The sequence below is a fragment of the Sinohyriopsis cumingii genome, chromosome 15, assembly GCF_028554795.1.
Source record: "Sinohyriopsis cumingii isolate HCF-2022 chromosome 15, ASM2855479v2, whole genome shotgun sequence".
Taxonomy (NCBI): domain Eukaryota; kingdom Metazoa; phylum Mollusca; class Bivalvia; order Unionida; family Unionidae; genus Sinohyriopsis; species Sinohyriopsis cumingii.
In genome coordinates, this window is record NC_142975.1 from 100,347,788 (window position 1) to 100,408,735 (window position 60,948).

The window sequence follows — 60,948 nt, forward strand, 5'->3', positions numbered from 1 at the left end:
GGTTGCTTGGCTCTCTCCACACCATTGGGACTGCAAACGGCATTGATGACCTTTTGCAATTCAACCACTGTGAAAGCTGTGTTGTACATGTAGCACAGCATATATGCGGAGCCCAAGGCTTGTCTTGGTCACCAACCTTGCATCCGAAGTAAAGATGATATGCCTTCTTCACTTGAGAATTGATACTTTTCTTCTGGTTGGCAAATGTCACTTCCCCACAAATATAGCAAAAATTGTCCGCGGTATTAACACACTTTCGAGGCATTACTGTTCTTTACTGTACCTAAATGGATAAAATAATAAGTTTTATGTAACAGTAGCTTGAACTGTCTCGCACAACGTCTAAAATATTTTAAATGCTGAACCTATCTGATTGGGCTTTATATAGTACACTGCTTACGTCAGCTTCAGCAGCCGCCTGGCATTAGTATAATAGGCCTACACATGTATAGTACACTGCTGATGTCAACTTACTTCAGCAGCCGCATGGCATTAGTATTGCATTGCATCAGAAAATGATGCAATCAACTGTGGATGATGTGAGCATGATGGTATTATGCAATGTTACATCATTATTCCGGATGTTGCTGCAGTCCTACTGGAGAAATTTACACAGTGAAACATAGAAAATGAGGTATATGAATATCTTCAAAACGAGAGCCAATACAAATTTTTCACGGTTATATTCGTGTTCGGCACACCAAAATACTACAGATTAGGGCCTTTTCAAGTCAGTAATGATTTCACTGTTGACCAGTGTAATAGTCCCAAACGCTAAATAGCTCATGCTATTAACAAATGATTTGGTGAAAAATGGTTTTCTGTTTGAAATACCTAGTCTGTAATGATGGATATGTCGCGATTTTATAAATTGCTGGGTATGATGTTCACTTAGTTGCGGAAACAGTAGACACGGCGTCAAATATCACCCAGTAAGTGTTATTCTAAACAAATCGGAAAAATACAAAACTTGTCTTGGGCCAGCTGAAAATTATTGATTCGTCATGGTTTCTGAATTGGTCATCTGGACATGTTAGTGAGTAATCTAGCGCCTGAGAACTTTGCAATCACTCGTAGGTATTTAGTAATCAATATGGACATGTGTATTACAACTGGTACATGCGTGACTGGAACAAATTTGCCAAAAATCAGTTTCCACCGAGTCAAGCGTTTCATTTCATTTATCGCTGTCTCAAGAAGGTGTTTCAGAAAAAAGACTACACGCAAGCAAGCACTAGTTAGTAAGCATTCGAATGCAAAATCAAGAGCAACTGTCACGATCTGTATATGTGCACTGATCTGGTATTGCTCGCTTGTGTGTGTGAGACATTTCTTGAAACTGCATGCATGTGTATAAGCCTGATCTTGGACATTACTTACCATCACCAGCCAAGGCTTGAAAGCGAACATGACTGAATCAAGTTTGGTCAATGAACCATCCAAAAGTAAATTCGTTGTTTAGTAACACCAATATTATGGCTGGTTAGTTCAAGGGTGACTGTTCGGGTAAACCAATCGAATATCACGTGAGGCTACGACTCATAATGTACTCGACTGTAGTTGCTGAATTTAATAACATAGAGAAAAAAACAAAAAATGTTCCACGAATTATTGTAGAGAAAGAACTCAAACACAAAATGTATGTAGAATGTCTTGGAGACCGACGTGATTTCGCTCACAATAGTCCCTCAATCGTATTTAGGTCATCAATTAGATCCACGTCAGCACATTGAAGTGCACGGATATCATTTAATGCTAGATAAAGAAAGTCATATAGGTAAAACGCAGCATGGATACGATTTACAGGTGCTTCTCCGGGCTTTTCTTCTTCACCAGGACGTTTCCTCCATGATTGCAACGTCAGCATTTTTATACTGAATGTGAATTACTTTGCTCAGCATCGAACACGAGTTTCAGTAATAGTCACTCGTCCATTGCGTGTTTGAGCTAAAGTCGGATATGCAGTGAGTATTTTTGAGAGACATTGTACACAGTATAAAGACATGATGATATTACATACAGTTTTATTCAATGGCCTCACGAAAAAGGAAACTCGCATATTCTTTCAGAAACAAAATAAAAGATATTAAACGTCCTCTTTAACCATAACAGCATGGTGTTATATTTCTGAACTCGAGTCTTGCTCTTGGATTGTTTATATAACTACGACACGGAATGCACCACTATAGCCAACCTGTTCATGTTCACCAGCAAATAATTTAAAACAACAATGACAGTATCGAAAAAGAAAGACTCGCTTGTTCGGGTAATATTTTTTGGGCAAATATGATCGTTAGCAGCAAACGACACAAGCGTAATTTGTGTGTTTTATAATGAAGAGGAGCTAAACCACAAGAAAGTACAATGGTCGGTAATTTAAAAATTGCCCAAGAAGAGGTATGACAGTTGTACTAGTAAAGAAGGGTGATTGGCTAGAAGTACGTGTTGCACCTGTATGTGTCGAGTCTGGAAAGAGACTTCCAGTAGTGTAATTGTACTACGTGATTGCTTTATTCATAAAAGAAGAATGATGGTCCGTGAACGTTACTGACGTGAAACAATATTCTAAGCAGAGCAACAGCTGCGAACTGTAATCACCAAGATAAGCCTACTGATCATGAAATATAAATGCGCGTGTTTGGTTGTAGATACTATTTATGGTCTCCCCAAAGCAACAATTGTTGATCTGGTGAAACTAAGATAGCAACCATTCCAATCATCATTGGTGTTCCAATCTAATTTATTGTCGTGGCTATTTAGATGGTAGCCGGTGTTTGTGGTGGTGCTAGCAATTTAATTTCGATACGATTAGATTCAGGGGAACGTATCTATTCAGAACAGTTTTCAGCAGCATAAAAATGTCTCAGAGAAGTTAGTAACTGTGTTCGGTAGCTATCGAAGACAAATTCGAGACTCTACTGGCGGAAAAGGAAAATTATCGACAGCTGCGAGCACAGACAAGAAACCGCGTAGCCGATTTATATACAATAAAAGTTGAATAAATAGACGGGTTGTACATAATATGTGGTTTGATTGCCAAAATCGTCCCAAGTCATGGGGGATTCAGTCCGTAACGTATTGCAGGACCTAAAGCCAATCATTGGTAAAAATTAGCATAAATTACACTACTAGAGAGTCCAGAATTTTGGTTTCAAGAATATGAAGGAACAGTCTGAAAGACGAAAACAATGAGAATCGAGACTGAAAATACAAGGATTTTTAATATAGATAAAAATGCAGACCAGGAAGACGAATCTCAGATGTATTTATTACATTAATTTGTTCACGCGGCCTCATGTATTTTCCTTTATTTATCAATTCGTTCGCTTGCTGATTTTTAAACAGAATTTTCTACACTTGTAAGCAAAGTTGTATAGCACTTTACTATGCGTTCTATTGACATCACAAATCAGCCCAGCACAATTTGAATACCATGGCTTTCTCACATACGATCTTAAAGGTGGATAGTACTTATAGTTAGTTAAAATATATTTGGTTTGTTAAGTACTACTTTTACTTCGCACAAAAGTAAAGGCCGTAACGTACGGTAGAGGTTCGAGTCAAGATATCCTGGCATTGGATAGAAATGGTTCTACGGTGTCTTAAAAATGATTTCTCAGAGTTTATATGAGTTTTTTGCAATATGGCGAAATTTAGATTTTACTAAGATAAATATTGTAAATAACTGACTTTATGATTCCAAAATTAATCTTAAATTATTATGGCCATAAATTCGGTTGCAAACATTTTCAATTTTTGGATCAAAACTTCCTTGTAGAGTACAAGGATGAATTCGAGATTATATCAATCAGTTAAATACACGTATTTTGTCACAAATGGAATAAAAAGTACATCAGTGCCAAACACCGAACTTGAAGTCGCGATTTATGGTGTACACAAAATATCGGGCTTTCATAAAAATTAGTATTGTTTTATTCCATCGTCTTTGAAGCGATACGATTTAAATTAAACCCATATACAACTTTCTACATTTAAATATTGATTAGCATTGTATATGAAGAATAAAGTAACACTCAGAAATGAGAATTTTGAGAATGAAACATTTTTTATTTTGACAAGTACCCTATAATCTACCTAACTTTTGCTAACAAAGTAAAACGTCCCTGCTATTCTAGGTTTGCGCTATCAGTTTTAATCCAGCAGGAACTTTGCGGTTGCAATCTGTACAAAGATATCCTTCAGGATCAGTGGCTCCCATCTCTGTAATCATAGTGATAATGGACAACGTTTTATCGCAAGGAAATCAGGCACTATTGTTTTTGGTATGATAAATGACTGAGTCATGTAGGAGAGAGAGGTCATTAGAAGTGTTTGCATGCAATACATAGTCATAAACATTCTTATGAAGGTCGAGGCCCATTCATTCGTAAACATACTATAAATATTCATTGCTACCGACATGACCTTGCTTTAAATTTGTATTTCGCAATTTCAGCAATATCACTGTATTAGAGTGCCATGTTGAAGACTGATTGATAAAAAATAATGCATATATCATGCCGTAAAATGATTTGTTGAATCATAGTATTGCTTGAATAGTTTATATGCCATTCACAATACCCAGTTCCCCTATATATATATATATATATATATATATATATATATATATATATATATATATATATATATATATATATATATATATATATATATATATATATATATATATATTAAGTACGTATACAATTACGTTGCTGGGCACGACTCAGACAGGAACTTAACTGAAACCGTATTATTCCAGCGATGTATGCTTCCACAGGTAAGTACATTTAGAATTCAGAACAATCATTTTGCATGGTGGAAATCATATATAGCACTAATCCTCGTTGTCATCGCCATCATCGTACTAATCATCGTCGTCGTCATAATCTACACAGTGGTTGTCGTCGTCTTTATCCACATTAGTAGCAGTGCAAGTATCACAAGAAGCAGTAGTATTGGTAATTGTTACAGTTGATATTCATTTCCTTTATGATTATGATGTCGAATTGGAAGTGATTTCCATGCTATCTTGGGAGGTGATGTGCCGAGTGGTAAAAAAGCACTCGTCAATATATATCACACATTTATGCCCACCTGAGTTCCAGTCAAGGCTAGAAGAACATGGGTATGGGGAAAAACTTGCTAGTAGCTTCATTTCGGCCACTGTCTCTTCCCGGGTTTTGTCTTAGACAAAAAGACCATTCGCCGTATATAGCCTATCATGTGTTGAAAAATGGATTAACCCCGCCCACCAAACAAACCTAAACCATCTGTAACTATCAAACACATTTTGGTTTTCTGAAATCTTATGTTGCAGTCGCGCCATGACATTAAGCTATTTCAAAGAGCACGGTTTTGTTTTCAGGGACTGAGTGCTAGAATTCATTTTCATCATTATCTAAGGGCATAAATTTTATCATTTATTTTCATGCTCGATGAGGATTACCACGAAGAAGAACTGTTTGTCATCATTGTAGGAGAGATAACTATGAACATTTACATCAGCTGGCAGTAGTACAACTGCGGCTAGTATACGGTATGTTTCTGTGCGAAGAAATGGCATGCTTAACTCATCAAATCTACAATTGATATAGGACAGTCACTAATTAGCTATTAATCTCTATAAAAATAGACACAAATACAGTGATTCTAATTACTAAAAGTGGTACGGAAAAATAAAATATAGTAATTCGAATAGCGATCTACCTTGAAATCGAAACATTTATGCCACTATTTCTAAAGTAGTAAAAAACGATTTGCGTGTTCCTTAGACATCAATATTTGGCACAGCAAGTACTCTTAATACAATTTTTTAAAAACACCTGAATGACCTAGAGACGTGATTTAGTGGAGATAAATAAAACGCCGTAAACTAAAGTTTATCATTGTTAGCAGAGTTAGAAACAACACAAGAAATCATATGTTAGTGTAGATCAACAAAACACTAAGTATGCACTAATTTTACTAGGCAGGTATTCGGAACCTATTAGATAGCACCTTATTGATTCAGGAACACCTGCAGTTGCAATTATCATGAACAGTTAATCATATGTTTCAATGATGGTTCTAATTGAAATCCTAAAATATTCAATAATAACAGTATTTGTTCCCCAAAAATACACTAATCAATGGATCCGACCACATTCCTGATTTATCTTCTGAATTTATCACGATCACTGGTTCGTCTTTTAAGAAACATTGTCATCGTATCACATGTCATGTGGATCACTAAAGTTAGACATAGGATAACAAAGTAGTAGAAAAGTTGACATATGATATCGATGTGATAGAAAATGTGAGATACGATAGGATAACGAAGTAATAGAAAATTTAACGCATGATATTGATTTGATTGAAAATTTGACATATTATAGGATAACGATGTAATAGAAAAGTTGACATATGATATCGATGTGATTGAAAATTTGGCATATGATATGATAAGGATGTAATAAAAGATTAATCATTATCCATCTACCATAAGACATTTTAACACTGTCGCATACTGTCAGAACATTGTCACCATGTAATAGATGTTCAACGTTTCACTTGGCCACCTAAATTGCAGACTACGTGAGACCTATTTCTTTGGTTTACTTTCATAAACGTAACTGATTTTGGCACTTCCTTGTATGTCATATAATTCATTTCATCACCTGGGAATGTTCGCCATTTCTAAACTGTACTTTCTCCGTACCTATACTACAAAACAGTACCTGCTCGATACTTATCCTTACATTTGCATGTAGCTAACACATCAGCAGATGTAGACCCCGAAATCCCTGGTATACAGATTTGCATTATTCTGGGCCATCGTCGATTGAATGTTTGTTTTTCCTTGATGTATCTCCAGCCATGATGTAGCGGAATTTTTAAATTGTTGCAGATCAAAATAAATAGTTGCATTTTTATACTATTGTTTTTTGTGGGAGGGGCTAACTTTAATGCATTGTAATTGTGTGAAGATATATTTTGCATTTAGACCGAACTTTTTGCATCTAAAATACATAAGGAAATTTTATACCGATCTGAGTAGTTCTAGTAAATTTTGTCTAACAAACGCATTAAGGAAATCCCAAAACCAGATGGTGTCATCTACTCTGTACACTGTAGCTGATCGTGGCAAACGTTCATGTCACAACTTGCAAATATAAATAAAGTTTGAAGGTTTGTCTGCAAATAAAACCTACTTTATGATAATAATTTACTTCATTAAATGTATTTGCTATGTCTATTATAAAAGGGAAAATCAAGAATTAAGTGTTGAACAATATTCGCGTATACTTAATGGATTTTTCAGGTGGAGATACATTGATTCTTTAGTTATAACTCTTCTTTCTCACCTTCAAAAATGTAAGTCTCGGTTTATTTATCTCTCTCACGTGTTTATTTCTTTCGGCTTATCACCAGTTTAATGTTTTGCATCTTTTTCTGTTATCTAAAAGTTGCACATCTGGTGGTTTGAATTCGTTAATTAAATTACTCTATCTGTTGTTTCTCTCTTTCAATATGGCATCACTATTAATTTGTTTTCGTCGTTGGCAATGTAGTCTCCGAAGGAATGGTCAGATGGACCAAATATGGGTGCTGAATGAGCTTTGGATGCAAGAGCTACAACAGTAAACATCTCTAAACAAGACTGTATGTATTATTTGATTGTAACATTTGATTTCAGTTCTACTAGATGATGCGAAGGCTGTTACTTGAAATACTGTATATGCACATAACGTGGGTGATGCATCGGATTTTCTTCCTTGTTCCACTAGTTTTTACTAAATTTATGGTACAAGGTTTCTGAAATTACTATGTTCGTATGAATACATTGAAACTGAGCATTGTGATACATTTTGCCTAGAAAAATATAATAGCTGATCTACTAGTATACAATAATGAAAACATTTTACTCGTTTTAACACCTACCTACAAGTCAATTTGATTTATAAGTATTCTTCATAATTTTAAGGATTTCATCTTCCAGGTTGCAGTCTCTTACGATCTATTCTTTCCACTTTCGTTAAATATAATATAATCCAGCTTCATTGTTTTCACGTTTCATTTCTTCTGTCATGTATTACCATGATGTACAATTTTTGTTACCTTAGCACAATTTTCATTTGTACCATTGTGATCTTTTGGAGTGCATTTTCATTTCTCTCTTTAACTTTGTCATCATTACAGACTTCCATGCAGTAAACGTCTTATATTTTATTCAGTCCACATTTGTCAAATTATAAAATCTCAGTCTTCGGCACAAAATAAATATTGCGTTTGTATTTTTCACACAGGAGTTAATTTTCCTGCGTACCAACTCTTGTCCTGATTGGATAACCGGTCTAGCCTTTCACACAACACACACACACACACACACACACACACACACATATATATATATATATATATATATATATATATATATATATATATATATATATATATATATATATATATATATATATATATATTAGTTTCTTCTGTGTTTGCGTCTTCGTATACTTTACAAAATCTAAATATGTATTGTAAATTTAGACAAATTAAAATTTACATCCGTATGCCCATCAAATACATAAATGAGTAATTCGTTGCACTGCGTTATTGTGATAATCTTGTTATCAAGGATGCTGCTGTTTGTGGTCATTGAATACAACATCAAACATTTGTTATGATTTTCAATATTAGTTTGCAGCACAAGAGACTTTAACTGCAATTTAATCTCATCCAATCTTGTAAACAATATATATATATATATATATATATATATATATATATATATATATATATATATATATATATATATATATATATATATATATATATATATATATATATATATATTTATGCCGACCGTCCCCATGACGATGGCCTACCATGCAATTATCGTCCTTTCATAACAAGATCTACAAAACCATGAACAATGATGCCAATAATACATGCAATAACAATTTACTTCACAATAAACCAAGACGCCGTTATAATAATGAGATATGCATTTAAACTGCCCATTTAGTGGATATTTTACCAAAGACAAGTAAAACTTGCAATTTATTAGTGAAAGATAGAAAACATGATATACGAACAATTACAGAAACGACGAACAAACGAAAATGCCCAATCATTATGCTCGCTTGCACGTAAAGTCCATTCATACCAAACATTGCATGTTTCCACCAAAAGTTTTTGAATGCAATAAAAAGGAAATAAATTATATTATTGAATATAACTGGAATATAATTTTTTTTCTTCATAATATAAGGCAACGTCATGCATGGATGTTATCATTTAGTACAACTGCAATTTGGTAACACAACAAGCTATAATACATTCGGATCATTTTCAGCATTTCCTGTCAATCAAGAAAGGAACATTGAACTATCTAACGGAAATCGCCTTGCGGTGCATTAAAAAATTGTCAACATAACCGTATCAAGTTCCAAGTCAGGCTTGCTTTAATATTATCAAAATGGTCAGACTAATGAGAAATGTTCAAATACTTGATTTTAAATTTATCGGATACGAAAAGTTTGAACGTCACAATTGTATAGACCACATTGCCTTTTCAAATGTTTACATATATTACCTCTTTTATTTCTCAACATGTTTGGACCTCACTATACATTATTAATCATTACAAGTCTGAAACTGTCTACGCCAGCTCTGTTTTCGTTTACAAGAGGCGCACGTATAAGTAGTCTTGTTTAAATAAAAAAATACAATTATTGGCCTGGTGAGAATTCCTATAAATCGGCCACTTCAAAACGATGTTGTGGTGGGAACATGACCGCGTAGCATAGTGTTTCAATTCACCTATATTAATTTTTCATTTATATTGTCCCTAATATCAGACTATCTGGATTTATGAATCTAAACTGTGATTGTTTGTGTCGTAATTTGATTTGACAATCTATCATTATTGTACAAAACACGTGATAGAGTGAAGTGCATTGCGATGCAACGTGTATGATCTCCAAATGGTATTGTAGTACTACAATCAGCTCATCGGATACAGAAGGTAGGTAGCACACACACACACACACACACACACACACATATATATACAATTGTCAACAGCTATTAGTTTTACTGTTATTAATATTATTATTATTATTAGTAGTAGAAGTAGTTGTAGTAGTAGTATTATTAATGATAATAAACACCTTCGCAAACTTCTACTTATAGATTATATGGATTCGATAGAAATAATATCTTATAAATAATGTTATACCCCAGTACAAATAATTAGCTATCGAACATTTTGATTATAGATTATAAATGATTATTACAATTTACAATCATCAACATTAGTTACACATAATCATAACACATGGTACAATAGATACGCAATATTCAACCTGTTTCTGGGATTGTGGCATAGCACAGGCATTTCTAAATGGCATGTTACAATGGATAAACAATATTCAACCTTTTCTTGTATTGTGACATGGCACAGTCATTTCTAAAGGATATGTTACAATAGATAAACACTATTTAACCTTTTCTGGGATTGTGACATAGCACAGGCTATTATAAATGACATGTTAAAATCGATAAACAATATGCAACATATTCAGGGACTTGAACATAGCACAGGCATTTCTGAATGAATGTTACAATGGATAAACAATATGCAGACTCTTTCTGGGATTGTGACATAGTACATGCATTTACAAATGACATGTTTAAATGGATAAACAATATTCAACCTTTTCTGGGATTGTGACATAGCACAGGCGTTTCTAAATGACTTGTTACTACAGATATAAAATAATCAACCTTTTCTGGGATTATGACATAGCACAGGCTTTTCTAAATGATATCTTAAAATCGATAAACAACATGCAACATATTCATGGATTTTGGTATAACACAGGCATTTCTGAATGGCATGTTGCAATGAATAAACAATATTCAAACTTTTTCTGTGATTGTGACGTAGCACAGTCATTTCTCGAGTACATGTTACAATGGATAAACAATATTGAAACTTTTCTGGTATTGTGACATGCAACTCTTGGATAGAAGCAAGAAATTGAATTAAATGGTTAAATACAAATCTCGGCCTAAATATGGTCAAAGGTAAGTTAGTTTTAACTATGTAATAAAACGTTTCAATATGATGTATACATTTAGAGTATTCGCATTTGGATATAGCGCCCCACTTTATTGAATACTTATATTTGTGTGATTACGTTTCTAATCATTGGAATTCGGTGCAATGGAAATATTGATTAGCCCGAAATAATTAACAAATTACTAGGAACAAACGTTAAGGAGTGACGTGTTACTGAGTTTTCATGATGCCATGTTTCACTTTCAGAAATTCAGGTCAAAACCGCATGAATGTCCTTGTCGTTCCCTAGTCCCTATTAAACTCTAGTGGTGTATATTGGTGCTATTACTAAATTGGTAATAATGACTGTAGGAAACCGGTAAATTACAAAATGGAATCAATAAGAAGAGACTTGGCAGATACCGTTTATGTCGCCAGTGTGGCAAATGTGATGCAGTTTGACTGGCCAAATGTGCGTTGAGACCATGAATTGACTGGCCTAAGGTGGCGTAGGAAAAAAGTTCCCTTTGTTAGGGGATAATTGTATAGTTTCTACGGCATGAAATTACTGACGGGACGGACAGTTGATGAAGAGAAACAATGCAGGTGTGCAGTTGATAGACAATTTGATAGTTGTGAGATCTGTGTTCTTGTATTGATTAGTGTGAAATACATGCATAGAATGTACACGTGGGACTTTCTAATTTACAACTGAAGTTGTATAGAAGTCTTTGGAAAGTTGGGGTAAACTCATGACTTTTAGCGGAATCGCACCAGGGTTTGACACCGCTCGGTCAAGTAAATACCCCTGGCCTCTAACAATTATAACGGTTCAAACGGGATATTATGCGAAGCAATTCTTAGGTACGGAAGTGATGAAGTCACCAAATACAATTTTAAAGGGAAATCTGAAGAAAACAAAAAGCTTTGCCAGAGATATACGGTTTGTACGGAATTTAACATAAACTGTACGTACCGCCTGTCATTACATTTTGCCAGGTGGTAGGTGAGGATAATGATGAAATGATGTGAACAAACAAGCTGGTTCGTGATTGTACCCTGTACCAAAAATGAAATTATCGTTGTTCACTTATCTTCCGAAGATGATCTTATACTGAGGCAAAAAATGAACGTTTACTTTTTTGAAAACTGAAATAATCAAATTCGAATCATTAAATGGTTGGGGTATATTATTCAATGACGTGTTTTGCGCAGTATGTACTAATACAATGCGCCATCTGTGACTTTTGTAAGATCTTTACCTCAAAAGTTTGTAATGTGTTTATCCTTTTTTTTTTTTCCTAAACAAACAGCCATTCTGATTATAGTAATACATTAATAAGTCAAACAAAATATCCGTGTTTGGTTATCTTCATTCTCCTCTGGAAATGGAAATTTTACCTCCAAAACATCATTTTGATACTATGTTGTTGGGTTTAACGCCATTTTTCAGCACACGATAGGCTATACATGGCGGCCAATATTAATGGTGGAGGAAGAACCCAAGAAAACCCCTTAAAGAACCACCGACCCACGAGAAACTACTGGCAAGCTTTCTCACATATCCACATTAGCCGAATCCGAGACTCGAACCCACGCAGACAGAGGTGAGATGGCAGTGATCCGTAACGAAGAGCGTTTTAGACCACTCGGTAACTCGGGGCCCCCGTTTGGTTACGTTTTGTCGTCTGCTTATGTTAGTAAGGAGAATAGGTTATACGATATATACTTGTTGAATAACTTTATGAGAATACATGTATCACATCTGTCCTAATAACAGCCCAGGAGACTTTGAAAATAATTGTTTTGGGGTAAATGGTTGAGTCAAATCTTCGTTGTTAAAGGATCATTTCTCCTTCTATCTCTGCTTGACAACTGACTATATCCAATCATTTGAAATGTTTCACTGAAAACTGATTCTACCTTGTATTGTTAATATGTATTAGCTTTAGAGTTTAAAAATCGGCTGTATGTAATTTTTGATATCAGTTTGAAAGTAGAAATCGTGACGTACTGTTTTAAAGAGCAAAGGAAAACGCGGCTTTCAAACACAAGCAGCTTTGAAATGCATTTCTTACATATGATACGGCGTGATAAATCAGTTGATTGGAAAAAAGTAAGAAAAATGCTAAAGCCCAAAATACTTTACAGCATAATTAAATTTAGCAACTTTTTCACATGCATAATAAATTTAGGATACATTTATCTGAGTTAGAAATATAAATCTGATCAATACTTGCTTTCATTTGTCCCTAAAACTATATTTCAATTTTTCTATGCACCAATGTAAATCATTTCACCTTGACATCAAGATAAAATGAAGTCTTATATTCCTCACTTGGTAATGATTAGAGAAGTTTTCGTACAACATATCACTTATTTCTGTTTTATTTGCATGCATAACAATCCCTCACAATCTACACATTTATCCGTACGAATAGTAATGTCCATTGGTTGAGAATAATTATCTCTCTATGTCAATAGTATTCCATTTTATAGGTGTTTTTAAGGTCAGTTCTTTGTTAATATATCGCTCTCCTAGTCTGAAACTTTTAGTGTTTGTCGAGTAGATCTATTCTTTGTCCAGGTATAAGGTACTTAAAGAAGTAGCCATTAAGCGTACGTTCCAGGGGAAATAACCCGTTTCCTATCTTAGAAACAATGCATTTGTTGTCTCCCTTGATCTACCCATTCTAGTAAAACCAGAAAGCATTATCGGTAATATGTTCAATAATAATATCGTTTTCCGTCAAAAGTGTCAGTTTGAGACCACACAGATAATCATTCCAACAACTACCATCATCGCCACAATCACCACACTTTTCATCCACATGCTTATAAAAGGGAAACCTATTCGCGGTAAGGCATATTTCAAACAAATACGGAATGGCATCGTAATTCCACTTGCACATTGAGACATGTAAATTAAAACAAGAATCGTCAATATAAGAATTTTTTTTATTATCCTGGTATTTAGTGAAAGGTTTATCTTCGCCGCCCAGTGAGAATTAACATGAATCTCAAATGAAGATAGCTGGATTTTTATTTTGCCTTATATTTTACTTTTAGCGTCTTAAATGAGTGTGCAAAGTGTGCATTCAAAAGTCTGACTCTGTGATACGATTGTCAACTTTTTACAACAAGGTTGTGTAACGTGTGTCTTTAAAAGTACGACTCATCCTAGCCTTCATCTAACCTATTGCAATAAGACTGTATCAAGTATACATAGAAATGTTGGACTCAGTCACATATTTAAAGTTAGTAATTTTCATTTGGCACCATGTAGAGACCATATTTATTTTTATGATGACCAAAAAATTTCAAAACGACTTTTCCTTAAAGCAAATAACTAAAGAAATGATTTTCAAAAGACCACTAGTTCGATGTCAATATTTTAATTTAAGATCTGCAAAACACGGTAGGTAGTTGTATGGTTGAAACCCACGAAGGTATTACTGTTCGTACAAACCCATACTAATCTGACCATCCATAAAGGAAGATTAGCAATAATTAGATTTTCAAGATTGTCGCTGTGGAGGCTATATATCACTACAGATTGGCACAATCTTCATTTTACGACTAAGCAGACATCAAAATAAACGATTCCGTGAAATCTCGATGTTGATAAGACCTTCCATTACGGAGGAATAATGATAACGTGATTCTGAAAATAATAAATGCCGTGGCGACCATAATAGGCATGAAATCGGCACAGGTTTTGTTTGGTACCACGTAGGCCTCATGCATGATATCAAGTCTTTTAGTGAAAATCCCATACATTCAGGAGGTGTGGCGATACCAAGACTGTCATGGTGACCACGATACTGGATGTGTCAGCAGCGCTATTTTCATCCAGGACTAGGATATAGGTGGAAAGTGTGTGTATAGTTTCATGGCAATCATCAAAGTAGTTTGGGAGGAAATAAGAACTAACAACCTTTCTTAGAGACACACCAAGTACTGTGCCTATTTCGATCCCGCGACCCAAGGATTACGAGTACGATACCCTGCAAATTGAGCGTCTTAACACTCCAGTAAATGACACAAAGAGAACAACCAAACACAACACAAAAAAAGTACGTCATTTTACTCGATAGATGTTTAATGAAAAGAAGGACATCAAAACTTTTTAAATGATATACCTGTTAATCTCTGTGAAAAGGTTAAACGTTTTGCGAAACAGCAAATATGGTTCAGAAAACAACCAGGATGTGGCATAAAACAACTACTAACAAGCAGAAGAAACCTCATAAGGTAAAACAATTAAAGCGAACGAGTTATATATATACATACATATATATATATATATATATATATATATATATATATATATATATATATATATATATATATATATATATATATATATATATATATATATATATATATATATATTCATATATATATATGGTCAAGAATGAAACTAAGATTATTTTGATCTTTTTAATATCAAAACATTCACAATAAATAAACATCACAACATTGTTTTTATAACAAAATTGCTAGATAAATTAAACAGACTGAAAGACTATTCTGTAGCACAAACAACAAAATATACGTTCCGCAATACCGTAGTTGATCGAGCTTGGAAAACGAAAAATATCAAATTATTCCTTCAAGTGTCTACATTTATCTCAAGGTAATTAATGATTGTTAGCATCCTGCTGGTTAGGGGGTACTGACTATATTCATGTATTTTACAAATTGGATGGGTAGGATAGCTTGATTTGTGTACTATTACTATGTATTAAGTACTGCAATTTCCAAATTTATTTGCGTTCACAGATGGTAACACGACACTTTTCAACTGAGCAAACATATTCCATTTGCGAGGCAGATATTGCAGGTTCTCAAGTACGCGATAATGATGATGTGACTTAAGAGTACAAAGATCCTACTCAAAACGACTATCGTTTGAATTCCAAACACGCAAAGGATTTAGCCCATCGTTCCTATTTATCTGGATTTGAATCACAACCTATTCAGCAACGAGTTTGCGGGACACGACGCTTGATAAAAATTAAGCAGTGTACCTAATACATACAAGATATATATTTAATTCGATTGTAGTAGTAGATAGCTAGATATTTATGGGTCAAGCAATTCCGCAATGGACAAAACATTTAATGCTGACGGATTTGTTGAAGCAACACGTGCGTGACAACAAATGCAGGAAAATAGCCAGAGAAAGGACATATATTGCTATCCCTATGAGTATTTTGATAGCTTAGAACGATACACTTGACATCCATTACAAGAAAATATAATTTTTTTTTTTTGGGGGGGGGGCGTTAGCTCGAGCACATTAGATGACGTCTATTACCATGTACAAAATATGATTATCTAAACTTGAAACATTAAATAGCCTTCATGATTATTAAGTCAACAATGACATGAGGAGACACCCGTTCCACCAAAACAAATGATGCACTTTTTGAGGGAGTCAGGAACGTTTTCCCTAATAACTATAACCTAGACCGAATACATTTACATAGCTTTCCAGAATTAACCAATGAGACCTCGTTAAATATGTATGCTGTATAACTGGAATTGTTAGTGGATTATGGCAAGTCGTTGTAAACTGAAAGCAGAATTATATAATAAATTAGCACGATACCGAGTTGATACACAAAGGTTACACATGAATTATATGCTGATGATGAGGGTGGATATCATAATTCCAAACCAAAGTCCTTCATAACGTGGCAGATCGAAATAACATATGAATCGGTGATGTGTTACTTAACGTTGGAATACTCTATATTGGATAGTAAAGAAAGAAATTTAGTGGTTACATGAAAACATGATACAAAAATTCACATATAAAACAGAGAATGTGTGCATTTTAGAAGTCTATCAACAAGTTCCAATTTATTTAATCGATTACGTTATAGACGATCCATTAGTCACAGAGAAATTAAATACAGATGAAAAGTATTATTTCCCTTACAAAAGCATTTCATCTATGAGGATAAAGCAACAATGGCAACTGAAATAAATTATTTCCCCATACAAAACCATTTCAATGGCAACTGAAATAACAATATTTCAACATACAAAACCATTTCATTTAGGCGGGTAAAGCTACAACTTCAACGTGAAAACATTTAAAATTGTGCAAATCAAGGTAAATATAGAACATTACAAAAACAACGCATACTGATCTATTGAGGATTTACACAGGTGTGTGGGTATAGAATTAAATACCAAAAGAATTGTTACCTGTAGGTTTTTAAAATTATAAAACCTAATAAGCATTCAAGTTTCCAAAATATAAATTGATTTAAATAAAATATAATAATCAAACAAATCATCATAATGACATTGTGTAAATTGTCCATTCTTTAATATTCTAAAAAATTTCAATTTGTCCTTTTTCGTTTTGAATTTTGAAATATTTTCTAAAGGCATTATATACCCGGCACATTAAACAATATATAGTGGGTAGTTCTCAAGCTATACCATGACAAGCCTCATGGAAAGGGGAGTGAGCAGTGCTAAAAAAGGTGGAACGATCAATAATTACTTTCGAACTAACCTGAAAGTGTTAGAGCATGGACGACGATTGTTACTTCATAGGATGCCATGCTATCGGGTTCTTGACCTTACAAGTTTTACAGAAGGAGAAAGACCACGCCTGGCGGTATCCTACAGTATATAGTATCCAAAGGAACCAAACCCAATGATATTAAAGGGCTGCAGAACTGGAGTAGAGGCCTATATTTCCTTTTTGCAAAAGGAGAAACACCCATATATGGAAATAACGAAGCCATATCATTCAAGGGCAAAGCAGTGAAGATTTACTCAACCCCACCCTTGATCAAAAACCTGGGAGAGAAATATGTGGAGGTTCACTTCTCCGGATTACCCCTAGAAGTGCCCATCAAGGAAATTACAAGCAAGGTGGAGAAGAAATACGGCGTAAATGTTATAAGGTCCCATATGGACACCTACTGAGGCTTTCCGACGATATATATGGGAGTCAGAGTTCTGAGCCTTACCATGGATGATGTCAAAACATTCCCACATTCTTCTATACCTTGGGTTTCATAATCAAATCGTGGTAAAAGAGACGTGAGAACCACCGTCCTCGTGACAGGTGTGGAAACACTGGCTATTCCCCCAGAGACTGCCACTACCAGGCACAGACCAATGCATCTCCAAACAAAAACTTACGCCGCGGCTGTAGCAACTACTACACAAATAACAGGAAATGCTGAATAAGAGACCTCACAAACGGTGCCGGAACCTTTAGAAGAGAAAAGAGAGTCATTGCAACAAGACAGTCGTGAGAACTCAACATTTGCCAAGGAGAAGCGGGAAGCGGCACCGAGCTAGCACTGCCGAGAGAAAAAGGGTCAGAGCCAGGTCAAGAAAGGTCTAGAAAAGAAGAGAGAGAAAAGTTAAGCTGTTGAAAAGACCACATCCCCTTATTCGTCCTAGAAAAGCAACAACTTGGAGAGATTCCAAAACATCCAGCACTTACTGAAAGCCCAGAAATATCAACGGTAGAGGACACAATCGCTTTGGAAGAGAGAGAAGAAAAACCATCCGGAACGGAAGATGTCTGCTCTCATATTGTCAGTTACAGGAAACGAACAGCATCCACGCCTTTAACTCCTTCCGAAACAAACATAACCGAACTGATAAAAGGTTTCAAATCACCAGAAACAAGAGAATCCAGCAAGGAAACTTGAGTGAAAGAAAAAGAGCAAACAAGGCGCTCTGTCTCCCTGAACAGAGACGAAAGAAGGAGTATCAGCTTGGAACAATATAGAGCAGAAAGAACTGCCCACTAAGAGCTAAAAACTTTAAGAGCTAGCAACCGTAACTATTAATCATTTTAATCAACTTATATAGATAACACTTACAAAAAATGTATAATACCAGTACATAGCCAATATAGAGGGATTAACCCTGACTATCTTGAATATGCACATCAACGTTATCACAAACAAATTTTATAGAATTATATTACAAGCCCAAAACTCTGATATAATCCTAATACAAGAAACACATGGAATGCCGGAGCAAGTGGTGAAAAAAAAATAGAAGATCTTGACGCTTTAGTTTTTACCAGTAACAACCCAACCGAAAGTAAAGATGGGGTGGCAACAATAGCTCGGCGGACCAGCAAGGGCTTAAACCTGGAAAATCTTATAGTACCAGATGAATTACAAGGACGCTTAGTCCATTTAAAATTGAATAAATTACATATTTGCAATATATATGTACCACCGGGAGAAAATCCAATAAACATTAATTTTATTGTTAATGTAAACCGCTATATTCAGCGATATTCTCTAGACTCTTGTGTGTTAGCAATCGACTTTAATTGGGCAATGATTGACTTAGATAAAAGTGAAAAACTCACGGAAACCGATAACAAATGTATAAATGGATCCGAATATTTTTGAACACCAATCATTTAACAGATGCCTTTAGACATTTAAATAGTAAGTGTAGGGAATATACATATAAATATGATGATAATACAGAAAGCCGCTTAGATACCTTTTATGTATTAGAGGGCAAAAAATGTGTGATCATGCAAGAAATAAATATCTGACCATAAATTGGTCTCACTTGACCTGTTTTTCGTGAAAACAATTAAGTGGGGACAGGTAGTGTAGAAAATGAACAGTGCCCTCATGTGAGAGCTGTTCGCACACACCTGAATATATTAAAAGAAAATCATGATGAGATACATTGAGCGACTGGGAACTGATACAAAAGGAAATTAAACGCATAACAAAGCATTATAGCAAAAAAAAAAAAAAAATCTCCACAAACGATGGGTTGAATCAAAATTATTTGAACTTAAAAATAAAAATGAAGCATTAGAAGAATCAGAAGATAAAATAATTAGACAATGGGAAAAATTGGAGGAAGAAATAACTTAAATTTAGGGCAGGGAAATTTGGACATTTATATAACTATGATAGGGGACTTTACAGAATAATGGAAATTAAAAGGGGGAGCTAAGAAAGACAGTCTTTTAAATTAAACGATATTACCTATAAGGATAAAAATATATTAGAATGTATAAAGATTATGACGATATATATATATAGAACCCAAAACATTAATGAGGATATAAAACAACTTTTTAATAGAAACATAATAAACCAATACCATTAGATGCTAGAGAAAACTGTGAGAAATTTATAACTGCATGGGAAATATTAAAAGCAATAAACATTCTTAAATAAGGGAAATCCCCATGAGCTGATGGCATAACATCAGACTTCTACATTAAGTTTCAACACGAATTAAGAGATAATTTAGAACTACTGTACAATAACATACTGTTTAACGGGGAAATGCCAAAAAGCCTAAAGGAAGGGATCATTACTTTTATTTATAACGCGAAATGTGACAAAAACGAATTAAAAAACTGAAGACCAATAACTGCTAAATAACGATTACAAAATTCTAAGTAGAATAATAACTAATGGAATAAGAAATTGCCTAGATAAAATATTTGATATAAACCAAAGCTGAGGGGATGGGAATCGTGGTCTAAAGCGCTCTCCATTACGGATCACTGCCATCTCACCTCTCTCTGCCTGGATTCGAGTCTAGAATTCGGCCAATGTGGGTATGTGAGAAAGCTTGCCAGTAGCTTATCCTGTGTCTGTGGTTCTTCCCGGGGTTTTCCCGGGTTCTTCCTCCACCATTAATACCGGCCGCCATGCATAGCTATCGTGCACTGAAAAATTGCGTTAAACACTACAACAACAGCAACAAATATTAAAGGGGAGAAGAGAGTCACATTTCTATTCGACCAGAAAAAGAGAGCATGACGTCATCTTTACAACTTTGGAAAAGTGTGGTTTTGTCATAATTGTTATTAACTGGGTTAAGGCCATGCTTAGTAAAATTACGTCTAGAATAGTTATTATGGCTGCCATTACGGGATAAATAAAAATAACACGAATAGTTGGACAGGGCCGCTCCTATCTATGCTGCTATATGTCATTGCGATAGAAACCTGAATATAAATATTAATAAGAACACTATCATTCAGGGAATAAAAATACTAAATTTGAAGAAAAAAATGCAAAACTCTACTGCACGAAGATGATTGTACTAACTTTACCAGAAACGGATCACCTTTTAAACACTTTCCATATGAATTCACTCAATTCGGAAAGAACTCTGGTTCATCAATTAACCATGACAAGACGGACATTTTATTAACTGGCAACTGGCGGATTAACCATCCCGGCTTGCCCCAATCTCATGAAGAAGCGAGTCAAAGCACTAGGAATACCATTTGAGCTTCATTTGGAATAATATAATCCACTATCTGCAGAAACAACATATATGCAGAACAAACAAAAAAGGAGGGCTAGCTATACCCACCTTAAGCATAAAACAAAAATCTACTATTTTAACTAGGTTTAAACAATTGAATGACTCTATAAATTTAACATGGGAAGCAGTTTATATTTATCTATATGGTTATATGTGTCGTTTGAACACACCACTTTACAAAACTAATAAATTAATTATAATAATAAAACCACAAGGATACTGTAGAAAAATGTATGAATTAATATATACACATAGAGACAACCGAGAGATATGGGATGAAAGAAAGTGTAGTTATAATGCATTAAATGATATGGCCTTCAAAGAAACAAATGAAGTAGAATTTCGATACCCTAATCTAAATTCGTCAGCAATATAGATCAGCCTCCGTACAAAGTAAGCTTTTTCTATACTTGCACAATAAATGGTTAACAGGGGAGGTAGTATTTAAGAGACATATTATAAATTCTATACCACACTGTAGACTATGCAAGAGTCATGTAGATTCAAAAGATCGTTTAATACTAAAGTATCTAAAACGGAAAAAGAAAGACAAGAACTAAAGGATAAAATCATGAATAAATATAGTGTAATAGACGATAAACAACTTCTTTTCACAAAATAACATTGATGACAAAAATATATATAATGAACTAAGCGCCTTTATTAACTCCATAATGAAGGTAAGAAGAGAAGATTCTTAAACAATATCTACATTAAATACTAATATACCGTAGATGTCCTTGTGATTAAATAATGAAATATTCAAACAAATACCTCGTAATACACTAATAAAATAGCACCTACACACTCAATATATGGCCTTGCTGAGTAAGGCGAATAGAATGGTAATATGCCTATGCTACAAGTCTCACGTGTGGTAGTATGGATCTTACCGGATCTCCTCAAAAGCAAGACCAGCAATATAAACATCACAAAAAACAGAAACACAAATAAATTATTTAAAATACGAGGTATACAGATAAATATATACAACATGCACACTTTTAACATACATATACTATTTTCAACCTGTCTAGTTAATCGTTTCTTTTACGAAAGCATACACTAATAAGTCACCGCCGAACTTCCCGAGTTTAACGGAACCACTACTTAGATAACAACTCAATGAATTATATCCTTTATAGCCAGTCCATACAATACAAAATATAACATACAAAACGAATAGCACAAACACATAGCAAGCACTCGACACCATTGATCACTGGTAAGGATCGCTATACGCCAAATTCCAAAACCAGCCAGGGTTAAGGAGATATTAATACAATAGAATATGGAGGTGTGCAAACCCCATGTTCAAAATATTTAAAACCGAAATTAGAATAAACCTAATACAAACGAACATTTACACGATGGGGAAAACAAAAACACATAACATCGGTTAACTTTCGGCACTAGGGGTCCCTTCTGCGATGCAAGTCTGAGAGGGACCCACCAATAATCAAACAAATTATGAATTCCAAGAATCGAATTATGTAACCCCGAACATGTTTTAACACGTTTTCACTAATGCGGATACTGTTCTAAAGTAATCTGGTTTGTATAGTCTTTGTGTGTTACCATGATAATGCTACTATTCAAATGTTTATGCTTCTCATGAATGTAACTTATGATTGAAGTTCAGGAAGTTTCACATAATCCGATATAAATTAGATTTTAAACCCTTGAATAATAATTTCTTAATTCCAAACTACTGACTGTTTAAAATCGCTGAATATTCAGTCTGCTAATCCAATAAACAATATTATCAATACATCACAAGTTCTTGCTCAAGACTCTTACAGACGCTGTATATAACTGTAAACGAATATACGTAATGCGTGTATCTTAACTATATAGTATTCTTATGCGCTTCAAATAAACATCTCTGATTTAGAATAATCTCGGACAATTAACTGTTACTATTTCAACATAATTCAACCAGTCGTAAATAAAAAAAAAACAGTCTTCTGACCCTCAAATCTCATGAAACCAATCAAATGCTACAACGAGTATGTTATGTCATGTGGCTTGTATTTTGATTTCTCATGCTTGTTCGCACGTCCCGCAATATTATTCGCGTGTCGTTGTGATCTGCATTCAGTTTTTATTTCACCTTTGGACTTAATACAAAAATATAAATTCATAGTCTCAATAAAATTATATTATAAATTCAGAGATAACACATAATTCCATCACAAGAATGTATGCAGATATTTTGAGGAATTATAGTGTTGTGTTGGTATAGACTGATAAACAAATACAATCTATACCAATCTATGGAGAAATTACAATGTTGTTGTTGGATTGAAATACAAAACGAATCTACATCGATCTATGGGGGAATTAGATCGATGTGTTGGTATGGTCTGAAAAACAAAATTACTCTATAAAGATCTATAGGAGAAATATAATGTTATGTTCGTATAGACGGAAATACAGAAAGACTATGCACCAATCTATGACGGAGTTACGGTTTTGTGCTGGTATAGAATGAAAAACGAAACGAATCTATTCTGATCTAACTTGAGGATGTACAGTGTTAACTTCAAGGAAATGACTGATGTGTTAATTTTACTATAACAAGCACAAAACTAACTACGATGAGCTGTAAACTTATTATTTATTAACACATATTTTCTGTATATAGGTGTTTAGACAAGCATTTTTTATGACAACAACAAATAAACTAGCAATTACAAAAAGGACAACATCTACAAACATTCAACAAAGAAAGAAAGTTGATGAAGGTTTCCAGAATGAAGTTGCTCGCACTCCAATTGAAGAGGTTTACGGTCGAAAAAGTATTCATTACAAACAGCATATGAGGAAAAGAAAGTGAGGAATGATATCAAAAAGTGTCATCAAACAAAATGTACGATAGGGAAAATACCGCAATTGTTCCTTCAATCATAAGGATCATTAAGAATAATTGATTTTTCTGAGGTCGGTCAGTCACGATATATTCAGGATAATAATCGTTAAATAGCATTGACAATAACAACATGTCGCATTTCCTGCGTCTGACAAACTAATTTTGTTTTATATAACAAGACAATATTTAACATAATTTAATCATAAATATGTCCGAAGTTCTCTAGAAATTTAGTTGACATTTCATCCAGATTAGACATGTCAATGACATCACCAAATAGAACATTCGAAAGCAGGGAAGAAATAGATAGGAAGCAAAAGTGCACACGTACCTAAAAACATTTACTGCACACTGATAAACAAGTTTGGCATAAAAAATATTAAAAAGGTTGAACATTTTAAGGAAAACCAAAATTTCCTTAACCTAAAGAAGAAGTTTAACATTTCGTACAGAAACAACCTATACAAAGCAGAACACAAAAAGTAGGAGAAAAAAAGACAAATAATGATAACGTTTTAAATATAGCAAACATCTTGCAAATCTTCTTGTACATTTCGTACAGAAGCAACCTATACAAAGAAGAATACATAAAGTAGGAGAAAGAAAAGGACAAATAATGAAAACGTTTTAAATTTAGCAAACATCTTGCAAATTAGGAGATGATTCATTTGATATATTATTATGGTTGGCAAATCGAAAGCCATAGTTATAATACTCGAAACAATTGAAAACAAATGACATATCCCCAATAAATGGCTACAGGCACAGGCGTATATGTTGATTACGAACCAATCATCGATGTAAAAATAAGGATCAGAAACGTTAGGAAATGAGATTAAAAATAATCTGATGCCATTGATATGTTAGAGGATGGTTTAAATATCCCCAATCAACAAAGATAACACCTTATGTTTATATCACACTTGAAGGCTCTAACAAAATGAAACCATTAAAATTACTTAGTGTTTCATCTGTCCACCCTGTCATCGAATTTCTGTCGCAATCAGCGATTTGTGTAAAATGTTTCTCTACGTGAAGGAATAAAATAAACTTTACTTCCTCATTTGTTATCTATTCTAACAATATTGTGCGGTTTATGTGTTAGGTGTAATCCGAATGACATTACTTAATTCTTTATTATAACTTCAACCAATTATCTCGGGCTTTACGTCAAATGGACAATCGTCTCGTTTATGAAAGAACAAGAGTTGAAATTTTGAATGATGTTCTTGTTCAAGTTTAAACCGCCCAGTTCTTGTAGGTTTTGGTCCCACAATCTAAATACTGGGACTTTTCAAATTTGTATATATCGGCTTTAGATTTACGGACTGTTAAAGTTATTTGTTATTTAAGAATACGTATATTAGGCGAGATATATTATGTATTAATAATTACAATCGCAAATGAGAGACAAGACTGCCATAAAAGAACTTTCCTGATGGAACTTAAGCGATAATGAAGAGCAAAACATAAAGCAACTGATAATGTATATCGGTTGTACTCTAGTGTGGAATGTTAGGTTACTTTTATTAGAAAGACGTGTTGAATGATATTTAAAGCTAATTGCATTACTGCTAGCAATAGATCTCCTCTCCTGAGTATGATATCATTTAAAATGAAATGGGATCAGAGAAATGCATTTCTAAACAAGGTGTTCCGGCTTCAGTGCTTTTTCTCAATCTTCCCGAATATCTGCTTCCCAAAGACTTAGTGTCCCTATCGTCTCATCTAAAAGCATGCTCACATTAACTTAATAATTAGCTTGGGTCTCTAGCACTGTTACATATCTTCCCCCTAAAAATACGACTGTCCTCAATCATTGAACATTTAAAAGTATCCCATGTTTTTGTGTTTGTTTTTTAATTTAATTTGTTCTAAATTTCTCTGTTCACTTTTGACAACATGACTCAGTACGACAGTATGCTGATCAGTAATGACTACAACATCAGAAGAGGCAGTAATAATGCATACATGTTAAGTCAATCGAAAATAGTATACCAGTTACCTATCAGTATTTACATGTACTTGTACAATATTGTTAATAAGGTCAAATAAACACAGACCCTACAAACATTATCAGTCACTGATTCAGACAAGGTGTGAACTGTACTATAGTTTTCTCTTATAAACATAGTTTAATAATGGTCAGTTACATTTAATGGCTCTTCAGCATTCCGTCTCAGGAGATTGTGCAATATGATCCATTAGCAATCGACTATTTGAATGACATATTTACACACCTCAGTGATTGTAATCATTGTCTGGAATGTTACATACGTGTAAAGTGACACATGAATAAAAAAACGAATACGCAAGCAGTATTACAGAACTAAAACGTAACATAAAGAAAAATGATACAATAGACAACATATACATCTATATGAAATCGTGTGCTTGGTTAGCTTCTGAATTAATTCCAAGTGTGAATAGATGCAATAAACTGTAACTACCGGCTTTGTATGGTAGTACTATGGCGACTGTAATTTTCCTCAAAGGTAGATCAATTGAGACGGAACCTTCTTTGGTTCTACCCATTTATATGTCCTTTACATTAACACCTCTTTCTGATATTCCACCTTGGAAAATTCGCATGAAAGTATCACGTAGTTCTACAATATCTGGATATTCTAGATCTTGATAATTATCTTCAGTCTCGGTACAACTGTCATAGTGATATATATAGTCATGTTGGTGCCTATTGAAATAACACAGGATCAGCGTAACGGCATCCGTGTCTATAAACAGTTCCAATCATTTTGCGGGTACAATTTGTTTAGTTTGATTGTTCAGTGTGTTTATTGTGACAACGCTCAATCTGATTACTGACTGGTGATATTTTCACATTTATTATATATGAGCAGAGTGACCTGGCTTTCTGGCTCCCGAACACAACCAGCTAATAGTTGATATTTTGTTTGATTCGAGTAAATGTGTCTTAGAATTGTGTTAGAAAACTTGTGTTGTAATCAGCTATCCCTTAATATGTCGTCTCCGAAAATGCCAATGACGAGCGTTTCCACAATGCATCATAAATAAATGTTTTCTTGTGTAGACTCCAGAAACTTCTGTTATAAGCAAACAAGGCATTGACTTGCTGTAGGTTCGCTGGCACAGCAAACATAGGATTTGAACCAAAAGTATTTGTCCTTAAACATAAAACCCAGTAGAAAATATCTTTCATCTTTTTGGCATGATTTTATATAATTTAAGATGTCCAGCAGTTACATCATGGCACCCGTGAATTACGTCATCAATAAATGAGTGCAGTATCATTGGTTTGTGCATGAGTCCACCAACTGTTTAACCCAGGTTAGCATATGTGATATAACATGCAATTTATCAGATCAATGCTGCTGCCTTGGCAACCACCTTTCTCGCATTTCTTGTGTGTGTGTGTCAAATTAATGACTGTTTTCATACGAAAATGAACATATTTGCCCCCATGAATACACTTCCTGTGCGGGTTAATACAGCAAACGTTACTGGTTTTAGGGTTCTGTGGAAAGCTGATAGAAAGGTCAAACAGAGTTCAGATGGTTGCATCATTAAACAACATAGTTTAATGACTGAGTCTATTTATAAGGATTTTGGCTTAAATTTATTTATTTTTCTTTAGTTATTGTGTATTGAGAAACTTGCAGACTAATTCGATAACATAAACAGCACCCAAATTTAAATTATCACTTAGTTTCGGTTTTGCAATTGAAAGTACTTTATGCTTGATCCATCGTTTTATGATCTGACTATGATTTTCATAACAGTTAAAATCGCTCTTTAAATATTGAGTACCTTCGCAATAACGTTTTTCTAGAACAAAGCGGTACGGCTTGTTTCTGAGTGTAACAGTCTTACGATGCTGTATGAGTGATGCAGATATAGCACTAGGACATGGATGTTCAGTCAATGAAAATATGTAAAACTAATTACAAAAAATGTAATAATTGAAACCTAACTTTCTTGTTAGGGGTTCATGTTTCTTTCTTCATGGCGCCTCCTCTTTAATTACAAAATCTTAATCTTGAGGGTCATCAGTCGTGAAAGATTTTGAGATCTGTTAATCCTGGTGAGGCGGAGAAAGTTTAGAAAGAGAGAACAAAGTATAAAATTGGCATAAATATGGAAGTACAGGTCTGGAGAGCATTTGCAAGAGCAGATATATATATTTCGTCGTTTTCGTTGTCGTGTCCTTTCACGTATCAATGATGGTCTAAATGTAACAATGATGATCTAAATGTAACAATAATGATCTAAATGTAATCATGATGATCTAAATCCAAGACGTGACAAGCACGTAATCGTTTCTGTCCTTTGAAAAACACAAACAGAATGAAGTTTGTGTTCATATATTTAACCTGTCTTCCGTTATTCACAAGTAATATCCGGTATGTTTGAACTATTGAAGTGTACGTCTATCGTAACGAGATTAACACACACTGAATTATTACTATTCTTTCAGGAACACGAATAATCGAAGGCCAATCAGTAACAAAATAACTGTTCATGGTGAACCATAATTTGCATTTCTCGCAATATGATGTGTATCTAAGAAATCTGTTGATATTAGTAATAAGAGGATTTTGGATGATGTTATGTGTTAATGTATCTTCCGTCTAGAAAACTGAGTCATCCAAAACGATGATCTCCACGTATCACATGTTTGTGAATTTTCTCTTTAATTTTCTGCCTCTATTGACATTCGTGCACTGTCTCTTGCAACTATATGTTTGTTTCAAAAGTGTGTCTACTTCACAGTGTTATTTGGGCTTGTGCATTTCTGTATCATTTATCAATAACCGCGTTGATTCTTAAACATTGTTTTTCTTTGATTCATCTCTAGTTATGACTCTGGCTCAACCAAAACTCATGTTGTGTTTGTGGTTGGTGATCTTGTATGTTTTTCGTTTGAGAGGGGAAAGATAATCAACGGATAATAATTTGCAACTTTTACTGCCAGTAAAATATGAATCATACACACAGTGATGTCGAATTTCTTCTTAGATTGTTGCACAGTTTGAATCATGTCGGTGATCATGAGAACCATGAATTCAGTACACTTGTTACATGTAACCCTTACAGGAGATTTCAGTAGACAAATCTGTTTTAACCTATATAAATCTACCACTGCATTTTAGAGATATTGTTCAACAGTTTCTGGAATTCAGATTTTCTTGCATGTTTAGTGTGAAAATACAATTTGGGTGCTATAGGTGCACTTGGGCAATGTTGACATTCTAGGTCGTGGTAATGTGGTGGTGATGGTTCCGATGCAAAGAAGTCAACCGTCTCATAATCGAGGTCGGTAGGGAACTCTTGCTGTAACACCATTCTCTTCGGTTCTGGTCACAAGGTGAAAACGTTCAATTTCCTAAATGTTGGTGAACATTCATGACAAAAGATTGCAAGTTATACCTAGAAACGGCATACCTCTTTATATGATTTCATGGGTTGATTTTCTCGTGTTCTTTCCTTGTTTCTTCGTGTTGCTTGGAACAGTTACGTTTCTGGGAACGCAGCCGAATATATTAATGGTCTTAACAGTAGCAAAAACTATCCTGTGCTAATGAACAAATGCTTTATTTGCGTCTTATATTTCTTACAAACTGTAAGAAATATAGAAATGAATGTACACGCATCGCAATTTTTTATAGCAGCTACTATAAGCTTCTGAAATGCCATAATTTCCATCAAGTTGTAAAGGGGTTGTGATTAGCTATGATTTCCATACCAACGATACAAATGTGTGCTTCTGACTGATGTTGTGGTCTTTAAATCTGACTACACATTTTATAACCTAAACTATTATAATCCTACATAACACTTCACATGCTTTTAATAGGATTACTAAACGTGATTAAATAAAAATACGCTGTAAAATATACATCTTATTTCAACTTGTTTGTGATTCTGAATTTCATTCCTTCAATTTATCTTTCCCTTTTCCACACAGACACGCATATTCTCTCCCTCTCGAGTTAGCTGATCTATGCTAACTAATCTAACTGTGAAGTAATAGTGAACAATGTAAAATTTAATATTTGATGAGCGTAATCAAAACATTGTAAAGATATCAGAATTTTCAGAGCACAAAAATTTAAAATCTAGATTGTGCGACCAAGATTTTAATTTCTTTATCCTTTCATGTGCTAAGTACAATTCTGAGATCGTATTACTGCTAAAATTGGATGTTATATTTTGGTGTGACAAATAAAACAAAATTTTGGCTGATTTAAGTTTTGGATTCCTTAACAAGACCTCTTACTCCATTATAGACAATGAAACTTTACCAAGACATGTATATTGAACTCTCGGCATGTCAGCAGTTGAGAAACACAAGAACCAGTTAATTATACAGTTACTATATATATATATATATATATATATATATATATATATATATATATATATATATATATATATATATATATATATATATATATATATATATATATATATATAAAGCTTACCCATAATACAAGCAAATGTGTGTACAAGCAAAACCGCTACAAGTTTGTCAACCTGGATATAGGATAAATATTATACCCTCGGTGTGATACTGATTTAGATAAACAATGATTACAAACATATTTTTGTATAATGCTTTGTTTTGTCTACATTAACAAGTGATTTGTGTTTGCAAAGTTCAATGGTCAATGTTGAAAACAAAAATATATAGTATAAATCCTAACTGGGAGGTGGCTAGAGATTTATTGTTGTAAAAGTAGCACAACATACAATGTGGTTGAGACAGGAATCATTGAGGTAAGATGCTTCGTTTTCAATAAGAAAATAAGAGTCTTTGTGACTGCGTTAGAACTCATCATGGAAACAAATTGTGTAGAGAAGTGTTTAGTTTTTAAAATTACTTTTGTCATGTTATAGATATGTTGCTGGTTAATGGACAATACTGTTGTCTCTTGATGGTATGCTGCTGGTATTTGGACAATTATTTTTGTCTCTTGAGGGTATGCTGATGGTATTACAAAAATGTAACTCGGCTCGAATGAACCATGTGAATACCAATTGTGTGTATTATATTATTTTCCAGCGTTGAATAATAATGGAACATATTTATCTTTCATCATGTAACTTCCCTCTTTTACTACATGACCTTCTGCAGCGCAAATAGTGCAAACTGGCATATGACCGCATAATGGCACCTGCAATGTTAAATACATGATTTTAATGATAATTTCAGTTTCATTTACATTAATAAAGATAAATATTAATTGAAATACACCGACAATCTAAACTGATAGATGGCTTAAATTAGTATCTGCAAACAGGACGACTATCTGTCTTAAACACCATCACTTCTTATTCATAGCCGTATCTCGTTGAATTGCACGGTGTTTTCATAGTCGCCTTCACCTGAGAACAAAAAAGAAAACAAGATATGCTATACTCAAATTGTTCTGCAGCACATATTTTACAATTTACTTCTTTGTTCATGTGGAAACAATAAAAATGAACTTGACCAAGCTCAAGATTTTAATCTTCTAGGTAAATGGATCATTGAACAAAAAACAGGTTAAAAATGTCCAGATTTGACCATTACTTCATAAAAGATATTTATTATTCTTTCAAGTCTTCATGTTCATTTTATTTGTTTATATATATATATATATATATATATATATATATATATATATATATATATATATACATATGCGCGCGTGTGTGTGTGTGTGTGTTTATGTGCACATACATATATTGATATACGTATATCAACATTCACCTGCTCTTCATAAGTTCTTTTGTGATTATATTTTGTTGTTTTTTTTTATTTTATCACCACACGTTAGAGTGCAAACGAACTACCTTTGCTAACTTTGTACACTAACATGAAAACGATCAAGCAGAGGGATAAAAACATGTTATGCACTTGTCGTAGGATCTCTGACACTGACGCACGCTGGACACCAGAAATCATTAATTTAACATCATAACATTTATATACTTTGTTCAATAATTGTATTTAATTATACATGTTCTGAGGTTTATTTATTTTGTTTGGATTGTTTCTCAGTAAAAGCCCGTCTTTAATTATGAATCAATAACGAAATATGTTGAATATTATTTTTAAATATTGGTTTCGTTTCTCAGGAAAGCTCAAAATAAAGACAAATATTTATAACACATCATAGGAGTAATTTAACTAAAGTCCTAAGACGTTGATCCAATATTGCACACAAAAGTTATCTATTAAGTAAATATAAAAATGAAATGAGAAGTACCACTGAGCGCTTCATACGGACTTTCCACTCTTTGTCTTGATTGCAGAACTTCATATTCCGTGGTGCCAATATCACTCAGGAAATCTGTATTAACATATTCAGGGGCAGCTGCCTCAGAAAACCTTGATATATAAAGGAAGGAAAACTAAACAGCATCTGAAAAGAGCTACATTAGTGTACACTAATAATAAAAAGCAAAATAGATATTGATGCATGAGGATAATGTTGAATATTATCCAACACACCAAATGTGTTATTGATATAACTCATGTTTATCTGTGTTGTTAACTTTTAATGTAATTCATCTTATTTAAGATATATACATGTTATAACATGATAGGAGTCGTTTGTCAAATGAAAACATAGATTGTTATTTTGGTCTTCAGGATCAGCCACTGGTAATATACTCACCCATGCTAGTCTAACCTTATAACTTAAATAGTGTCTTCGATGAACCACATTCTAATATGATTAAACGTCAATCGGATATTTTATCATTCAACATTTATTACATGTATTATCGGACTAACCAATACAATTGTGAAGTTGTCTACTACAAATTAGAAACCAGTAAATGCATTATTATATGTGACATCCGACCTCTTCCCACCCATAATTTTGAAATGTGATGATTATCCGATCAACGAAAAGGTTATACATTTATTATGTAATGAAATGAGTGATTGTTGCAGCAGTTCTGATACCCCGTATTTACCGCATGTTTTCGGACACCTTTTGTTTCAGGACAAGGTTTTTTGGGGAGGGGAATATAATATTTCAATCCCTTTAAAGTTTTCGGACACTGCTTCGCTATAATTTTTCCTACTGTTTATGTTTTCGGACACAATATATGAAGATCTGTTGCGTTCTTTTAATGTAAAATTCACAGCGTATTTGCAGTTCATTTAACCGATACAAAGTTCGTTTCATTTGGTCGCCAATTATTTAATGTGATCATGAACTTCCATGAACTAATATAATTTAAAATTCTTTATCATATGTATGTATGTATGTTTGTATGTATGTATGTATGCATGTATGTATGCATATAGATTAAGTTATAGATAGATAAACATTTTTATATTAAGCCAAACACAATAAATAACAATATCACATAATGAAAAGAGCTATGATTTAATGATATGATATATTTAAATATATTATTAAATTCAAGTAACTTGTCCATAGGCCTTTTTAGGTCCTTGGGCGAAAAATCCTCAAATTCGGTATCATTATTATCATCGATATTGTTTAATTGTTTGTCATTTCTGATCAGCGCGTTTTCACTTACGCTGACATTGATACTGATGCCGAACACCTTGAAAGATTTCATTATCATTGTGCTCTTTTTCTTCAATGTGTCCATGGCATTTACAACCCAGTTCAATACAATATGTTTGCTGGCTGTCTTAATCCGTCAGTTGCTGATTTCAACAGATGATTTTAATGCATTCGTAGCATCCCAGATATATTCCGTCCATTTGGAGCGGAAGTAGCTATTCACAAGTTTATTGATGCTCACGTCAAAAGGTTGCAACTTGGATGTGCAGCCTCCTGGTATTATTGCTAGCACAACATTTCCGCGCCGCAACTCTTTCTTCGCGTCATCAGTGATGTGAGCCCGGAACGAGTCCATAACTAATAGTGGTCACTCTCTTCTGTTTAATTGCAAATACATTTCTTCAATCCATCGCAGCATTAGCGTTTCGTCCATCCATGTTTCACCTGCGATAATCCACCCTTTTGGTGCCTTCAGATCAAGATGTCTCTTTCCCTTAAAAATAATCATTGGGGGTAATACGTCGCCAGAAACTGCAACGGTTAAAACGACATTAGTGTGTCTCTTCTCCCCTCCAGTTGTACGATCAAAGTACATCGGTGTCTCGTCCATATTAATAATAAACGTATCCTCAAACTCATTCTTCTGATATCTATCCATCACAATCTTGTGGAATGAAGCAATCTTTTCTTCTAAATCCTTGGGCAAAAGTTGGGCAAGAGAGGTCCTGCTTCTGAGCACAAACCCATATCTTTTCATGAAACTCCCTCCCCACGAACGACTGGCATGGAATTTGCTCTCCGGAAATTCTGCTGAGACAAGCTCCCTGGCATATATAAATATTGCCTCAACACTTACAGGAATTTGCAAGTCACGGTGAGTGATCACCCATTGAGCTATCTCATCTTCCATAGCTTGTCCATATGAAATGGTTCGTCCACACTTAGGCAAATATCCGTTCAAGTTCAGATCAGCAGATCACCGTGGATTTCGAAATCTTGAATTGTTCTGCTGTAAGTCTAATTCCCAGATTGTTAACGATAATCTGCTTTTGCTTTAATGTATAATGTTTATAGTTACCACGTACAGAAACTAGTAGAGCACACTCGGGTTCAACGTAATCAGACTCGTCATCTAGAGGAGCTTTCTTGGTAAACGGTTCTTTTTGTGATGCATCCGCAGAATGATTCTGATTCATTCTGTGGACGGCCTACGGGCCTCTTTGGAGACGATTTTGGCAAGGGAGTCCCTCCACGTGGGTCGAACTAGGCAACTTGCTTGTTTCATAACGTATGATAAACTTATCCATCAAAATTATTACAGTACGAACAATATTATGTTTCACAACGACATCTGTCCAGCATATAAACTTTTGATAGTGGTGGGTATTTTATTTATACTGTATATTTTAATAGCTTGATTCGGCTACAAAATATGATTGCTTGTCAGTGCAGACATTGTTACGCACGAAACCACTTCAAACAGGTGTGGCAGTTTTGGCTTTGATTATAAACCATGGAACCTGCTTTATACCATTAAACAATGCATCATAGTGTCGTTATGGATTAGTAACATTCATTGGCATTGTGAAGCACAATTTAAACCCCTTATCCCTGAGGCAATGTATAACAAGGTTTAAGCATAGTTATTGTTCTAAAGGTAATAAACCACTTTGTAGACGATACATATTGATTGTGGGTGCTAAATGTTTGGTACATCGTGTGCTCTTTTAATGCAATCCAGATGGATGCCTTTTATTGTCGAACACACCTGTCAAAGAAATCCCACAAGTTGCATTATTAATAATTATCACCTAGACACCTTGAAATCTACAACATGCATCACAACATTCTTTGAGCAGTCTAATGTTTTGAGTTGGCAAGCTCTGCTCAATTTGAAGTACCCTCGGCTAGGTGGAAAAAAGAAGAGAAAACCACAACAAATAGAACACCTTTACTTTTTTTTAAAATACCAACATATTAATCATGCCGACTCGTATATTGCAAATCGCTTGTTATTTTTACCCTTCCTAGGCGTGCATACAACACTCACCCCATATGGAGCATCTCATCCTTGGTGCTGTATGTGTAGCCATCATACATGTATCCGTGTTTCTACTCTCGATTATAAAATGTTTCTGTCACAAATATCTTAAGAATCTTAATTCCAAAATCTTTTTATTTAGTTTGTATTAATATCTTAATTGCACAGAAATAAAGCTTGCGTGCGTTTGTAACGTAGATTTTAATGATCACTGATTAGCAGAGGTTTAAACTGTGGATTGCAAGATGGCGGTTCTTTTGGAAAATGCGCACACAAGCGTGGCTCTAATATATGTATGGCAATGTTTTCTGGTGGATGGACATGTATCAAATATACATTAATAGGCAAGTAATGCCTGTTTTTCATTCATTATCCTTTCCGTGGCATTAGACAAAATACTTGTTTTAGTTCATGGCAGCACGTTGTCATGTGTGTGTTGTCATGTGTGCTAACGGTAACTTCGTTACGGACGTGGGGGAGGGGGATACAATCTATATTCACCTGTATGTTTCGGATACCTAAATAAAGAATTTAATATGTATTCGGATGACAAAAAATGGTAATTATTTGTTTCAGTCTGAAAACTTTAGGTAAATACAGTAGTCTAATAGTTACTTCCTAAACTGTATTATTGCATTTCTCCCCCCCCCAAAAAAAATAAAAAAAATATACACCTGCCATCGTTTATGAATCCAACATTGAACATAGTCTGATTGGTTGATAAATATATAGGGGTTTACTCGACGGAGTATTATCTTTTCAAAAACATGTATTACTTTTTTAAGTAAATTGCAGGTAGGTTGGATAATATTTCAAATAAATAAGCTTGTAATGAAGATAAAAAACACTACAACTTATATTGTAGCTGGTTTAGCTCTTATTCCCAGCAAAACTGCATTGATAATATTTAGAATAAGTTGAATTGATTAATTAATTAAGAATCAAGTGTGTCAATATTCTACATTAACCCTCATGAAAGAAAGTAAATAAAATACTTTATCGAACTTATTTGTGATTAATATTATTTATTATTATTATTATTATTATCTAAATATTTCATTAAGTTTCAGCTCTATCACCAATACATTTCACCTATACTGTTTAATACACACTATTAAGAAGTGCTGAAAAGTTTATAAGAATCCCATGCTTTAAAATCATGGACTAGTAATTTTAAAATAAAGATTATCTTGTCTTGAAACTTAAATGATGTAATTTATTTTATTGCACATATGTTAGTGGAAAGCAAAACAGTAGTCACCTTTCTGGTAGTTTTGACATCAATAATAAAAATGTAAATCATTTTGTTAAAGGGTTTGTTTAAAATGATTTTTGAATCCCCTTGATGTACTTTTTGTACGTACAGTAAAAATCACGATTCACATGTTTCAACTTGCATCAAAACTATAGCAGGCATAATCCTAATATTTTTACTTGTGTCATCAAGTAAATGTATAAGTTATTCTCTACAGCTTGTTATATGCTAACCAAGGTTTTGTAAAAAAAAAATGGGTAAAACAAAAAAAGAAAACGTGAGATGAAGACAGGAATATGTGTCTCTGCAGGAGGCATAGAAACGGCAAACATTGTTCATTTTGAAGGTGGCAGAAGTTTGGTGCACCCAAATGCACACTGGGTGAAAGGATCACTGGCCGTATCGCTTCGTTACTATCTTGAAAGCCATGACCCAAAACAACACTATTTTTGGATGAAGAAAAGAGGATAATATAATTTATTAGGGATAAAATCCAAATAAGATTTGTAAGAAGTGAACAACAGATCTTGAGTTTAATCAGCAATATAGTAATGAAAGGAAATATTCCCAGTAAGTTTACAAATGGGAGACCTGGTGATGACTGGTGGTTGGGATTTACTAAAAGATTGCCATACGTGTGGCTGTGCAGCCCCGATCATTACCCATTGATATTGAATATGTTTGGAGCCATCAGTGGTCAAGAACAACTTCTGTCTTCTGTCACATATGCTCACTAAATGAGAGTTGATACATGACCCAGAGTGCATATTTAACTCTGATGAAATAGATAGGTTGAAAGATCAGAAGCCGCTTAAAATTATATAGATATCTGGACATGATGCTTATTCACAGACAGTGGCAATAAAACAAAACAACTGTTGCAGCTTGTGCATCAGCCTCCTCATCCCACCACAGGTGCTATTCATTTGTAAGCATGGTATGGATCGTGATATGTTTCAGGGTGTGCCACATACTAGAGTCTGCAGCAGTCCAAATGGCTGTATATATTCAGAGCTCTTTGAAACTTGGGTAAATGAGCATGTTATGAGGTACATTCCACCAACAAGACTATTATTATTATTATTAATTTATGGTCATAGTTCTCATGGCAAATGTTGTCAGTAAATATAAGGAACTAGGCATAATTCTCTTTGCACTTCCTCCACACATAACACACAGGCTGCATCCATTTGATAGGGGTAGTTTCAAACCTTTGATGGAAAATTACAAAAGGGAATGCAAATTATTTGCAGAAGAAAATCCTGGCAGAGTAGTAAGTAGGTTTATATTTGTTAAGATTTTTGGTAATGTTTACGCCAAAAGTCTTTGCCCATCGATAACTGTGATATCTTCCCCCGCCAACCAGAAGTCATTCTAGATTTAAATGATTTGGCGCATTACATATTGGAAATACAGAGGTGAAGATCTCTCGTATTTCTGATGTATCAAACGCATTGGCGTTTATGCGAATATTTGACATATATACAAGGCATTCCCAAACTTTCGAACTGATGTTGCATGACAGTCCACATCCAATACAATGATTCAGCAGGGTCACATTGAGCTATCTGGAAGGACAGTCGAGGCCACATTAACACCTGTTTTTACCAGGAACAGAGTTAGCTGTTAGTAACATGTTTTTAAGTCTTTCGAGTGACTCGGTCGGGGATCGAACCCACGAACTACCCTATCCGAGGCGGACGCTCTAACCACTAGGCCATCGGAGCGGTGTTTTTAAGGATGCAAATATGAGTAGCTGCACCAAGCAGAAGTAGAAGAAAGGAACAATAATGAAGCAAATAAAGAAAAGGAAAGGAAAAAATGAAAGAATTATGATAAGAATGGTATAAAAGAAACTAATAAAATATTGCAGAAAAACACCAAGAGATCATTAAAAAATAAAAAATTTCCCAAACGAAGAAGTCAGGTGGACATTGGAAGCAAGTAATGAAAACGATGTTGAATACCCTCACTGCTTGTGTGTATTCAATCAGAAGGCTTCAAAGGAAATTCAGCAAGTGTGGGTCTGCTGCAATGTCTGCCAGAAGTGGATGCATGATGAATGTCTTCCAGTTGGGTTCTCAGTTGAAGTGGACAATCCTTTCAACTGTCCCACGTGCATCTGATTGCACAAGTTGTGTTCTCTCTATGTATCTATGCAACTGTGGATAAAACAGGTGAAACAATTTTGACACAAAGTTGCACTAAGTAGGTAAATGCACTCAAAATACTTTGCTGCTTTCCAAGGCAGATTATTAATATGTTAATATATTTCTCTCAACAAAAGATGACAGTGGAGATACTGGACATGTCTGCATGCAGAACATGCAAGAGGTCTCTAAAACGCTTAATCACGCATATTTAGACGCAATGTGCTTATTTGGGACACATAAAATCATTTAGACGGGAGTCCTTCCGTACGCATATAATAGATGGCGGGAAAATTCAAAGACTTGCCAGACTTGCTTGAGCGACCTGCTCAGTGGGAAAATATGTTGATGAATAAGATGTGCAGATATTTACAATGACATAATTCAGTGGCTGTAGGAACCGCGATTTACATTTTGCCATTATAACAGTAAATCAAAAGAACATGATACACTAGCTGGGTGGCAAGTTCAACGACCTTTTGAACTGAAGGTGGTTGGGAAAATATACTGATATTTAAAATGGTTGAATTCAGAGGCCGAAGAACTCAGAGATGTATGTGTGGTCATTTATAATAGTACACCAGAAAGAACATGATGCAATAGCTGGGCGGCAAGTTCAAAGACTTTGACTAGCTGCTGTGTTAAAAAAATATGTTGATATTTACAGTGATTGAATTCTGAGGCAGAAAGGCCCAGAGATGTATGTACATGTGGTTATTTATAAATCATCAAATAAACAGCTTTAGTTTTAATTATTGTGTTCCTTTCTGTGTGTAGCTGAATAAGCAGTGAATTGGAACTCGAATTCAAGACATGTTGAGATTTATACAAAACTCCATTTGCAAATTTGGATGTGTATTTTCAGGTTAAACGGAAAACTGACGAAGACTGTAATTATATTCAGGAGTGTAATAGAGCTGATAATTCATACGGGACAGTAGCTAAATGTAAGACAGTGTGTGATGCCTGGCTTAGTGTTTGGAATAAGATCTGTCTTTGGATTGACAAAATTTAGTCACATTCTAATGGACAACTAAGAGCTACATGTCAGAGGCATAACAAATTCGAAAATTAAACCCAGTGGCAACCAATAATTATTCTAATCAGCAAAGTTCATTTTGTCAGGGAGGGGACTGCAACTTTTGCTGGACTCCAAGTTTAAAATTCTATCGAGATATCTGAATATGGTGCAGAGGTTGTAAGCAGAACAACCGGTCGACTGCAAATATGTGTGGCTGCATTTAGATACAAATCTGGTAATATGGATAAAATGGATGACCTTTTCAAAAAGATTCCAAACACCAAACACATATGTTCTGTTTATGTAGTTTCCAGCATTTTGCATTGTTGCAATTATATTTTCTGTTTAAAATATTTTTCTTTCTGAAATGAGTATACAAGAATAACAAGAAAAAAAACACAACACATTTCCCCCAATAATTTCTTTACATTTGTTTCAAACATAATTTTAAAACATTGTCTTAATATCTAATTATTTAATGCTTTTGTGTTTGAAATTAGATTCATAATCAGTTACGTTCTAATGTCTATAATAATACGGTTTATTAATTAATACAATTAAAGAAAGCATTGAGGTAATGCCTTCAGTTTTTGATACATTACATTGAACAAAATTACACACTCCGATGGATAATAAATCTTGTATCATTGTATCATGAAAGCTAGAATATCATTCATCTAAATTTAGAGCAATAAAATTAACTGCAATATCAGATATTCCAATTACAGTAGATTGATACATATAACCAACATTTTGTATATTTACATTGTTTTTTTATAGTTTATTTCTTCTTTTCCCTTAAATTTAATATATTATTGTGTAGCAATTATTTTTTAAAAAGTGAATAAATGTCCGATAATAACAGTAGTTGTCAGATTTTACACCGTGTTTAGCCTCTATTTTAGCAGCACAGGGGGTCAACCAACCTAAGGGTGGCCTGACATGGGTGAAAATGACATAACAAATATCCAAAGCTCAGGGGTCATCCGACCTAGGGGCGGACGCTCTAACCACTAGACCACCCAATCGTAGATTTTAAGGATATGTCAAAGAAGTATAAATAATAAAATGTCATTGATTTATGCAAACAATTTGAAAATATGTGTCAGGTGGTTCATCAATAATAAGTGCATTCAAGTTTTCATTAAAATGTATATTTATGTGACAATGGATAAGACATCTGAACTAGGAGATTATGTGTTAGCCCTTCTCTATGCTAATCATAATTACTTGCATGATGAACATTCGGATCTGTTTGATTTTTAAAGAGGTGAAAAGTGAAACAGCCTAAAATAACAAGGTTGTAGGAGAGTGAAAAATATTTCATGCTGAAACTTTATGTTGAACTAACAGGAACCTATATGAGTGTTACAGTGAAATTAGCACTGCAGCAATACAAAATGAGAGTTCTGATGAGTGTAAACAATATCCTAATTGATGTATTGGAATACAACATGGAAATAGGTGCAGGGGAGTGTGGCGTATGGAGGCATGTAGCCAGAGTCACAAAACCCATTATGTTCCCGACTCGTGCTTTATACCCTGGTTGTATGGCTATGTTTGTTTTACTGTAACAAGAGGGTGTGAAGTAATGCATACCTTGATCAAGTAGAAAACTGATACTCAGATAGTAAAAATACGCCGTGATTGAAAAAAGTGTTCAGGTGAACAACAAACATCTCTTTATTAAATACTAATTCTCAAGACTAATCAACCACCTCTCTCTTGATCTAACAAATATGCAAAAGTTGGAAAGATAAGATTGATGTGTTGGGTGCAGGTACTGCAACCATATTGGTACTGCATCCATGCAATTAGAGGTTCTCAAATGTGGGTAGAGATTATTCAAGTTTTTTGTGAGTTCTTCTTGTTTTAACTTTGTGGTCTGCACAATGTTTCTTTCATTCCGTGAAGTCTAAACAGTGTACTTGCATTTCATAAAGGACAGGCAATGATGTGTGGCAAGTTCGATGTTTGTATTTTTATGTGTATGCACCATAAAATCAATTTGTTAATCCATGTCTGTTCTGCTTCTGCTATTATTCCTGCTGAAATGCCTAATGCCTGCAGCTTACTTCCTGTATTTGGCTGACTCTGCCAGATATTTGATATCATCATGGCTTCAGTGTGCAATAGTTCTAGTGCTTACGGATTTTCAACGGTTGCTGTTTTCAGTGTATATGCATTTTGTTGCATCGTCTTTGTGTATGTCAATTTATTTATTAATGCATCAAACAGAAATCATTAGACAGTATTTACCATTCGAGGAACAATCATATTTTATCAATCTCACATTGGTTAAAGCTGTGTATTCTGAATAAGAGGAAGTCAATGAAAATGGTTTCGACATCATGTGATCCTGGTAATGACTGTTATTGTGGTCCTTTCATGTGAAACATACACAAAATAATTGAGAGTTTTGGAACATTCTCAATTCATTATGACTATTGAGCATCTTCACAACGTTAAGAACATATTATCAAAGGAAATCCTTCAAGATGTGTTTTAACAGTTTTCATATCTTAGGAAACTGATTAGAATTATGCTAAGGGCTGTTCGATTTAAAAATACATGGTACTCAGGGAGGACAGTTTCTTTAAAATATATGCCAGGATAGTTTGATTTCACAGAGTTCATATTAAAATGGAAAGAAAATTATAAATTGCACATATTGGTGAGTAGCCCACGTTAAATGTGCCTCTCTGGCTCTCATGTATGTTTTAATTGAACAACCCAAAGCCTCCAAAAATACTGAACAAATTAAACCTCAAATTACAATTTGACAGATATACTTGTTTCTGAATGATAGAAACATACTGAAATAAATATATTGTTTTAAAATATTATTTCATCCACAAACCTTCTTTATATATACATTATATTAATGTGTCTTTTGTTTAAAAAGAGTGGGAAGTTTATGTTTTCCCATCAATGGAGATGGTTAAGAATGTATATTTAATGCCCTACTACTACTACTACAACTACCGGTGCTACGGCTGATGATAATGATGATGTTGACCATTGAAATAACATCAGTAGAATTCATAATGTTGACTACAGAATTTAATCGTTACAAGTGGAAGAACAATTTTTCTTTTAGAAGCTACAACCATAATTAGCAACTGTAAAAATGTTAATGGCTAAAAATGTACAATCTTAAATATACTTCAAAATAATTTAATATAATGGTATCTCAGACAAGGAATTAACCCAAATCATTTGGAAGTTTAATTTTAAACAATTCTGCCTGTAGAAATGTTTCATTAAAATATGACTAATCATTATTATCAACAAGTTAAACATATAATGACAAATTTAAACCAGATTGCATTGGGCAGTTTACATGTATGCTGTATTATCAAGATAATTCATTGTTATAATTTTATTGTGAAAAATTTAACTTTCTGTTTGTGTGAAAAACCATTAAATAGACCCTACTCAGTATGGTATAACAAGTTTCATGTGACTGTGTATGCAAATAACATATCTGCCAGCCTAAAAGTTGAAGTGAAGTATAGTTGAATAGGTCATTTTGTAAATGTTGTACTTTTCTTCGATGCTAAATATAAAATGAAGTCAAATCAATAGCGTGGCTTCATCTTTGCACTATAGTTTGTTTCACAGAGTATAGCATGGCGAATTTTATGTTATCGGTAACTCAACATATTTTCAGTTCAACATAATTAAAGTAGGTAAAATTATCTAATGGGTGCCACATACAGCATTTTAAAAATAATTATTGACTTTTGGCCACATCTGATGATGCTAACCTGATAATTTACTGTGTTACAGATACAGGGTAAAAATTGTGATGTTGTGACATTATGCTAGGAAACTATGGTAACATCCACTTTCATGAATATTAGGGCATAACTGCATCGCATTTCAGTATAACACGCAATAGGGAAATTGTATATCTTTTGCTAAAATGTTTTCTTCAACAGTTTTGTTTTGACGACAGAGAGGGAGGCATTTTTATTCCATTAAGTTTTCTTCTTGCACCTTGTAACCAAAATAAAATATACCCCGATATGAAAGATTTCACCCCTTCATCGTGACATTTTGTACTTAACTGATCATGCTTACCTGAAGTTTGTGTCAAAGAGAGAAAACAGTACAAAAACTAAAGAGTAAAGGGATACTATTAAAATGCACACTATTATCCTTCATTTTGAACGTTAAAAGATTCACAATAATTATCTCCATACAAACCTTATTTAAATTAAATCTGAAGAATTACCATTAAGCATGCTGTGTAATTATTTTTGTTACATACAATGACTGATCCATTACCTATAGAAAAATGTACCATTTATCAGAAAATGCATGTACTGTATTTAGGTGGCATTGAATCTAATTTGTGCTCAGGCTCACGAATAAGTTGACAATTGTGATGTAACCAAACAATACAGTTTATAATTATGATAAAACATCTCTCTCATATCAGTGCGTATGTATTTATCATGAAGTGCAAGAAAAATTAGATCTAATACGTGTCATTGTCCTAGTTATTAATTTCCCAACTTATATATTCTAATGCACATATATAATCACATTTAAACATTGTATATTGCTAGTGCTTAATACTTTGCCCCAAAACATGGAGAACCCACCTTGCGAGAACTCGTTCCATCGGGAACTCAACCAGTCATATCAGAAGTTGTTGACCCATGGTGGTTGTATGGACATATGGAGAAAGCACACTTTTGTACTCTGTAAATGTGCTCAATTTTCCATGAAGAATGAAAGCTTCGGTTTTGTGTTTTGTAATATATTATAACAAAGCAATTCTTCACAAAAGCTAACTAAGGCTTTCTCCAGTTTTGAACATCTCAATAAGCCTTTTACATTGTTGATGGGGGGGTGGGGTGATGCTCATCGCTGAAGTAATTGGACATCCATAGGGACTAAAATCTTCAGATAATCTCCACATATTTCAGTTATTCTAACCCAGAATAATTTCTATCAAAGGAATATTCAGTGATATAATTTATACGGGTTGACTGCTCCAACTACCATGGAGCGATATCTTATGATGCCAAGATGATTTATATAATTGGTGGTCGCTTCGCTAGTCTTTACCACAATTCAGTATAATGTACATTAATTTAATACTAAAAATCATTGAATATTTTAAAATCCTTCTCAATGTCAGATCCAATTGTTTATACAATCTCGTCTCCAAATTGATAATTATTGATACACATTATTTTCATTTTTTTGAGAATGTTTTCTGGCATGGGTAAAATGAAATTACATATAATAAATTGTTTTCAATGACATAATTCAAATATACGTCGCTTAGAAGACTAGGCTCAGGTTTTATGTTATCAAGGAAGCAGCTTATTTGTGGGTACATACGGAATAATCGTCAGGTTAGAAGTATCAGGCTATGAAATATTATTAATGATGGCAGTGTTACATGGTCTGTTAAAATGGTATATGACACGCTTAATCAAATTGAATGTAAGCTATCAACTTGAATGATTCTAGTAGCCTTAAAATTGGAATAACATAATGCATTGTGGTTTACATACCTTTGAGTGTGTTCTCTATCCATGCATTGTTCTGAAAAAAAAAATTGAAAAAATACCAACATGCAATTTAAAAAAGATTCCTGGGCCTCGTTCGGCTCAGTGTTCAAAACAGTTTGACTCTACCAATCACAGCCATCTTTAGTGTGCCAACATGGATTTCGAGTCTTGGGATCAGCCAATTTGGGTATACGAGAAAAGTGTCCAGTACCTTCCCATGGGTCAGTGGCTCTTACTGGGGTTTTCCCTGATTATTTCACCAACAGGTATACTGGTTACCATGTTTAACATAATATGTTCTGGAATTGGTGTTCAATCCAAAACAAGAACAACAGATATCAATAAGACTCCCTCAATAAGACTGATACACTATTGAGCAAAAATAAGTTCTTAAACTTCAAGATAAGAAAATACTGCATCTTGAATCGTACATTAGCACCATTTTCACTTAGGATCAAGTAGGCATGATTATAAGTCTTGTGGTCAAAACCAACTTCAGCATGACCATTGGATTATGGACAATAGTGCGCTTCATGACAACCATCATGCCACTGTATTGGATTTACAGGAGGCACTATTTTTGTTTAGAACCAAACAGCTATCACCCCCTCTGAGTCCATGTTGCATGCTTAAGAGGCGATTGAATGAAGGCAACCTTTTGACCATGGGATGTTACCCATACCAATGTAGGTAAGGTTCCTAGTTGAGTAAACAGAAGACCCATGGATTGCAACACACTACTATGGCCTCCATTTTTATTAGACAGGTGGTTGGGATTTATCATGGTCTTGACACATCAGCGTGTCATCCTAAGCCCTATGAAGTCTTCTTTACTTTTATTTTACTTTAACCTTTTGCGCTTCACTTTTCTTGATATGAATGTTGCCACATACAGTTTCCTCTTGTTTTTTCCTCTCTTTATCCTATTCAGAAAGTATATCAATAGGTAGCAAGTTAATGTATCAATCTGAAGGTAAGTATACCTGGTAAGTATACGACCTATCTATGGGTGGTTGAACATAGGTCATGAATTTACAACAACACCATAATTGAAAATACTCAATAGAAAATTCAACTGAACACCCCAACCCCAAAACAAAGTAAGCCTCTGCCAGACTCTGATGATGAATCATTTGGCATGGATTCATTATATTCTCTTCATGATTAATCAGCCACAACATCACTGTAATTTGTCAAATCCGTTTTAAACCAGATATACAATTGCAGGCCACCATCACAATTATACTTACCTACAACACAACAACACTACCAAATGTAGTAAAAGTTGGATTTTAGCAGGTCAAGTTTGATATACACAACCAAAATCCAGTTTTTTTAATCAGATGTCAGACGTATAACCACTGGAAAGACAGATGCCCTAAAACCTATGTATGTCGATGAATCGACTACTCTTTCCATACTTTATACATTGTGAAAATGACCTTCAAGCCTACTCAAAAGACTACAAAACATGGGAACAGAAGTAAATTCAAAGAATGAAATGCACTTAAAATATCCCATTTCAGTGGCCATAAATGATGGTAGAATCTAAGAATGACTAACATGGTCCAATCTTCTCAGCTGAGGTAAATAATAGTCTGATAATTAAAAACGTTGAAACGACTCTGACAAATCCTCCTTATGTGGCAACACATTGCATTATTCCTCTGTATAAACCTTGGAAAAAAGAAACAAAAACAATATTCAATAGTGCTCCAACACTTAAATAACCAAATATAACAAAACATCTGAACTCTAACAGGAAGCACACAATGTCTGATGACCCTATACAGCTGCATAACAGGTTTGATGACATTGGGGACAAGGCATCAGACGCAACTGCCCTGTGTGCTAAATGTGACACCAGACAAGCAAACAAAACAACCCTATACGTGCTCCTGATAAGAAGCATATAGTAGTAGTTGTTGTAGTCGGGATGAATGTCGCTGTTTAGCCCATGATGGCCTATACATGGCAGACAGTATAACTAGTGGAAGTACAATTCAGGAGTACCATGGTAAGAACCACTGAACCACTGGAAGCTGCTGGCAAGCTTTCTCATACGCCCACATCAACGAAACCCTAGACCTGAATCCATCTCGACAGGTGAGACAGTACTGAGTGGTAAAGACGAGCACTTTTAGTCACTCTGCTAACTTGGGTCTCAGGCACATAAGTCCCTTCCATAAGGTCTAACCTAATTAGTACACCGTCTCTATTATTATTTCATAACGATGAACACCGTTGAAAAATGGAATCGCTCTGGACTTAAAGCCAACTACAAAGATATTTTTCTGCTTTTAAATAAACACAATCCTACAGTACCACGTCGCCAGAAAAAAAAAATCCTTTAAAAGTAAGGACAATATGACAATTAAAATTACTTCTTTTTAAACGCCTACTTTTAAGATGTTGACATGACTTCTGAAAGAGCTCCCTCGTTATGCCATTTTGCTGAGACAAAAGTTACTTGGCATTGCTGGAAGCTTTACACTTCATCGTGTGATTTCATTTAATGTCATTAATATACCACCAAACATGAAATTATAATCAAATTAATCAGACATCTTCAATCAAGAGCTAATTGATACTATATTTGTTCCGCTCAGAATGTCAGTGCCTATAACAGTTTCATGCGACTTAAAGTGCATAGGTAACTGAGGTAACAATGTAGAAGATTTCATTTGAAGATATGATTTGTATCTAAATATCACCAGGTCACCAATGTATTTTACATCTGTAACAGGTACGTATCAATGTCTAGGTTTGACAGTTTGTTATTGCTCATCAACCTCTACTTTTGGATTATGATTGGAAGATTATTGATAGCCTTCACATCGGTGACCACTTCCCAATCTATCTAATGAACATCAACTCTACCATCAGTGAGCCCATTTCACACTCAAAATTAACGTTTGACTGGGCCAAATTTGAAACACTTTGCTAGACATAACATAGATACCTTTCTAAATGTTAATAATCTCGTTGATTAGTCTACATGTATTGTATGCCAGGCTGCATAAGAAATCAGTCACAAGTCCTTACCTCACTGTTTTCCATCTCAAATGCAGTACAGGATATCAAAATAAAACTGTCATCCAAAACCTTCAGCATTAGAGCATATTCCAGTCTTGACAATAGCAAAATTGAACTTTCCAGTTTATGTAAGACCTAAAACAACACATAGAACTTTTCACTATGTAAGAAGGAAAACATCTGAGACAAATCCTTCCATGTTTCAATACTCTTATGATGAATTTCTTTACAAATTTAAGAACTACACAAAAATGTACACTGATGACTGAAATGATTGTGAAAGGCTGTTGCAACCTTCATTTGTAGAAATTACACTATACAAATTAGGTTGCCTCAGAGACAAATCCTTCCATGTTTCAATACTCTTATGATGAATTTCTTTACAAATTTTTAGAACTACACAAAAATGTACACTGATGATTGAAATGATTGTGAAAGGCTGTTGCAACCTTCATTTGTAGAAATTACACTATACAAATTAGGTTGCCTCATAGAGCATCAATACGTTCAGCTAAAACAGGTAAAAGAACCTTGCCATGAAGTATAGTGGAACTATATCATCTTCTAAGATGACTAACTTAATTCACTATCAAGCAATATGACTCACTCTGGAAGCATTTAGTACATCCCCATGTGAGAGCCTTTTGGCTGAAGCGAATGACCCACCTCAATCATGTCGTTAAGTAACATTTTCAAGTTTACAATATGTCCTATATTAAGATCCAATCCTCTGAACCTGGCTTTTATCTCTGTTGTCCAACTCAAATACAATAAAGCATACCAAAACTAAACTCATAACCTTTGACAATAGAACATATTCCAGTCTTGACTATACAAAAGCTGAATTTTCAAGCTTTTATGACACCTAAAATAACCCAGAGTACTTTTCACTGTGCAAGAAGGAAAACATCTGAGACAGATCATTCTATTGTTTAATACGCTGATGATGAACCTTTCTATGAATTTACGAACTACACACATATTTACACTGATGGCTCAAAGGATTGTGAAAAGACTGTTGCAGCCTTCATTTGTAGAAAGTACACTATACAAATATGGGTTCCTCCTGGCGCATCATTATTTCAGCTAAATTCAGGGAAATAAACATTGCCATGAAATATATTAGAACTATATCATCTTCTCTGATTTGCTATAAGTACTGTAGTCAAGAAAAAGTTGGTAAACCCATTATTGACTAGTAATCCCAACAATCATACTTTGCTGTGTACCATCCACAATTCATTATTCCGTTGGTTACCCAGCCATGTCAATATTAAAGCTAATAAAATGGCAGACCACACTGAACAAGACGGCCCCTTCTCTACAACCATATGAATTTATTTATAATGCCATACACTGATTGTCAAGGTGGCTAAGCTATAGTAGCCATCCAGTCCACTCAGACCAAAGGAGAGATTATAAGATTATTATTTCGTCAAGTTATAATGTCTATATGACCAGTAACCCAATAAATGTCGCCATAAATCCAACAAATGTTCGAGATAATCACTGAGAAAGCCATAATGGATGTGACGACACTTGCATTTATGAGCAACTGGGCATCACTGAAAGTCTTTCTGTGAAAACGCATTTTGATAATGACCATTCCTTCATTTAGAAATAGTGATTACAAGGTTTTAAGTTGGCAAATAATGTAGCCATATTGGATGTAATAGCAGGATCATTTTCATTTAGGACCCATTAGACCTTGCAAATAAGTATTTGTATAGTAAAAACCGATGTTGATAAGATTGGACCAGTGATATAAAGGTTCTGAAGATGGCAGCAGGGGCAACCAGACTGAAAGTGTGAGCAGTACCAATATTGTTTTGATAATAAGAAGTCTTCTGGGAAAAACATTGATGTTAATATGACTTTCCATGCAAGCATAGCAGGACAAACAAATTTAATATAACTTACAGGGCCACCCAATTTGTAAACAGACTGGCACCATTTTAATTTTAGGTCAGCAAGACATGATAAGAAGTCTTTAACCTGATAACCGCACATTAATATGATCATCTTGTCTGCAGAAGTAGCAGTAAAAAGATTTACTTGAAAGCTACTATGATGGTTCCCACCATTTTGATTTACAGGAAACATGCCCATCACTGGTTTTACTTCCGTGGAGCATTGATTTCTACAATGCAAAGCTCATTTATACCGAACCACAACAATGTGGTAAAAAGATAAGATTTGCTTATGATAAATAGGGTTCCAAGCTGTGAGTAAATTATTAAATTTTGACCAAACGTTCTAATTGGCAAGCAAATTTGCAGAACAGTTGCCAGCAGATGAAAAAAGAAAGAAAGCAAGGCTTGAGCTCACAGAAATGCTCCCAGTGTATGCAAAAGTTTTAAATGAATTCACACAGTTGAAACATGATGATACAAGAAACTTCCATCAAAGCAGTGATATACAAATTCATTCTGCTCAGCATTATACAAGTTTGTTGTGTTCTTATAAACAAAACACGTGTCTGAGCTGAGTTACTTTCTTTTTATATTTGCATGTGAAACCTTTGGTCCCATTCCAGAAGGTGCAATCAAAAAGGTAGATACATACAATTACTGTATATTTTCAAAATAAAGTTAGTAGTGGCTGGATGGTGGGATGTAAATGGAAACAAGAAGTGGTGGAGTTTCTCATGAACCGAGGACGATATTTCAACAAGAATGTCAAATTCGGCGTTAGATATACCAGCAAAGAATAAACCAAAATGTGCTACAAAGTTTTAAAGTTCTTGGTTGTCAGAGTGCAAATGTGTACTCGACAACTACAAGACACGACGTATGTTCCATTGAAAAATGGAATAAATATATTACCATCAATATTTCTAAATGTTTCATTCAAATTTAATTGATGATTTGGATTTAAAAAAATGAAACATTCTTGCCGCAAAAATATTTCTTCTTTTTGGAAAGAAATGTTTAAAATAAATATCCATAAAATGTTAGAAAATAAATAAATGGTGTACGGTGAAATGTTTTATGTAAAAAATCTACGTTATGTCTGCCCTTTGTTTACAAAATTTGCACATAAACTATATTCCTCTACCAAGAAAATATTTCTGTTTTTGACCAGCAGCTGAATGAAAATGTTTTAAACAAATTGAACAATGGAGCAAATGTGCACAAAGTTGAGTACACGAAATAATTATATATTCATAGATTACATTTGGATAAGAAATTGCAGGATATGAAAAATGACATGCATATCGTACACTGATTCCATGATAACTCACACACAATAGATTCCAAAATCATTGATCACACTATAAGCAAGGATGCGAGGTAACAAGGGACCTATAAAACCAAACAGAGGGATAGACGTCAATGGTGTGATGGAGGAAGCCAGCCTCCATCACGCCTTTCTACGTCAATGTCAATTGATACTTAATAAGTTTATCTTTGATGTAAGACCCCATCACAGATGAAACTTCCTGGTAACAAGGTGTCCATGGCAAACTGAAATGTTGCCAGAGGTTTGAGGTGAGGTACATACATGCTCATACTATATATTTATATATATAATCGCATACATAATGTGATTTATAAGTAAATAATACAAAGCATTGAAAACAAGTCAACTGCAATGATTCATCATAATGATACATTATTTTAATCAATAAGGACAAATGAAGCAGGTACTGCATCGATTGAACGCGAGTCAGATTTGCTCTTTGCAGGTAATTTGATGCATGAACGTGGACAAATGACAATTTGTTTATTTTGATAGATCTTGCATGGGTTATGTAAGAGTATTGCTTTCAATTAGCCCAATTATGTCGCCATGCATGCAGGGCATTGCAATAACGACTGCAGGATCATGCTCTACAGACGGCAAGGTATTGTTATAAACACTGCTTGGCGTTGGCTTTCTTTTATAAAATGTAACATTTTGTATGAAACTGAGAAGAAACTACTAACCATAATATTATTGCTCAAGGTTAAATCAAAACCTCTACACGTTTACACAAAAGAAGTATTATTATTTGTACAACTTGATTAAATGTTAGCGGCAAATTGTGCTTTCACTTCATGTTTAATTATAACTACTGAAATATATTGACTGCATCCATTATGAACACATGAGGCATCTTAAGCATCTTCACGTGGACAGTTCAAAATGAATTAAAAAGAAAAAGGCAGTCTATTTTTTTAAAAGACTTTAGTGTTGGGGTATGGGAATAAAAATGTCATTATATGACACAGAAATTCCAGTATTGGTGAACCAGTATCTGTCTTTTCAACAAACAGTTACATGATTGGGCACACAATCATCAGGTCCATACAAAGTAAGTGTCTTCAATGGGGTTTTTTTCTCTCACAAGAATCAATGATGATTTCGATGAAAACAGAGCATATGACAATATCAAAGGCATGTTGGATGACATGACTATGCTAGTAAAGAAGGCACTAAGTAGTTTATGTCAGCTCCAGTTCTTGTCTGTGACCTCATCATGGATGTATTGTTTCGTGCCTTCTGTAAAGAGTACTTACAGAGTTGTAGAATAAATACAAATAAGGATGATTAGGTATAATGATTAGCAGCCTTCTTTAAATAAAGAATATGATTATTATCACAATCCAAATCATTATATTATATATTACTGTATTTCATTTTAGAACAGGAGAATAATTCCTACCTGATAATGAAGTTCGTCTTCTTAAGAACAGTATCAAAACAATTGTTACGGCTATAGCAGCTACACCACCACCAACTGCACCTCCAGTAATAAAGCTTTGTTGTGGACCAGTAGGCTGGTGTTCTGAAAAGATATACATACCTGGTTACAAAAGTCATATGATGACAAGAGACTTCATCGGTATCAATATCACTTCTTTGCTCCACTGTTTTCACCAGTTTCAGAACTCAACCAATGTAAAATATGTATAATCCCGAAGAGACCTAAGGGTCTTATGGTATAACCATAGAGTGTGCCAGTAATAACAAGATGAAATTAGAAGGCATGCAGAAGACACATACATTTTAAACCGACTGTTTTACGACTAAGATTAAGAGCTACTTCAAATTTAATATTTATAAAGTCTGACTTTTGCATAGTATCAATTTATTTTGGTGTAAATATCTTCGTTTCATAATTTACAAGGAGTGTTAGTCAAATATTTCTAATAAATCTAAACTGCCATTCAGGTCAAAATATTCTTGAAGACCTTTAATTTCACACCCATGGATACATGCTTTCATAATGTACTACTTGGATACTTCCTGGATACCACACATATAGAGGTCACAGCGGAAGTCCTAAACTTTAAAGCAAATCCAGACCTGTTCATTCCAGGGGTTGGCAACATACGGCACGCGTACCACAAGGTGGCAAATCAAGAGGTTTTGTGTCGGACGCGAAGGACAGCCAAAACCATCGCAAGAAAAAATTCATGACTTCATGAACACCATGTGAACTGTTCATGAATGTGCATGACTTTTCATCAAATATTCATGATCAGTTAATCATATGAGTTCATGCACAAATGTTCATTAAAGTTCCACAGCTATGTCCGTGAATACTTCCTGAATTTTGAGGCATCATACATGAAGTTCATGAACACACTGATGAACTTTTATGAACTATTATAACATCTTTAAAGTTCCTGAAATGTCATGCACTTGGTTTATGAACAATTGAAGTACTCTGATGCACCACTAATATATTCATCAAATATGTATGACATTTCGTTATCAATATATTCACAAAATGTTCATCTAAAATTCATTATACAAACTTGTCACAATATTTGTGAAATATAAATAAAGGTGAATATTTATTTTTTAAATGATATAATACTGTATATATGGTCATTGAGATCTTTTATTTAATACTTGTGTACTTAACCTGAGTAATTCTGGATTAATATTGGAAAATATGTTCTGGCCAACATGAATACAAAGTAGTTGCTATAAAAGCTTTCAATGACTTTGTGTTAACGTTTTCGTCCATTATTGTCATAAACTGCATATTATGTTTGACTTAGAACAATTACCGGTTGCCAGTTTGCCGTTAAAACTGGAATATGTAAACAACGATTATCCTGACTGCATGACTGTGAAAGAAGACGTGATATTATTCGTTAACATACGCAGGTGAATTCAATAGCTGAGTTTTCTTTTTTCCCCTGAAAACACAACAGAGCACGCAAACAGTTCTGCAACAAGTACAAACCTCGAACAAAGAACGTGGACTCACTCCCGCTGTATGGATAGATGAGAATATTTTCAATATCTTTTGTTTTAAGTAGAAGTGCCGGGAAGCAATCATGAAGAATATGAAGGAACTGATTTGGTAAGAGCAAAGTTAGGCGGAAATGCGTTCCCAGCCAGGATCATCAAAAATACAGTATCTTTTTCTTTGGCGTTCATTATTATTTCAGAAAGAAGTTATTTGGATATTATATTGATTTGAATATGTCATCATATTAGTTTTAACCAAACTAATGACACATGATTTGTCAGATCAAGTTTAAACTTGCTGTTCAAATTTTTGAAAATCACAAACATTATCATATACTCCACCCCTTTTTTGATCTCAATACAAGAAGTATTACTGCATAACGATAGGAATTTAGATGTTCGGTATCGTTTTCTGTTTCATGACATCACTATTTCTATGATCTGATGTAATTTGTTAAATTAAGACAAAAGCAACTAAACTAGTTAATGCATCAAATTGTACACAACACAGACGCAAATAACAGAGAGATGAAACCAGAAGCAGTGATACGCAACATGCGTTGTCAGATTGGATGCATTAGTGACATTAGGGCCGATACCACACAAACCTGACGTTTTATCAACAGAAAACGGCTAAAGAAATTAACCGTAAATAGCCGCATTTGAACAAAAATATATGTATACAGATAAGGTTATTGAATGTAATGATGTTGTCAAAAATTGTCATTTTTTATTGATTACAACATAGCGACCAAATTCTCCAAATAATATAAATGCTCATTAAGTTGTTTGTTAAGTGTAAGTGACTAAATAATTCTTAGTAGGATCATTATTGTTCTAGTAAATAAAGTGGGGTAAATAATAGTGTGCTAAAAGCTGAAGACAATGTTGATCAGAGATTACCTGCAACTAACTTTATCTTTCTTTCAGATCAGACAACAGAAAAGTAAAATTAGTAGAGGATGAAGTCTGTAGGTTTAAGAAGAAAATTTTAAAACTGAAGGATCCTGTCGCCAAGATGGAAGAGACATTAAATAGTGACTGCTGCAGCAATGTTAAAGATTCAAACAGTAATCGGATGGAACAGCTGAAGTTGCAGATGGAGACATTCAGCAATGACAATGGGCGGGATTTTATTAAATTATTGGCCCTGGATATCTTTCTAAAAGAGTTATATGACAGGTCAATCTCTGGGAAAAAGATCGGTCAAGTCATGATAAACCCCAAAGACAGCCCCTTGACGATGAAAGTTAAAAATGCTTCAACAGTTGATTGACCACAATTGCACAAATATCGTAAAATAATGTCAAAGAAACATAACGAACATACAACAAGTGTTACCAAGAGTATAAAAAAGGAATATCCCTAGTCAAATCAATGTTCTTTGTTGCAAATTAGAAATTTATCTGAAATTCAATACTTATTTTTAAGATAATACATTGCATTTTACAATGTTTTAAAAACCCCACATCTAATGTTATTTTATGATTCAGAATGAAATGTTACTATAGGTATTTGTGAGTTTGTCAGATAATCAATTTTCTTATAGGAAGTGTGAAGTCATTATTCATTCATGAGAAACTTTGTTCATCACATTTTATGAATATGTTCATGCACTTGCTCATTAAGGATGATGTACCTGTTATTGAAATTTTATGAACTGTTCATGAATATTTCTTGAGCTGTTCAAGATTAGTTTGTGAAGTTTTGGTTCATTAACAGTTCATGAGTTCAAAATATCAGGAATTCACCATTTTCAGTTCATGCATATTGATGAACAGCTTATGAACCTGTTTATGAACTTCATGAATGATTCACGAACCCAGTTCATGAATAATTATTGAACAGTTCATGCCAGCTCATGAATTGTTCATAATCATTTCACAGGGTATGTCTTGATTTTAACAGTGTTAGTCTCTTACTGTTGGCATGCGCTAGCTCATTTTGTAATTAATCTGGAAAAACGTGGCACGCGATGTAATATAGGCTGCCAACTCCTGGTGTATTCTGACTTATAAGACATACATGTTTGACCTGCTATGGGATTTACTGGTCACATATACTAACTTTTAATAAGACTAGCCATACAGGAGAGATTCCACTACAAACCAGTACCTAATAAGTTATACAACTTGTCAAGATTGTTTCAACAATCACAGGTTGTAGTTTAATTGCATTCATTCAATGCAAGTAAAGTAAGAAAACCTTTTTTTGTACTTTCGTCTCCAAATAGTTTAGAAATATCTTCTGGCCATAGTTTCACATATGTATGCTGATTATCTGAGCAATGTCAGGGCCTTCATTAATATCTCATGTTCATTTTGAGTTCTTATTGTTGTGAAAATGTCCAAGAAATTGGCGGTCAGAAAAAGAAAATAAATTTCTAAAGACACAAAGAAACAAAATACTGAATATGAGGTCCGAAAGCCAACATACGTATGTGATCTAATTCAAAGATACGTCATGAGGCTTGAGAAAAAATTGAGCATACATTACATGCTACAACATCTTCTTATAGCAGTGTTTAGTGAGCAATCATGTAATTATCAATGATTGTGATGTTGAAGCTGATATATGAACGATGCCTACTTTGGTGTGGTAATGAGTATGTGTTTCTTGGATTATGTTAATTATATTAGTGATGCTGTCACAAGTATGATACTAAATATGAAAATGTAACTTTTTTACCATCACAATATTCCTAATATGTGATGTTGAAGCTAATATATGAATTACGGATACTTTCGTGTGGTAATGAGGATGTCTTTTCTTGGAGTACGTTACTTATAATAGATGTCGTCACAACTATGATACCAACTATTAAAATGTAAATTTATTGTACCATCACAATATTCCTAAAATGTGATGCTGACGATGATATATGCATGAGGCCTAATTTCGTGTGGAAATGAGGATGTATTTTATTTGAGTATGTTAATTATAATAGTGATGTTGCCAAAACTACGACACCAACTATTAAAATGAAAATTATTGTACCATCACAATACACATAAAAATATTGATCATCAGAAATAATCCAAGTTATTGAACAAACACTATTGTACAAAACGTGCTCTTTATGATTCAGTGAGGTGTACGCGTATGATGACAGTTTCTTCATATCTCGAAATGTATTGATTAAGCATTTGTTTTAAAAATGTCAAACGTATCTATACATATTTTTATTTTCTGAAAGTAATCACACCATAATAGACCATTTACTACATGTGTTCAAAGTCATCTACATAGACACGTACATAAACATTTAAAAATTCTCAGTTATAACATTTTAATAATCAAAGTCATTAAATATTGTGACTGAATGAATCTTAATAATTACACTATTGTAGTAAAACTAGGTTGCTGCAATGCATATTTAAATATATGTTAAATACAGAATATGATAGTTTTGAGATAGTCATTCTGTAATCATAAAACACTATGATTGTATATATCTCTATTTGTATTAAACTTTTAAATAAAATGGTCGCTCTCACACATATTTCACATTTTACTTTTTTTTGTTGAGTTTGTGTGTTTACATATAGTTTTTCATGCAATATGTTTATCCCATAATAATGCCATTATAAATTTTGTCCAAAAAGTAAGGAATGTGCTAATTGTTTGGCAAAATTAGAAAGAACATATGCCTCTATTTTGTAAAATTATGGCTGGGGTTATCCTCAAAAAGTAGATCATACATTCCAATCTACATTGAATTATAAAATTAGGCCCATATTATATCGTGACATGTATATCATATTTGTGTTGGTCATGGTTGGAATATATTGCTATCATTGGGATAATTGACTTATAATGTGAAATCTGATGTGGACAGCAAAGATATTGTGACTGGTCACTAACCTGATAATGTTTTGCCTGTGATCACCTCATATGCGAGTTCTCCATTTCCCTTGACATTAAATGCATATATTCTGAAGTAATAGACTGTATTTGGCTTTAGTTCTGTGATTGTTGTATTAAGCAATTCTTCACCCTTTCCTCCAGGTACCAACGAAGCATTTTGCCAAAAGATGTTATCCATGCTAAACTGTATAACAAAAGTCTGGTCGAAGCCACCATGAAAACCAGGATACCAGAACAAAGTTATCTGGTTCGTCTGTAAATTGCTGTAATTAAATTTGTACGGTTGCCCAGGTTCGCCTGTAAAATGTTGTAATGAGCACAATTTTAATAACAGGAAATTAAACAAATTTCTTTTAGAGAATACTATCACATAAAAAAGATGCCCAGAATATTGTTAATTTTATAATTGCACACGATAGCATGCGCATCATGATCTATGCAATGCACTCAACTGGCCTCGAACAAATTCATGATTAGTAATTCTGTTCCTTGCTTTTTATATTTATCTGCTGAGTATTAGAGCCATCTAAAAGTGCAATAGATCATACGATGACCCTGGTCTACCGATACATTAAAGAAACAAAACCAATCTAATTTAACCTTAATTCATAGTATGTCTTGCTCTCTTTTGAAATGCATATAACCCTGTGAAAATAACCATTACTCCAAACTAGTTAATATGAAGAAACGAAAAAAAAACAAAAAAAAAAACAACAGAATTCTGGAGAAAAAGCACATTGTTCAGCCACTTTAAATCTAGTTTTTGTTCAAGAATTGTTGCAAATAACCCAAGATCTTAAACAATCTAACTATACGTAGAAACATTTGGTAGAGCTGGATACCATAAACGAAATTTGTGTTGCTGTATTTCTTAATGTACCAGGATATGTACCAGTACAGTATACCACAATTATGTTTGGGACCAACTTTTAACTGTTCTAATGCAAGAGTCTGAGACGTTTCCTGTAAGTTCAATCTGTGAAATACTGTAGAATACCTTGCTCTGATTTAAAGCAATTATTAATCAACAAAAGTGAAGTGGCCAAATCAAGTCTTGCGCGATCGTAGTATAGATACGTAACTTGAAAAACTACTACAACACTACTACAGTAGACAAGTATTTGAGGTTGTACAGGGTATTATTATGCACAACAATACACGAGTCAGTCTAAAATGATAGTTGGTCTTAAAAAGCGCTTTAATACGGTTAAATTACTCGGTTGATTCCAGTATGAATAATGAGAATCCGTACATTTTAGTTTGCATAAATAAATTCAAAAGAGTAATACGCCATTTTGATGTAATCAAGCAGCTTCTTCATATCTGGTATCAAATAAACCTCAAAGTTAAATTAATACAATTAATACAAGCTTGCATTTTTACTGTAACAAAAAAAAGGGTTTTTTTTGCCAATATGAAAAAGACAGACATAAAACTATTAAAGATTATTTAGGGCTAGTGATCCTGCTTACAGATTTCTGGTAGACTTAATATTGCATGGATATGTCTGTTTACCATAACATGGGACCATGTGCGAATATGCTTGAAATAGTATTTCAAAATGGCACATTCTTTTGAATTAGCTTTTATGTGGAGGGTGTCATGCACATTTTTCCATAATACTCTTAACTTAAGATCTGACTTTTATATGTACTGCCTTAACACAGGTAATAGCTTAAACACTAACATCACCATGCTATGAAATACAATATTGCCAGTTTGAGTCTAACTACCAAAGAAAAACATTTCTTAAGTAATTCAGATCTTAATGCGCAAATGCTTGCATATGTAGACATGAAAGTCAATATGATGAAAGGCTGATATCAGTTATAGATACATGTATGCAAAAATAAAAATGAATGACAGTTGAAAAACAGAACCCATATTCCCAAAGAGTAACATAGAATGAAGATACAAGCTATAATGCTTCTAAAAGGGGTAAAGTAAAAATGAGAAGATGAAATAACTGTGCTAGAAATCAATCTGTAATTGCAGTTAAGTGAAACTATATCTGATGCAAAATTTACACTTGCTGTAATCCAGAAGGGTGTGTGATTAGGATTTGTAATGTAACTTTTAACTTTTTTTTGTCATATCG

The 60,948-nt window shown here is 34.0% G+C and overlaps 1 protein-coding gene across 1 annotated transcript; it reads right to left on the reverse strand.

Annotated features, from left to right (window-relative positions):
- Positions 1-31,069: 31,069 nt before the first annotated feature.
- Positions 31,070-59,119, reverse strand: LOC149782385 (uncharacterized). The gene is made up of 5 exons (XM_089934872.1): positions 58,848-59,119; positions 53,440-53,562; positions 45,759-45,789; positions 32,474-32,595; positions 31,070-31,607 (listed from the first exon to the last, which is right to left on the reverse strand). Exons 1-5 carry the CDS (start codon positions 59,026-59,028, stop codon positions 31,558-31,560), a joined length of 507 nt encoding a protein of 168 aa, XP_089790998.1. The 5' UTR covers positions 59,029-59,119; the 3' UTR covers positions 31,070-31,557.
- Between the last annotated feature and the right edge of the window lie 1,829 nt (positions 59,120-60,948).

What these genes read in the sequence shown, in the direction of transcription:
- LOC149782385 (XM_089934872.1), bottom strand. Translation starts at nt 59,028, where the DNA reads ATGGATAACATCTTTTGGCAAAATGCTTCGTTGGTACCTGGAGGAAAG. An exon ending in CACAGGCAAAACATTATCAG is followed by an intron (nt 53,563 to 58,847) that starts GTTAGTGACCAG and finishes ATATCTTTTCAG; the next exon opens with AACACCAGCCTACTGGTCCA. An exon ending in AAGACGAACTTCATTATCAG is followed by an intron (nt 45,790 to 53,439) that starts GTAGGAATTATT and finishes TTTTTTTTTCAG; the next exon opens with AACAATGCATGGATAGAGAA.